Here is a 72,089-nt window from a genome sequence, read left to right as displayed (position 1 = left end):
CAAGTGCTCTAATGCATAGCCTTAATCATGAAGGGATGAAGCATGCATAGGGGGGAGATGACCCCAAACATAAATGGGACCTTAACAAAACTTGAAGAGGATCTCAAAATAAGAACTTTTTCAGTTTATAGAAAATCTCGAAAATGCCCACAAGTAAGGCTAAAATAGGATGCAAAAATAGCCCTAAAAGAGAGATAGAGGATAAGGGGAAGTAAATAACCTCAAACAGCAAAGTGCCCTTAAACAAAGTTGAAGAGGGGATCAAAATAAGACACTTTACAGTTTGGGTCGAAGCCCAGAAATGCTTGCAAATAAGGCTAACCAATCATGCAAAAAAATGTGAATTTAGGGGAAATAGGCACTTACCCTTGAAGAGCCGACCTCCAGCAGCTTTTGGACCAAGTTGGTGAACTTTCAACCTCTGCAAATGACTTCTAAGGTGCTGGAATGGATGATGGAGGTGTTAGCCTTAGAGGTGTAGTGTAAATGGCCAAGAAAATTAGGGTTTGGAGCTTTGGAGAAGAAGGCTATGGAGGGTGGAGTGCATGTGCCTTGGCCAAATTTTTCTAACCCTTGCAAAATAAGGTGGGGGGTTGGTTATATAGAGGAAGAGAAGTAAGGCTTCTTGGAGAAGCCAAGAGAGGGGGTCAAAGCTTCTCAAAGAAGCTTTAACCAAAAAGGTCCAGCTTCTTGAGGAAGCTAGACCAAAATAGTCAAGCTTCCTCAAGAAGCTTGACAAAAGAGTCAAGCTTCTCCAAGAAGTTAAGCAAGGGGGGCAAAACCAATTAAAAATGATCAAAAAGAGGCTCAAAATCTCGGACAGTGGGTCAAGTGCTTCACAGCTAGCACAGTTGTGTTACACTTGAGAAGAGCAAAAAGCATAAAGCTGGCCGACCAGCTAAGGTGGCCGGCCGGCCACTCCCTATGGTCGGCCGACCAGGGGTCAAAAGGGTCAAGAAAAATTGCTGGTCGGCCTACCCAGAAAGGTGGCCTCCCAGATGAGTAGAACATAGTGGTGGTATGAAAAGCTAGAAAATGTCGCTCCAAAGTGAGAAAAACCAGCTTTCTGTCAGAAAAACCGACTTTTGGAGAGAGAAAATGAGGAAACTGGCTTTCTAGGGGAAGAGGTGGCCGGCCACCATCCTACCACCTCCCTAACAGTGAAAATAGGGTCCCTACCAAAAACGGACCAAAATGGATGTAAAACGAAGGTTCGGGGGCTAAAACGCGCGGTTCGGGGCCCCGTAAACAGGCTGTTGGGCACCGGAAGTGGCGTATGACCACGAAGGTGGTCTCCCGGGCCACAGTGTCCCTCTAAAGGGAGGAAATAAGGTGTGTGCTAAAAACCAGAGCAAACGGAGGTAGTTAAGCGGTCCCGAACCGAGGCACACGGTCGACCGCTCTGAAAACCGAAAACCGAGCTCCAAATGGGAAAAACGGCCTACAACCACGAAACATAGCCAACGGCCACTGAGAGATGGTTTACGAGACCTCTCCCTTCCTTCGGAAAGAGAAAACGGAGAAAACAAGACTCGGTTCGCAAACCGAGGCAAGGCACAAAAGAGCTCCGAAGTCTGGAGGCAAGGCTCGCAGCCGAGACTCTGAAACCTCAGAACGAGCACAACATGCAACATCACTGAGCGCTCAATTGGTGACGTCTAAGTCTTAAGGTCGGTCAATATGGGGTGTCTACAGCGAGCCAAACATGGTGACCTGAACCACAAAAGTCTAAGAGAGACATTGGCTATAAACATGTGGTACGTCCTTAATGTGAACTTAAAAGAGACTTAGGTTCACATTAGGAGACAGGAAATGAGACTATAATAAAAACATAACACTTCTAAAATTTTTGAACAAAAATTTCACAAGTTGAAGTTATTCGAGATCATTGACAAGAAGTATTAGCCGAAATAAGTCAAATTTGAGGTAAGCTTATTACACTGTACTCGAAGTATAATTGTCTGAGGTACCCTGTCTAGTTATTAGACTTGGAATGGTGGAGTCTTGCTAAAAGGTAGTTAGTACAAGTGAGGAAACAACACTTATAAAAGTTTTTGGAAAATTTTTATAAGTGATGTCTGGCCGAGTTAAATAACAAAGGTGGTTACCTAAGACAACTAGTTTTGATGTGTGAATTTATCTGAGGTATGTGGACCCGAGGTAAGGATCCAAGTTGCAAGGATTGAAAAGGATCAGAAAAATTCTGATCAGAAACAAATGATGAAAAGTTCGTCGACGACGACAGATGAAGCAGTTACAAGAGCTTAAAAACACGAAAATGGCAGTTTTTGTAGAGAGAGAAGGTCAGAGAATAGAGAGAGATTGCAATTATGAAAGTGAAAAGACAAAGAGAGAGGAAGTGAATTTTGTCAAAAACACGAAAAAGGTGGCAAAACGAAATAAGGTACCTTGGGCAACGTGCCTATCAGGCAGCGTAGGCAGAATCGACGTGACTTGATGCCATGTGCCAAGTACAAGCCAATAGCTGAGGGACACGTGGAGGAAACGGTTGAAAAGACTATGCGTGATAGCTCATGCGCAGTTAAAACTCTTGAGATTCTTGAAATAATGAGGCAATAACCTTGGCGTTAGAGGAGCGATCTCGGTTGAGATGCTTAAAGAACTTAATTCTTGGCTCCTGATCCTTGATAAAGTGGACAGCTGAGTCCTAGTTACTTGGAGCCGACGAGTCATGATCTCGGTCGAAGAGAAGAATGAATTTTTAACCAACATGTTGTTGTAGATGTCCCTGAACGTCCCGGGAGGGAAATCCCGATTTGTTCATTTGGGCTTACTACAGTTCGGACTCAAATTGTCACGGTTCTTAATCTGAACCAAAGAGTCCAAATCTGGCAAATCGTTTTGGAAAACAGATTTTTGTAAAGAAATACCAAACATGGACTGTTTTGCCCGATACAGAGTCGCCACCTAAATATTTTATTTTGGAGGGATTTAGGAAACCCTGACTTGTTTGCCTAAGGCCACGTGTCCGTCATCACCAAAGTTGCCTCGGCTCGAGAACTTGGGTACGATTGGGGAAGGTCAGCTATGAGCACCCCCTCTCGCCCGATCCGAAGATCGGCCTCTACTAACCATGATATCTTGTTTTTAAAACATTATGCGTTCTTGTTTCGGTTATTAGCCTAGATTTACTATGTGATGCGCACAGTACAACAAGTATAGACTGAGTCGCCTGAATTGGGACAAAGCATTTCATGTTTGTTTTGAAAACGGTTTGCTACTCGCAAGTAGGCTAAAATACAGGTTTTGCCACTCAAGTGGGCTTAGAAAAGATGGTTTTGCCACTGTCTAGTGGGCTTAAAACTCATAGTCAATGCATTATTCTAATTCAGATAACCCAACCTTCACCCACAGGCATTCAGGCAGATATATCACATAAGCATATAGCCTCATGGTAAGCATGCTAATATGGAAACACTCACACGCATGCAAGATGCTAAAGCATAAGAGCTTACCTAGTACTCCAAGCCAAAACAAAAACTAGTTAGTAATCAAATACATGATCCTAGTTCATGTTAAGATGGCTAATGTAACACATACAGAATGCAACTAGAATAGGCTCGGCTAATCTAAGAATTGCATGTGAAATGCGACAACTCGATACACGTATTCAAGTTGGAATGGAAATACTATGCAGTTAGTATGATGCGCCGAGCCCGGTGCGTGCAAGACTGATAAATGATGCACGCATGCATAGCATAAGGTATGCTAAATTAAACATGCCCTAAACTAACCATCGAAAGCTAGTAAATAAAAGGGAAGAAAGACGTGGGGTTAGAAGACATACACACACTCACGCACACTTAATACACAATTGCCCTCACTCGGAGGGTCCGAATAAATAATACAGATTTAACTAATTAACTAGCTGGCTAACTAATTAATTAATTACAAAACTTCTAATTAATCAACAAATTAATTACAAAAAGAAGGTGGCCGCAGCCCCGCCTCGGAATGATGGGATGATGCATGCTCGATTTGCCACGCCCAGAAACCCAGTACCATGCCACTGTTGCCTCTGTTTACACTACCTTGCTCCTCTGAAAGATATAAAAGTTTCCAGAACTGCTTTGAACTTCCTCCTGAGTGTTTTGGATTTCCACCGGCCAGAACAAAATTCCACCGGCCATGGGAATGGGATTATCGGCCAAATCTTGTGTCATCGGTTGGACAATGATGGCTGGTCGGCATAAAAAGTGGTCAACCGGCCATTTCTATCTGCAGAGCCCTGTTTTGATAGCAGCAGAGGACAGACAGTGCATGGTATGGAATTTTCAAAGCAATGTGTGCATGGCCACTCTCCCAATCATGCTATAGACTCAAGGGAGTATGGCCCTCGGTACTCGGGCCACCAATCACGTACTTCGATGCATGGTGGCCAAAGGCACCAAGTTTGCAACTCAATGTAAATGCATGCAACAAAACAAATGAGTGCTAACGCCCTATCATGTTGAGATCAAGGGGATCGGCGACCGAAGAGTGAGACGTGTTTCGTCACTTTAAGTATGAACACGCCTCATTCCTCATGCTCGGTTTGACACCCCAAACCAAGCAAAAATGCAATGCATGTGTGAGATGTGACTCAAGTATGCACATGAGGCTAAAGTACCAAAACATGCCAAATGTAATGTGACCTATAATGCAAGTATGCAATGTGCCAAACATGCGATGCAAACATGATGTGCAACTAGCTAAGCAACAATTCAAACATGCAAAGATGACATAATGCAAACATGAGACCAAAGTAATGCAACATGTCAAAACATGCAATGGTGGACTTAAACAAAAATAGGAGGCCTCAAGCATGCCCCAAAACTGTGGCCATAGATGATGCATAAGGACACAAATCATGCATGCAAGCATGCACATACCAAGGCCTATCACCTAAGCATGGAAGGGGCAACTTTCAAGGACACTTAAAGGTGATAAATATGGACATTAAACACTCATGTTAAACTCTGAAAAGCATGTGAAGGATGATGCCAAAACATGCTAGGAAATGGATGCGAGATGGAAGGCATTCAAGGCCACAAAAGAGGGCATTACTCAACACCTATCCTAAGCAAACATGGCATGGATTTTTCAAAGCAAAACAGAGTTTTATCATGCACAAATGAGCCCCAAAACCCACTAATATGGTAACCCAAAGCCTCAAACACATAGTCACGCACAATGCTTCATTTCAAGGCACAAAAGGACACCTCTTCAAGGCATGGAAGGAATGATGAATGCAAGCATACAAGCATAGATTATGGACTGAAATATGATCTCCAATGATGCCAAATCATGAGAATAAGCTAAGCTAAGCATGCTAGTGACCCACACACTCAAGGCTTACAAGCTAAAATGCAAAAAGGCTATACCAAAATGACAAACATGATCAAATCAGTACCCAACAGACCTCAAGCATGATGAAATATGACCAAAAGCTTCATGAAGTCAAGCTAGAACATACAAGCATGGAGGTCTAAATGCATGGTACCTTTCTAGGCAAAATGGAGGAATGCAAGGCAAGTACATTGTGCATGCAAGAGGCCATAAATCCGACCAAAGACAGAGATATAATATGACCATATAACACCCAAAAACCTCTGAAATGGAGCCAAAAACAACTAAGCATGCATGCTATCCTTGTGAGCCAAAAACATGAACAAATGAGACACAAAGGGAGAGGGGTGTCCCTCCCCTATGCAAGACCTCAAAATCTCTTCTTCACCACTGAAAATCCTCTGGATTTCAGTGGTGAGAAAGCCAATGCACAAAGGTATTCAAAGCTTAACAAGGAGAGCACAAAAAGGGCCAAACAAGGCCTAAGAGGGGGAGGTCGACCCCCAACACCAAAATGACCTTAATGAAATGTGTTAAACACAAAATAAAAAAACTTTTATATGTTATACACAAAGCTCAAAACAGCATGCAAAGGGGGTTAAAAGCTAGTGCAAGATTGGGGAAAATAAAGCAATAGTGTTACCCTTGAAGAACACTTCAAGAACAGCAAGTCCAGCCGCCTTCTTCTGATCAAAACCAGCTCAAAACTTCAAGAACAAACCCTCAACACCTCCAAAGTCGAAGTATGGTGTAATGCTAGGTGACTTAGTGCAAAACTAAGAACAAAACACACTTTTTGGCTCTCTAACACACACAAATGAAGAGAGAGAGAGATATATAGAGAGATAATGTGTATATATCAGATATATATGTATTAGGTCTGGTTTTTGTTGAACCCCCTCAAAGGAGAGGGAAGGTCTCCTTATATAGAACAAGATGGAGGCTTAAACTTCCAAGAGAAGATAACAAAAGGGATCAAGGCTTCTAAAAGAAGCTAAGGCAAAGGGGCCAAGGCTTCCTTAGGAAGCTGAGACAGGTGTCTAAGCTTCTTGAGGAAGCTAAAACAAAGGTCCAAGCTTCTCCAAGAAGCTAGACCAAAAGGGTACAAAGGGTGCAATTCCTCCATACACGTGTATGAAGGACAGGTCCGTGCACTCCAGCTAGCACAGCTGGCATGCACAATGCCTAAAAAAGGCAAAAAGGGGGTACCGGCCAGAAAAGGAGTCCATCGGCCAAATAAATAGTCGGCCGACCTCAGAAAGTGCCGACTGGCCGTCACCAATGGCCGGTGGCAAGAAGACACGGCCGGTGGCCTTAAGACATGGCCGGTGAGGCGTGGGGATGGCCAACAAGCCATTCGCTACCTCCCAAAGCAAAAACCAAAGAATGTTTGGTCCAACCAAGCACAAGACAACCAAGTTGAGAGATCCTGAGGCAATGCGCATAGCCGAGACCTCCGGGAACTCAAAACGAACACGAGCATGGATGATCACCGAATGTTCAAACGGTGACGTCCAAGTCTTGAGGACGGTCAAAAATAGGGTGTCTACAGTTACTCCTCTTTGACAGAACTCGAAAGTCATAACAATGACGGGAGTGAATGTCAAAGCCTAGAGACGACCCATTTTTGATAAGGCCGAAGACTTAGACAAACATGCAAGACAATAAAGATATGCGACTGAAGGTGGGGGCAAAATGCAACTGACAATGCAAGAAGCCGAACATAACTCATAATTATTCAAAGAAAACTGTAACGAAGCATAACATGCAACAGTTTTAAGCAAGAACCAAGCTACATTACAATGCAGAAAGGATGTAAGAGAATTATTCAATTCTCGATACGTCTCACACGGAGAATACAATACCTATGCGGTTCGTCTGGTTGCACCTGCTTCAAATGAACCGTACATACAATATCGTGCCTGAAAGAGAAACAAAACTTAACAGGTACGATATCGTTAACAACATGCATGACAATGCAATTGAAAGTGCATGACAACGCAAATTGAGCGAGAAGCGTAACAATGCAACTCAGGGCAAGCATAACAATGCTATGAAGGTGCAAACACATGTAAGTAAAGAACACGTGACAACGTGCACAATGAGGAAAGATGGAACTTGAACACATGTAAGTAAAGCATAACGCGACAACGCATGCAATGTGTATAAAAGAAACTTGAACACATGTAAGTAAAGCATAACGCGACAACGCATACAATGTGTATAAAAGGAACTTGAACACATGTAAGTAAAGCATAACGCGACAACGCATGCAATGTGTATAAAAGGAACTTGAACACATGTAAGTAAAGCATAACGCGACAACGCATGCAATGTGTATAAAAGGGACTAGAACACATGTAAGTAAAGCATAATGTGACAACGCATGCAAGGTGTATAAAAGGAACTTGAACACATGTAAGTAAAGCATAACGTGACAACGCATGCAATGTGTATAAAAGGAACTTGAACACATGTAAGTAAAGCATAACGCGATAACGCATGCAATGTGTATAAAAGGGACTTGAACACATGTAAGTAAAGCATAACGTGACAACGCATGCAATGTGTATAAAAGGGACTTGAACACATGTAAGTAAAGCATAACACGATAACGCATGCAATGTGCATGAAAGGACGCGTAACGTGCGCGACAATTACAGTCAGAACAAAGCAATGCAATACAACATAATTGAAGCGATTTGTGGGATTCGCAAGATAGAAAAAGGATACGAGAAGGGATGATCGTCACACGCACCGAGCATCGCTCATAGAAAACACGGCTTGAGGTCAACTCGAAGGTCTACGAATGTTCCAAAAGGTGCACTTCCTTGCACTGTCTTGAGTAATGAAGGTGCCAAACCACATAATTGACCCGAACCAGGGCGCGGGATGTGCATCGTCCGCAAAGGGAGGTTACCGGTATCAATCCCGATACTCTGCTGCCCTGCTCTCATTTTGCTTTACTTATCTTTTTACTGGTAGTTTAAGCACATTGCACCGCCTCAGACAGGCTTTTACTTTCTCAAAACTACTTTTACTTACTTTACTTTTTTTTTTTTGCAAAAGACATGATGGCAATGAAACAGCTATTTTGTCCAAAAAGGTGTTGCATTGGTACTCTCCATACATCGCATCGCCTTGCATTACATAACAATGTAAATGAGATTTGAATCTTATTTGAAAACCAAGCGTTTGCCTCGTAATAATCAGGTAGTGAACCGACTAACAACTCGATAAGCAAAACAAAGAAACTCGATAAGCTAACCAAGCGCGAGTACAACTCGATAAGCAAAACAAAAACTCGATAAGCTAACCAAGTGCGAGTACGACTCGATAAGTAAAACAAAAACTTGAAGAATGTGACATACAACTCGATAAGCAAATGGGTGTGACTCCGTAAAAATCAAACATCGGAGGGCATTGGAAGTGGTGCCAGTCCCAAATTCCCAGCATGTTCAACACACAAACAACTCAGGGAACAAGAAGAAGACCACTGGCGATAGGGGAAAACCATCGGCCTCAAGAAGTGGCCATCGGCCAACAGCTTTGACAAATCAACCAAAAATTGTGATCGGTCGGCACTACTTTTGGCCGGCCGGCCATGAATGGCAAGAACCACCAGAATGCTGACACTTGTCCTCCACTCACATCTTATCCCCTATAAAAGGCCTCAGCTTCGTAGTTTTTCTCAATCCAACACTAATTTGCTCCAAATAGGGGATTTTCTTGCCTAGAATCTCACAGCTTGGATTGTCAACTTGGACGGCTCAGAAAAGCTAAATTTCCAGGGCTTTGATATAAACGCACTATTCACTCTGAGTCGTACTCCGCTGCACTTTCCGTTTCTCCATGCCACAGCAAGGTTTTAGAATCCGGTAACACATGTCTTTAGCTTTGGCGGGCAAGAGGTGTGTCCTACCTTTGAAGATTTCCAAGCTTTGATGGAATCTAAGCGCAATGAAGAAGTCTTGCCCCAGCTTCGCTTTGGCCACGCCCATGCCTTAGAGCGAATGTGTGGGCTCACAATGCACGATGCTCGCCCCTTGATTTGTGACGGAATGCTGGATGTTCCGAGTTTCATTTGCCGGTTTTCTGATGCCGGTGACCGCTATGACCATCATTGGCAAGGCTTTCGACAACATGCCATTTGTTTGTGCATGCTATCTCATTTCTTGTTTGTCTCGGGCTCCGAAGGATCTAGTGTCCGATTGATCGAGGTTGCCCAAGGTTTGAAGGAAGGCAAGAGCTGCATTGCCATGATATTGGATGAAACATTGATGGGTTTGGACGCTTTCCATCGCCGAGAAACGACCAGATTTGCGGGGAGTCCACTACTGCTGCAGGTAATGTTTCCCACCCAATCTCATATATGTATTGCTCACATCACTCGGCCCTTAGGCTCGATTTTTCTCACAAAACCCTTTTCTCACTTTTCTCTCATCGTACATCTCTCTATTCTTTATTCTCTCATTTTTTATCTCTTCCCAGGTGTGGTTGATGGATAAGTTACAGGTCGTGGACTCTTGCCCAGCATACTCGGCTCGTGGCTATTTTTTCCGGCAACGCCTAGTCGATGCCCTTGATGAGGGATGGTGGTTCGATTGGATGTGCAGCTTGTCTGCGGACCACTTTGCTTGGCAGTGCCCTTGGCTCAACCTACCAGTAATAAGTTACAGCATGTCCCGGCAGACCGGGATTTAGTTGATTGGCTTAACTCACTGTGTGTTCTACTTCCCATTCCGGTTCCAACGCCTGTTCGGCCATGACCAGATTTGCCCGCCAGAGGGGATAGAGTACCCAGATGCATTTCCGGTCTGAGGCGCACAGCTTGCTCGATATGCCACAGCATGGGAAACTAGAGAGCTCCTGGCCCCCGCTCCCACTTTCAGTTGCACTTTGTCTGATGAGTGCATAGATTGGCTCAATGAAGAGGCACGGATTAGGCCCAGCTTGGCATCAGAGGCTTCGACCAGCTCTGGGAGGGGGCGCAGGAATACCTGACTTATCTATGCCCTGGATTTATTACTTTATTAGTACTTTCAAGTTTTCTTTATGAATGTAATAAAAAGCAACTTCAATTTGTATGCAAGAGCAGGAGAACTCTGTATTGAAATCAATAAAATTAAAGGTTGTGGGCACTGAAAATTTTTCGCTTTGGCCCAAAAATGGTCTAAGTTGTAAAAAGATTAATTTTGAACAAAGTCAACTTTTATTAAAACTTTTCAAAACTGTTTTCGGTATGGATCAGAACTGGACACGCCTGAGATCTATCACTGAAAGGCGCAACTCCGGATCCCAGCAACTGGAAAGTTGCCCCTAGTCTGAAAAGTACTGCACTGGAGATCATAACCGGACTCTTGAACGCTGACTAGACAAAGATGGCCGAGATGATCAAATGGACAAAGTTGATCGAGGAAGTGTTTATGGCTGAACTTCAGGATGAAGTTGCCTACGTATCCCAAAGATGGGAATCAAGCCTTACGTAGTTCAGGCTCAGGTTCACTCAAGTATTTTCACTCTCCTTTTGCGCTCTAACTTTTGCCAAGGCCGCCCTTTGCGGGTTTTCAACCTTGCGAGCTCAGTTTTTATGATTTCAAATTTTCTATGCTCTAACTTTTGCCTAGGTCGCCCTTTCGGGTTTTCGGCCTAGCGAGCCTCTCAAGGGTAATATTTCTTCAACTTGTCCATGTTGATCGGTTGTGAGAACTCTAGGCCATCTAGGTCCATCAGAATAACAACTTCACCCGACCAGATAGACTTGATGATGTAGGAACCAGTCCAATTGGATCTGAACTTACCCCTAGGGTCGTGGATGGGAGCTCGATTATCCTTGAGCACCAAATCTCCATCCTTCAAATTCCTGGACTTAACTTTCTTGTTGAAAGTCCTAGCAATTCTGCGCTGATAACCTTGAACATGGTACAGTGCTTTCAGTCTTCTTTCGTCAAAGAGCATAAGTTCCTCAAACCTGCTCTGCTGCCAATCTGCCTCGGCTATCTGACACTCAGCCAGCACTCTCAAAGACGGAACCTCAATTTTAATAGGTAGAACAGCCTCCATCCCATAAACCAATAAATATGGAGTCGCCCCAGTAAAAGTTCTAATTGAAGTCCGGTAGCCCCATAGAGCAAACGGCAGCTTATCTGGCCAGTCCCGGTAGGTTTCCACCATCTTCTGCAGTATGTATTTGATATTCTTGTTGGCGGCCTCAACCGCTCCATTGGTTTGCGGCCGGTATGTGGATGACTTATGAAAAGCCACGTTGTATCTTTCCAACAAGTCAATCACTTCCCTCTTGAAGTGAGAACCATTATCTGAAATTATCTCATTTGGGACTCCATAACGACAGATGATATTGTTTCTGATAAACTTTGCAACGTGCGACGCCTTCAACACCACATAAGATTGGGCCTCAACCCACTTCGTGAAATAATCTATCGCGACTAGGATGAACTCATGTCCATTCGACCCCTTCGGAGTGACAGCCCCGATCACATCGATTCCCCAAACCGAAAATGGCCATGGCGAAGTCATATTGTACAACTTCGATGGTGGAATGTTCATGCAGTTTGCATGGATCTGACATTTGTGGCATCGCCGAACAAAGGTGATACAATCCTCCTCCATGGTAAACCAGTAGTAACCCTGTCTGAGGATCTTCCGAGCCAACATCACCCCGTTCATGTGTGCACCACATTCCCCTCCATGGATGGCCTCCATCAGGTGCTTCGATTCTTTGGCTTCTATGCACAGCTTATGCATTCCCAGATGACCTCTTTTATACAGCTTACCCCCGCAGATGATGAACTGAACGGCCATTCTTTTGACTGCCCTTTTATCCTTGGCATTTGCCCCTGGTGGATACGCCTCTTTCTCCAAGAAGTTCCAAATGTCATAATACCAGGGGTTCCCGTCCTGAACCTCATCTATGGCAGCAATTGATTCGTATGCCGGCGCAAACTTCTGGTCAATGATGATCGGACGCATTCAGACTCCAAACGGGATGTCTATCATGGAAGATAGAGTTGCTAGTGAATCTGTGAACCTGTTGTTCTCTCTTAACAGATGAGCGAAATTTAGTTTCTCAAACCGAGGAATTAACAAGTCCAAGGTCTGGTGGCACATTATCATCTTTTCTTCTTTGACTTTCCAGTCTCTTTTTGCTTGAGACACAGCAAGGTTCGAGTCCCCGATGACGTCCAACCGCTTTGCCCCTACTTCCAGGGCTGCTTCTAGACCGGCAATGCATGCCTCATATTCTGCATCGTTGTTCGAGACCTTGAACCGGAGTTTGAAGGCTAGAGGGATACGGGAATTGTCGGGTGCTATCAGCAACACTCCGGTCCCATATCCATATTGGTTTGACATTCCGTCAAAGTACATCGTCCAAGTTTCATCATCGATATGCAAAATGGCCTCATCTGGGAATAAGTACTCAATTGCTTCACCCCCTTCCACTGGATGATCGGTTAAGAATTCTGCTACTGCTCTTCCCTTGATTGACTTGCGCGTCACATATTTCAGATCGAATTCGAAAAGCAAAAGCAACCAACGAGCTAGCCTACCCGTAAGTGCCGATTTCTCGAAACGATATTTGATGGGATCAAGTCGTGAAACCAACATTACAGAGTGAGCTAACAGGTAATGCCGCAACTTCTTGGTAGCCCATACCAAGGCTAAGCAAGCCTTTTCCAACGGTGTGTAGCGAGTCTCATATTCTAGCATCTTCTTGCTCAGATAGTAAACAGCCTTCTCCACCTTGTCCTCTGATTCTTGCACGAGCATACAGCCCATTGTAGTCTCAGTTACTGAAAAGTACAATATCAATGGCTTCCCCGGTTCAGGCGGTGACAACACGAGTGGGATCTGTAAGTATTCCTTGATCTGTTCAAAAGTAGCTTGGCATCGGCCGTCCCATTGAAACTTCGTTCCTTTCTTCAGGAGACCAAAAAGTGGTTCACAAGTCAAGGTTAATTTTGAGATAAATCGTCTTATGAATTGCACTTTACCCAGAAAGCCTCGCACCTCCTTTTCAGTCCTTGGTGGTGGCATTTCTAAGATGGCCTTGATTTTGGAAGGGTCGACTTCGATACCTCTCTGTGTAATCAGAAACCCCAGCATTTTCCCCGCTGTAACACCAAACGTACACTTTTGAGGATTCAGCCGCAACCGAAATTCTCAGATCCTTTGGAAGAACTTTTGCAAGGCGGTGTAGTGGCCTTCTCTTTCTTTGGACTTGACAATCATGTTATCCACGTACACCTCAACCTCTTTGTGGATCATGTCATGTAATATTATGGTCGCGGCCTGTTGATATGTAGCTCCAGCATTCTTTAACCCAAACGGCATCACTCTGTAGGCAGTAAGTCCCCTACGGGGTGGTGAAAGCAGTCTTCTCCTGGTCTTCTGGTGCCATCACTATCTGATTGTATCCTGAGAAGCCATCCATGAACGAAAGCAAAGCATGCCCCGTTGTGAAGTCTACTAACTCATCGATATACGGCAAGGGGAAATCGTCCTTCGGACTGGCTCTGTTAAAGTCCTTGAAATCCACGCATACCCTGATCTTACCATCCTTCTTCGGCACCGAAACGATGTTGGCCAACCAAGTCGGGTATTCAGATACCAGCAGGAACCCTGCGTCAATTTGCTTGGTAACCTCTTCCTTAATCTTGAGGGCCCAGTCCGGGTGGATCCTTATGAGTTTTTGCTTGATGGGTCGGGTCTCGGGGTCAAGAGGGATCCGGTGCTGTACAATCTCAGGATCGATTCCAGGCATGTCTTCGTAGGACCACGCGAAAACATCTTTGAAATCTTTTAATAAAGCAACTAAGCGCTCGCGTTCCTCCGAAGACAACGTGGACCCGATCTAGACCAGCCGCGGGTCCTTCTCAGTACCAATATTCACAGTAGTGATTTCATCCATTAAGGGTTTAACAAATCTCTCCTGCTCTTGCTCAATTAAGCGTTGCAAAATCGGAAGAATTTCTTCCTCGTCGTTTTCATCAAAGTTTTGAAAGTTTGAGTTAATGCAATAAATCAAGGGCACAGAAAAGTACTCAGAAATCACAGCCACATCATTCTCATCAAGCACATCCAAATCGTCCGATTCTTCGGTTACAACAGACTCAAAAGATAAAGAAAAAGACGACTTGGACAGGACTGTGGCATCCGGGTTGTCATCCCCAGGAATATCGAACTCAGACTCAGTCGAGCTGGAACCTGATTCTGACTCACAAGACTCGGTGGAATCAGATTCCGGCTCACTACCTGACCCGGTGCTGCTTGACAAAAATCCCTCTTCATACTGCCAAATGAGAGAGGGTGCGATAGATGCATCCAAAATGTTTGCTAGTAGGCCCGCAGCCATTTCATTCCCGATCATGGACACCAAGAAGTTATCCCCCAAGCACTTCTGTTTGATCAGAGGATCTGAAAGTAGACAAGCCAGCGCTACCCCCATTTCAATTTCAGCGTCCTCAGACTCCACTTTCTTACTCTGCTCAACCTCAGCCAATGGGTCTGTCTGCTCTTCGGCACCATCATCCCCGGATAGTTGCAGGTCGAAGAAGATCTCAAATCCCGGCACGCGCTTCCTCTCCATGTTCAACCATGGCTCTGGAAAGCCATAAAATGGAAAGTCCTCCCCCTCCCGGACGAAGCGTCCGTTTAGGATACCCTGGATGGGTTGGTGCATTAACTCAAAAGGCTTCCCTGCCCTCTTTGCGTTGGCTTTCCCAGCCATCTCCTTACCCTTCCTTATCCAATCCTCTTTGGTGGACAGATAACCCAAACCAAAGGTATGTGGGTTGTGTGGCACTTCGGCCAATGCTACAACGCCCTTCCGGCCACTCTTTCCCAATCCCATCCCAGGGATGTGTTGATACTTGTTCATGAGGTATACTGATTGAGCACTGACATACACCCCCTCATTAACAGCCAAAATGGTTTGCACGACCCGGGCCTCAGCCAGAGTGAAACTGGATAAGAACACATCCTTCATACCGTGCTCAATTTCTTGGACTGGTATAGGCACCTCTGGCGGTGGATGGATCGATGAATTCCCAAAAACAATGGCTACTCCCTTCCCATGGGGGTATTTCACCATCTGATGCAAAGTGGACAAAACTGCCTTTACTTGGTGCAACCACGGCCGCCCTAAAAGTAGATTGAAGGTCGCAGGAACTTCTAAGACGTGAAAGTCTGCCTCATGCTGTCCCGACCCAACCTTGGTCTGAATTTGCACGGTCCCCTTCACCTCTCTACTTGTATTATCATACGCCCTTATCACCTGGGTGGTTGGCGCAAAGTCTGCGGGTTTCAACCCGATTGCATAGGCTGTCCTTGCCGGGCACACATTGATGGCGGATCCGGTATCAACAAGAACCACCGGTATCCATTTGTTCTTACACTCCACAGAGATGTAGAGTGGCTTGTTGTGATTCGCACCTTCAGATGGCAATTCTTTGTCAGAGAAGGTCAGCATTGGGAAAGCTCCTCCCAGAAAGACCAGTCCCACCAATTGTTCCGACGTGGTTTCTATTGAGAGCTTGGCCTTATCCATTGCCGATAGGACAGCCTGTCGATGAACATGTGATGCCATAAGCAGTCCCTAGATGGAGATGTCTGCCTGTATCTTTTTTAACTGCTTCAGTACAGCCTCTTCTTCGAGTTGTTTCTCTTTCTATTTCTCCGTCTCCTTATCTTGCCCAGATGCCTCTGGCTGATCTAGATGTGGGGGCTTAAAATACGGTCCACTTCTAGTCATATGATCGACTTCGCCGATGTACCAGGTATCGTCTGGTTGATTGCTCCCCCAATCCTCATCCGTGTGGACAAGACATAAATCATCGTCCTCCCACCACATTTCGTCAGCAGCCGACAGACACCTGTCCGGCTCCGGTATGACTGTTCTCGTACTCGTAGTACCTCCTGTCCATATGCTTGCAGCACTCCCTATTCTCGTGTATACAGCACTTTCATACCCCTCATGGGCTTTAGCTTTCCGGATTCTCTCAAACTCTTCACTTCTTTCCTGTTCTAGCTGCGTCAATGTAGTCTGCTGTACAAAATTCCCTGTATCCAAAATGCCCAGATCCTGAGCAAAATCCTTGACACTAGCGCTCTCCGACAACATACTCTGATCTTCGGCCCTTCCAGCCACAACTGATATCCTTGCCCCTGCCGGGCCCTGTTCCAACTGAGATTCTTCAACAACTTCTGGTAGGTCATCAAGTCACCCGATGACCTCTGTTGACTCTTCAAAGTCAGACCAGTTGACCGCCACGCCCTCTAGGTCTTGTTTATTAAAAACTGGAGGTCGGCAAAGTCCCTTTCCACAGCCGCTAAGTCCTCTGATCTTTGATCAAATCTATCCCCCTGTATCACACAAAGCTCTGCCTCTGCCGGCAATTCCACATTTGGTCCAACCTGGCCTACTGACAGAATGTAATCGCTCGGAATGTATACCTTCTCAGCAAAATCCCCAGATTCCTCAGATTCTGACTCAGCAATACCATTCTCCACTGAAGTCTCCCCTGTTCTGTCTTCGACAGTCACCACCGTTGGCTCGGGTTGGGTTCTGGAGATGTCCAACATGTACAAATCAGTGCAGTTGGGAAGGAGCACCTCCGGCTTAGGTGGGCAGGACGGGGTGATATAGATGCTGGGGTCGTACGACGTGACCTCGGTTTGGATAAAGTTGATTCGTTTGGGAGGTGGAGCTTGGTTGTGTCGTGGGAGAAGGTTGGTTGTGTCGTTGGGCTTTTCTGGAGGCACAATCACCCCATTATCAATGAGATCTTGAATCTCATGACGTAATCGAAAGCATTGGTCAATGTCATGACCGTGTTGTTGGTGAAATGCGCAATACTTGGCTGGGTTATGGGTAGGGGAAAGTTTTTCCGGTAATGGCCGCGGCTCTAGGGGCTTCAAGTGCCCTTTTTTGATTAAAACCCCCAGAGCTTTGGACAAGGGCATATATAGTGGGGCGAAGGTTCTTTGGTTTTTGGGTTGGTATTTGGCTATTTGTGTATTGCTTCCGGACGCACCGAAGAATGGCGTAGCTGCCATGGTTCTTGGAGGGGTGTTGGTGGTGACCATGCTCACTTCTGAGGCTCTTGTGGTCGCAGCGCCACTCGGGCCTGCATTGGTATTACAGTTGAAAGTTCTCCTGGGTTGCTCTCTATCATTGTCAGTCAAGCCATGCTTCAAGGCATCCTCAATCTGTACTCCCATCTCATACAGATCCGAAAAGGTAAGGAAGGGGAGCACGATCATTTTCTGTATCAACTTAGGCTGGAGATTGCGTACAATCATCCGAATTTGATCTTTATCGGTGGGCCTTAGGGTCATCATTGAGGCCTTGGCCCTCCATCTGGTTACGAACTCCGAAAAGCTCTCCTTAGGCTCCTGCCTTGTCATCTCGAGATCACGGGCCGTAATCTCGATTTGCGTGTTATAAGATTACTGCGCAATGAATGTCTCGGCCATCTCATCCCAGTTTCTCTTAACATCATCTTCTAATTTGGCGTACTAGATGGCCGCCACACCCGACAGGGTCTGGCCGAACAAAGATAGCTTCTGTAGTTTGGTGAGGCCCATTGGCCTTAAGATATCTGAAAACAATCGTAGATGTACCATGGGATCCCCGGATCCATCAAAACGGTCAATGTGTGACATCTTGAATCAATCTGGCAACGTCACAGCCGCGTCGGTATATTCGTCCTCGATATCTGGGATAGACTTTACCCCTTGGGACTTCTTGAACAACTTCTCAAGCTTGCTCAACTTCAATGCTGTAGGGTCTACCTCGAACTCGAAGGGGGAGTCCGGTTGATTGATAGGTGTGGGTGCCTTGGATAGTTACGGTAAAATCGGAGGCGGAGCCGGCCCCATTGGGATGTCCGTATCTTCTTGGGCATTCTGGACGTTTGCCGTCTCCTCAGGTATCGGGACTCTTGTTGGGGGAGGAACCTGGTGTGAAGTGGAGCTCCGGTTTGCTACTGTAGCCGGGTAATTAGCTCTGCCTGTTGGGCCATAACAACGGCTTGCTGTTTGGTGAATTCTTCTTGACGAACAGCGTCCTCTTGCATGGCTTTCATGCTTTCCTGGAGCTGACACACCATGTCTTCCATCCCTGACATACTACCCTAATTTATCTGAACTGCCGGTGTATCAGTTACTGTAGTAGGTTCGGAAATCTCAACCCGACTGTTTAAAGACCACTGATCTGGCAGTCTCGGTAATGATACACTGCGTCTTCTCGACCTCCGTTTGATAACCGGGGGTAAGAAATAAAACACTGGTTGTCCGTCGACCAGATCCTCAGATCGATCGAGTTGGCGACCTCTAATCCAGAGTGCTTGGAGAATATCTGCTGGGTCGGAAGCAATCGTGCTAAACTACCTAATAAGAAGATAAATAAAGCAATAATAAATAACCAGACAAACGGACAGCATAGCAGCGTAAAATAAACACACAACACACAGTTGGGCATCATAACACACGGTTGATAAGTTAAATACACTGTTCCTCAATACTGATTATTGTCCCCGAATCACTGTTCCCAAAAACCGAATCTGATACCTGCAGATAACTGACTCCAAAAATACTGAGCTGGTGCCAGCAGGCCTAATACCCAAACTTGTGAGCTGATACATGCATTCTTGTAGAGGCCAACTCTAAAGCACATAACAGATAAGTGAGAGCCAAAACACCCCTATGTTGGGGTAGGGTTTCCCTGTCCTATTTTGCCAGGAGCTAGGGTTTCACTACGCACGCAGCGGTTTCAAACAACCTAACATCGGGTAAACAACCTGTCCTAGTTTGGAATGGTCACTACGGATTCCGAATATGCACTAGGTCAAATGGTCAAAAGGGTGCCCCGGTAAAACCGGAGTTTGTGTTCCCATACTAGCAGAGCCCCTAACCGGTCAACCTTATGGCACGCAGCCTCAGGCTAACTGCTCAGGAATAGCAGACGGCAAACATGGTATCCTAGGCGCACCAATGCACATGCAATGTAAAGAAACACATAAGTGAAATCAAAACAAGATATCACAAGTTCGAGTCAAGCTCTCTCACATCCCCAGCAGAGTCGCCAAAAACTGTAGACGTTCCCAAACGTCCCGGGAGAGAAATCCCGATTTGTTCATTTGGGCTTACTACAGTTCGGACTCAAATTGTCACGGTTCTTAATCTGAACCAAAGAGTCCAAATCTGGCAAATCGTTTTGAAAAATATATTTTTGTAAAGAAGTGTCAAACATGGACTGCTTTGCCAGATACAGAGTCGCCACCTAAATATTTTATTTTGGGGGGATTTAGGAAACCCTGACTTGTTTGCCTAAGGCCACGTGTCCGTCATCACCAAAGTTGCCTCGGCTCGGGAACTTGGGTACGGTTGGGGAAGGTCAGCTATGAGCACCCCCTCTCGCCCGATCCGAAGATCGGCCTCTACTAACCATGGTATCTTGTTTTGAAAACATTATGCGTTCTTATTTCGGTTATTAGCCTAGATTTACTATGTGATGCGCACAGCACAACAAGTATAGACTGAGTTGCCTGAATTGGGACAAAACATTTCATATTTGTTTTGAAAACGGTTTGCTACTCGCAAGTAGGCTAAAATACAGGTTTTGCCACCCTCAAGTGGGCTTAGAAAATATGGTTTTGCCACTGTCTAGTGGGTTTAAAACACATAGTCAATGCATTATTCTAATTCAGATAACCTAACCTTCACCCACAGGGATTCAGGCAGATATATCACATAAGCATATAGCCTCATGGTAAGCATGCTACTATGGCAACACTCACACGCATGTAAGATGCTAAAGCATAAGAGCTTACTTAGTACTCCAAGCCAAAACAGAAACTAGTTAGTAATCAAATGCATGATCCTAGTTCATGTTAAGATGGCTAATGCAACACATACAGAATGCAACTAGAATAGGCTCGGCTAATCTAAGAATTGCATGTGAAATGCGACAACTCGATACACGTATTCAAGTTAGAATGGAAATACTATGCAGTTAGTATGATGCGCCGAGCCCGGTGCGTGCAAGACTGATGAATAATGCACGCATGCATAGCATAAGGTATGCTAAATTACACATGTCTTAAACTAACCATCGAAAGCTAGTAAATAAAAGGGACGAAAGACGTGGGGTTAGAAGAGATACACACACTCACGCACACTTAATACACAATTGCCCTCACTCGGAGGGTCCGAATAAATAATACAGATTTAACTAATTAACTAGCTGACTAACTAATTAATTAATTACAAAACTTCTAATTAATCAACAAATTAATTACAAAAAGAAGGTGGCCGCAGCCCCGCCTCAGAATGATGGGATGATGCATGCTCGATTTGCCGCGCCCGGAAACCCGCTACCATGCCACTGTTGCCTCTGTTTACACTACCTTGCTCCTCTGAAAGATATGAAAGTTTCCAGAACTGCTTTGAACTTCCTCCTGAGTGTTTTGGATTTCCACCGGCCAGAACAAAATTCCACCGGCCATGGGAATGGGATTATCGGCCAAATCTTGTGTCATCGGCTGGACAATGATGGCCGTTCGGCACAAAAAGTGGTCGACCGGCCATTTCTATCTGCAGAGCCCTGTTTTGACAGCAGCAGAGGACAGACAGTGCATGGTATGGAATTTTCAAAGCAATGTGTGCATGGCCACTCTCCCAATCATGCTATAGACTCAAGGGAGTATGGCCCTCGGTACTCGGGCCACCAATCACGTACTTCGGTGCATGGTGGCCAAAGGCACCAAGTTTGCAACTCAATATAAATGCATGCAACAAAATAAATGAGTGCTAACGCCCTATCATGTTGAGATCAAGGGGATCGGTGACCGAAGAGTAAGACGTGTTTCGTCACTTTAAGTACGAACACGCCTCATTCCTCATGCTCGGTTTGACACCCCAAACCAAGCAAAAATGCAATGCATGTGTGAGATGTGACTCAAGTATGCACATGAGGCTAAAGTACCAAAACATGTCAAATGTAATGTGACCTATAATGCAAGTATGCAATGTGCCAAACATGCGATGCAAACATGATGTGCAACTAGCTAAGCAACAATGCAAACATGCAAAGATGACATAATGCAAACATGAGACCAAAGTAATGCAACATGTCAAAACATGCAATGGTGGACTTAAACAAAAATGGGAGGCCTCAGGCATGTCCCAAAACAGTGGCCATAGATGATGCATAAGGACACAAATCATGCATGCAAGCATGTACATACCAAGGCCTATCACCTAAGAATGGAAGGGGCAACTTTCAAGGACCCTTAAAGGTGATAAATATAGACATTAAACACTCATGTTAAACACTGAAAAGCATGCGAAGGATGATGCCAAAACATGCTAGGAAATGGATGCGAGATGGAAAGCATTCAAGGCCACAAAAGAGGGCATTACTCAACACCTACCCTAAGCAAACATGGCATGGATTTTTCAAGGCAAAACAAAGTTTTATCATACACAAATGAACCCCAAAACCCACTGATATGGTAACCCAAAGCCTCAAACACATAGGCATGCACAATGCTTCATTTCAAGGCACAAAAGGACACCTCTTCAAGGCATGGAAGGAATGATGAATGCAAGCATACAAGCATAGATTATGGACTGAAATATAATCTCCAATGATGCCAAATCATGAGAATAAGCTAAGCTAAGCATGCTAGTGACCCACACACTCAAGGCTTACAAGCCAAAATGCAAAGAGGCTATACCAAACATGGCAAACATGATCAAATCAGTACCCAACAGACCTCAAGCATGATGAAATATGACCAAAAGCTTCATGAAGTCAAGCTAGAACATACAAGCACGGAGGCCTAAATGCATGGTACCCTTCTAGGAAAAATGGAGGAATGCAAGGCAAATACATTGTACATGCAAGGGGCCATAAATCCGACCAAAGACAGAGATATAATATGACCATATAACACCCAAAAACCTCTGAAATGGAGCCAAAAACAACTAAGCATGCATGCTATCCTTGTGAGCCAAAAGCATGAACAAATGAGACACAAAGGGAGAGGGGTGGCCCTCCCCTATGCAAGACCTCAAAACCTCTTCTTCACCATTGAAAATCCTTTGGATTTCAGTGGTGAGAAGGCCAATATACAAAGGTATTCAAAGCTTAACAAGAAGAGCACAAAAAGGGCCAAACAAGGCCTAAGAGGGGGAGGTCGACCCCCAACACCAAAATGACCTTAATGAAATGTGTTAAACACAAAATAAAAAAACTTTTATATGTTATATACAAAGCTCAAAACAGCATGCAAAGGGGGTTAAAAGCTAGTGCAAGATTGGGGAAATTAAAGCAATAGTTTTACCCTTGAAGAACACTTCAAGAACAGCAAGTCTAGCCGCCTTCTTCTGATCAAAACCAGCTCAAAACTTCAAGAACAAATCTTCAACACCTCCAAAGTTTAAGTATGGTGTAATGCTAGGTGACTTAGTGCAAAACTAAGAACAAAACACACTTTTTGGCTCTCTAACACACACAAATGAAAAGAGAGAGGGAGATATAGAGAGAGAATGTGTATATATCAGATATATATGTATTAGGTCTGGTTTTTGTTGAACCCCCTCAAAGGAGAGGGAAGGTCTCCTTATATAGAGCAAGATGGAGGCTTAAGCTTCCAAGAGAAGCTAACAAAAGGGGTCAAGGCTTCTAAAAGAAACTAAGGCAAAGGGGCCAAGGCTTCCTTAGGAAGCTGAGACAGGTGTCTAAGCTTCTTGAGGAAGCTAAGATAAAGGTCTAAGCTTTCCCAAGAAGCTTGACCAAAAGGGTGCAAAGGGTGCAATTCCTCCATACACGTGTATAGAGGACAGGTCCGTGCACTCCAGCTAGCACAGCTGGCATGCACAATGCTTGAAAAAGGCAAAAAGGGGATACCGGCCAGAAAAGGAGTCCATCGGCCAAATAAATAGTCGACCGACCTCACAAAGTGCCGACCGGCCATCACCAATGGCCGGTGGCAAGAAGACACGGCCGGTGGCCTCAAGACATGGCCGGTGAGGTGTGGGGATGGCCAACAAGCCATTCTCTACCTCCCAAAGCAACAACCAACAAGTGTTTGGTCCAACCAAGCACAAGACAACCGAGTTGAGAGATCCTGAGGCAAGGCGCGTAGCCGAGACCTCTGGGAACTCAAAACGAACACGAACATGGATGATCACCGAGTGTTCAAACGGTGACGTCCAAGTCTTGTGAACGGTCAAAAATGGGGTGTCTACAGTAGTGTGGACAAACGATGTAGGTTCCATCACCTCAAGTTGCCGAGGTAATAGAATCTAGGGAGCAATTGTGGGGAAGTATTTTGTGAATGACAGCACATGGCTAAGGTGACACTGAAGTGTCAGCTGAGGTGCCACGTGGCTTGATCACGTTGTCGACATAATCTCGGCTAGGCCGAGATTATTTGAGGAGATGCTGAAATTTGAGATAAGCAGATAAGGGACCAAAGTCCTAGAATAAGGGAGGATCTCAATCTGGATAAAGATAAGGCTCAAGGAGAGTTTATCTCTATCTAGTTGAGTGTTCAGGATGAGCATTGAGCCTGAGTTTATTGAAGTGAGGCTTCTAAAGGGATCAGGTCACTGCTAGTTATAAAAGTAAGGCACTCTCATGGGTCACAAGTAAGTTCTTTCTGGTGAGTTTAAGCACTATTTGTTATCTGTGAGAGATATTGTTTACTGACTTGATCGTCGAAGTGTCCCCAAGTAGACGAACCATCGCGGAATTCTCATCTTCTTATTACAGGTTGTTGGACTTAATCTATTATACCGGTGTTCTCCAGCTAAGTTTCCCTTTTGGTTGTGTGGTCAAAAATCAATACCCAGAGTCACTCATATTATAACAACATGAAATAAATAAATAAGAATCATAAATATTTCATGGATCTTGAATTTGTGGAAAAGAATTACCAAGGGAAAAGTAACAGAATAATTAGTCTTTATTTCATTGAAAAAAATTATTAAAATTGATAATCAATCAGATAATTAATCAAATTGGATCATATCATATCCTTATTTATCTGATTTACTTAGTGATGTGATTAGACGGATTCAAATAATTGAGTTATTAGATTCGATTTCTTCTTAACAGGTTCGGATTTTTCAACTTGGATTGAGATAAAATATGATCAATTGATAAGCCTACTTCAAACTAATACATCTTTGTTCATGAACTACCTATTTTAATAATTAACACCTTAGTAAATCAATAATACACATCCAACTATAGTATTGCTATCTTGGATTTAGTTTCTATCAAGTTGTTATCTTAACTTGATAGAGCGTTTGGGTTTGATGCATTTTGAAATTGATTTTGGTGATCCGAATCGTTTACTTTTTTAGATTCATTGAGTAGAATATTGATTAAAAAAAGGGTAAATTACATTGACACCCCCTAAGGTTTATATTTATTACAGTTTCCTCCCCCCACTTTTTGAAAATTACATCCCCCTCTCTAAGGTTTAAAATTTCATTACAGATTGTCCCATGAGGTTTAAAGTTTCATAACAGTTCTCCCCTTCCTGTAATGATCATCATACATAAAATTAAATTAACAAGGGGTTCAATGTAATTTTCTAAATGTGAGGGGGCTGTAATAAACATAAACTTCAGGGGATGTCGATGTAATTTACGCTTAAAAAAAAGATTCGTTAAGTAGAATATTGATTAAAAAAAATCAAAATAATTGGATATCAATAGTTATATATTTGAACCATATTTGTTTTTAAAAAAGTCAACGACAAATATAATTTCAAGAATAACTATCTATTTTTTGTAATGTAAATTTGATTCAAACATATAACTATCGATATCTGACAATTCTTGATTTTTTACATCAATATTCTATTCAATAAGTTTAAAATACGAAAATTTTAAATTATTAAAATAAAATTAAATTTATATAAATTCTACTGACGACTCAAATTTTGTCATGTTAAGATTTAAATATAAAAGAAGCTTAATCCTTCTATTTTTCCTGGCAGCCAATATGGATTTGACTAGAGACTGCGTTCTTTTCTACCCAACACCCCCTGTGCCATCACTTGTGATCTATTCTTCCAACGAGTTGACACAAATTAAATCAATTTTAATAGTTCAAGGTTTAAAATAATAAAATTCATAGCTCATTAAATAAAATAATATAAGTATAATAATTTAAGGGGTAAAATGACAATAAATAAAAATGTTAAAGGAATTAACAGTTTAGATTGACGTGAGCTAATATAATAAATAGATATATAAATTTCTTAAATTTGTCTAACCAATGACTATTGATAAAATCGAGTGAACAAAAAAAATTCATGCAGCCAACTAGTGGCGGAGCCACGTAAGGACTCGAGGGTCACGTGCCTCCCTAGATTTTGTATTTTTTTTTTATAAATATAAAGAAAATATTTTAAATAAAAAAAATTACAAAAATATTATTAAAGTGAAATGTCAATGACATTTTAAAAATTATGAAAATAATAATGGTTGTTATGATTGAAAATGAAGAGACTACTACAAACCATATTATCTATGAAAATTTTAAATGTAATGGTGATGTCATTATTATTGACATACAAGTATAAGTAATCTCACTATAAAGATATGAAATTTATTGGAGTTGCTAGTTACATTTGACATGTGAAGTTCACTCTCTATGTATTTATTTACTATTAGTTTGTGATATCGCATACTAATGATGACGTGATATTACCATTATATTAAATTTTTAATCAAATTTTGTATAAAAAAATAATTTATCATTATATAATTTATTTTAAGACTTATATCTATAAATTTTTATATTGTCCATGATACACTAATTATAAATAACATTATTTTTTTGATATTTCTCAAAATCAATTGCAAAAACTTGCATGAAATATTTTTATAAAAATTTTCGATATTGTAATTAGTAAGTGCCCCCTTAATTTAACTTTCTGACTCCGCCACTGCAACCAACCTATTTGCTAGAACTTAAAACTTAATTTGATTTAATTTGCAGGATGAAGTAAATTCTCATCAAAAAATTTTAACACCCTTCACAATTTAGAACATAGTGAGAAATTTTTTTTATTAATTTAAGATACTAACCGCTGAAATTTATTAATCACGATACAAAATGGCACAAATGTAATAATTGGAGAACAAGTGTAACACTTGGAGAAAGCAAAGTGAAATTTTCCACACCTTTTTATACTCCACCACTGGAAACAAAAAAACAAAAAAGAAAGGCCATAGTCACTTAAGCTCATATCATTGTTCACGGCAAACAGAGCAGTATTATGAAAGGAAGCAAATATATGATCACTGCAACAAGTAACACTCACTCAAAACCAGCCAAACGTGTATATAATGTTACAAAGTTGATTAAAACAAAAAACAAAAGCAAACAAAATACAACTAGCTCTTCATCCAAACATATTTCCTATAAATATGTTGTCAACATTGTGAACTCACTCATACAACAACAGTGGAATTTAATATATGCTCTCTGATAGACTAATATTCCAATGCACATTTTTTTGGGTTTCTTTAAGCTATCAAATGATTTAAATCCCCCACTCAAAGCCCCTATCCCCCTATGCAAATGCAGATTCCAGGCTTACTAGAACAAGAACACCAAGAGAAGCTTGTGGGCCATTAGAGACAAACTGAACTTCACAAAAAACATTGCACTATGGCCCGCAAATTTCAGGGTGTTCTGAAATTTTCTCATAGAAGAGCACACTGGCTTCTGCAGCAAGAACATCTCTCTCTGATACACTGTACACTTCTGAATCAGATATACAAAACCAATGAACGTCACCTCCTCCATCGTTTTTGGCTCTCACTCTTCTGTAAACAGTGTAATGCCCACCTGCAGCTCTTCCAAAGTGCTGGACAACAGAAACTAAACAGTATATATAATGTCGTGAAGGTGCCAAATGGCAATTCCCATCCACCTGCACCAAGACAGAAAGGCAAAAACAAAAATTATGAGTAGCAAAATACATGAAACAGCTCACCAGTTTGCTGTTTTAATGCAATAACAGGTTCTTAATTTACCAATAAAGAGACAAGGTTGAAAAGTTAGTACTTCAAAATATAATACGAATTTGAGGGGAGAAACTATTTAAATGAAAATCCCCCATTATTAGTTGAAGGCATGCGGGCGACTCGAGAAAATAACCAAGAGGTCCAACACCAAAATGTCATTTTGTTTCCATCAAAATAGTTTGACTCCTAGTGGATTGCAAAGGAGCATGAATGGAAAACCCAAATTCACAATTTCCATCAAGACAATGTTATTCAAATTAGAACACAATAAGAATGTCTGAATATACTTCAAGATTACAATTGTAACAGCCTAACTTGCTTATGTATTCTCCTATTTAATTTGTAACTTGTGTATGTAGTTCATCTATTATTTTGAGGTGAATTATATTCTATTATTGTAGTTCAAAACTAAAAGAGAAACAACTTTGGAATCTTTTATACTTTTTTTTTAACAAGTAAAGAACTAATTGATATATTTGGATTATTGACTTTATATTTTCTTTTACTACTCAATTCCATTCTAGTTTCCAATATCTTTATGGTTGTATAGTCCTGACATGTTCAAATAGTAACATTCAGCTTATATTTGTCCAGTAATAGATTAGGTTTGAATTTCCATGTGTTTCCACCATATTCTTTTGCCATTTCCACTTCCTACTGGACTGAAATGACATACCAAAACAAAATTTTGATTCTTGAATATAAAAAATAAATAAATAAATAAAAAATACTGCAAATTCAAGTACCCAGATTTAATTTTGACATACAATGCAGACAAGTTTTCATCCCACAATAATGACAAAGTAAATAGGTGGTTTCACATCTACTTTCAGATACATATTTGAGCAGTTCTCATTCCAAAAGATTTTGGAGATGAAAAATTTGAACACTAACAGCTGAAGAGTCACTCCAGATAGATTTTCTCAAAGATATATATATAATAAAATAAACCCGAATTTAAATTTCAATGTTGAGATCAAGCCCCTCATTTCTAGTACAAGTCCAAAGTAAACATATGAAACACTACACAGGCCTTATGGCATGAATCACATGGCCCAAGGGTAGCCAATAGTTGTTAGTTGTAAGAGAGAAGAAAAACAAATTCAAGTTTCTGTAGCTGCTTGATTTTTTTTTTTTTTTTTTTTGGGGGGGGGGCATATTTCTCATTAATGCCTCAACTAATTCCGCATTGTACATATCTTACTTTATTTAACACTAGAAATAAGTTACGACATTTATATTTAATCTATATTCAAACCAACCAAGCTTTCTATATAAGCAAGTAGGCAACTAACCTTGTTATCAGATTGCATTGTTATATCACCAACCATGATGTCTGAGCAACCTCCACTTTGGGGAACATTTGATTCTCCTTGAAAAGCTTGCCCATGGGTGTTAACAGAAATTTCAAATGCAGATTGTCCCAATTTCTCTGGAATCGCTGCTTTTGAATAAATGTTCTTCCCCATTTGCCCATAAATGCCATTTATCATGCTTGTATCAAGTTGCAGACGGAAGTGATTGTGGTAGGGCTGATGTTGCAGACTCTGCAAATTTTCTTCCCAGTTCTTTGTTCCCACACCACTCTTCATGAAGGGGTATATGCTCAAAATCAACGGAAATGATACATGGCCCTAGTATTACCAACAAAGCAATTACCAATGAAAATAATCAAAACCATCCTAGAGAATATTTCAGAAACAAACTAAAGTCCATCTAGAATACAAAACCTTGCCAGAAGAAGTACTGATCTAAAGATGGGAAATGGATGAATGTAGGCAAAATATTGATATATGAAAATAGGAGAGGTACGAGGCAATTAGAGTAACAAGAAAGAACTGTAGGAGATCAAAGATAATAATTTCTTTCACCCAAAATATAGTTTAAGACGTTGATAAATTAAATAGGGTAAATTACACTAACACTCCCCAGTTTATCAGAATTATAAGCACAAGCACACCCCATCAGGTTTCTTATACAAGTAACAGCCGTTACTTGACAAAATACAGCAACACCCCCTCCGTTAACTGTCCCTTAAAATACTAGATGGAAAATGCTAAAAAATTGTAACATGACTAATTTGCCCTTAGCCACCAAAATTTAATTATAATCATTTTGGGTAAATTACAATGATCTCTGCGGAGGTTTCTTCAACTGACAAACAAAGAAAACAAAACACAACCATGAGCCCTAAAAGTTCCAAATTGTTCTTGAATAGAGCTTTTCTAAAATAGACATTAGAACTTTTTTTTCAGACTTCCTTTCCTATATAGAGAATGTAAAAAATGATTCTTGCCAATGGCCTTGTGGCCTAGTGGCATGGGTGCAGCACTTGGGTGCTTGCAAGGGTGAGGTTAGGGGATCAACTCCCCCAGGTGCTAATCTAACAACTAATAACCAATTTTTGCCGATCCAAAAAAACAATTTTGATTCTTGCTATTTTGATATAATAAAATAAAAATGTATTTACAACTTAAAAAACAAAGAAATTGTTCTTTATATTTATCTATTGTCATGTGGCTCATGTCCCTATAGTATCATATCTTTATTTTTTTTAAAATTACCAAGTCGGCGTATCTATATCATGTCGTATTTGTGCTTCTTAGTATGACAGTCGTGGAGCAGCACTCATGGTCTTTGTTGGTGGAATCAGATGGGCATGAAGAATAGAGAAGGATCAAGCAACAATATAATTTGAAAGAAGAGATGCATTGATGGTTGTGGGCCTTGTGGAAAAAGCGGTAGTTGTCATGCTGATGGGACCATCATGAACAGGGGCACTGGGTTTTAGTTGAAGGGGTGGGCAGGGGGGCAAAGAGAAAGATAGAGTTGTTTCATGTAATTAGTTGACTTTTAATCAAAAAATTATTATTTTTAAATATGTTTTAAAGGTATTACATATCCTCCATTGTCCAACAAACTCTGACAATAGAGGTTGGATTGATTTCCATAAGGTTAGAGGCGTCTATCATTTGCGCAAATCTCAGGGAATGTTAATGCATTTTACCCATTCATTTTCTTAAACATTAAGTTAAATATAATAAATAAGAAACAGAAGAATGTAAAAATACGTACTTCATTAAACACCGTTAGCTCAGAACTTTAACAAGGGGTTCAGTATAAAATAAGCAAAACCCGAGAGGGTGTCCCTGTATTTATAAGAAACCTACGCGGGTATTTTTGCAGTTTACCCACTTAAATCCAAACAATACATGGATACAGTACCTGAAGTTTAACCATCTCTCCAAATTCATTCACTGAAACACGTTGCAGATGTATGCATAGAATCTGCAAATATATGATCACAGTTAGACTGATAGGCATGCATCGAAATAAAAAATATTGCCAGATGTAATAAGAAAGTGACACTATGCCAACACTCTCTTGATAAGAACTGATAGCAAAGTGCCCAATACTAGACAAGAAAATGAAGATACCACTTGCGAGGTTTTGCTAATTAGAACCTCTTCTCGGTGTTCACTTCCAGGGTTATACTACCCAGTATCAGTGAATGGGGTTCAATGAGGGTCATGAAAATTATACTTGTTCCCAGCGGTTTTTAATCAGTTAATTGAAAGAATTTAATCCATTGCCCAAGATAGTCGAGCTATGAAAAGCCCATAAACTACGAGAAAAAGGATCCGCATTAGCCTGTTTTCCTAAATCCTCCCTGCCTCTTGAGTGAATGTCCAAATCTATTTAATGACTGAACAGATCACCTTACAGCTATGAAGTACGGGTGTCAGGTGAAGGTATGTATCTAGAGGTCGGACTCATCAAACCGTAAATTTAAGGGTATGCGGACTCGGGAAAAAAATGTCATATTTTTATATTTTTAATCAAGTATGTGAGACAAAATAGTACTATATTATAACAATTATACAATAATATGTACATATAATAATAGTGTTATGCACAATTATATAAGAAGTGTCCATTGAAAAGTATCCGACACATATCTCATACCCTTGTCCGAGTGTCAGGTGTCCGACATGGATATTTGAATTATTTTGAAGAGTCTATGTAACATAGACCATCACTTCAAAATAGGTATTGTAGACGTATCAGACACATGAGGATATGGACACGTTGGGGACACAATTGAACATTAACCATTCGAATTATTTAATTAATTCGAATAGAATAAACTATTAATCATTTTTTTCGAATTTGTTGTCACCTGTACATGAATCATGGGGTGTAGTGTGTTTGGATAAGAGTGGATTTGATTATTTCTGATTGAACTTTAGAGGATAGGAGTCTTGGATTTGTGATTTGTTGGGGCACAAAACCTGGAACTCAGATTTTGGCCAGAGAGGTCAACCGGCTGAACGACCAGTCTATTGTCCACAGTTGATCCCCTCTGGGATCTCAATTTCATTATCAGAGCGGTCAACCGCTCTACACATGCCAGTTGACTGGTTAGTTCTGTCTGCATGTTGCGACATTGTTTTTAGGCAGAAACCTATGGGGGCCACCCCTACATTCCTTTTTGTTCGACGTAAACATCAAAACTGGTTCATTTTCTTCTTTCTCCTTTTCTCTCTCACACCCAAAACCCTACCCTAAACTTCTCTCTAGATTTTGAACATCAAAGACGTGGAGTTGATCTCTAGAGCAGGAAGAGGAGTTGTAGAGCTTCTCGAGAGCTTTGATTCTACCCGAATGGATTTTCGTCTTAGTATCATTTCAAGCCTTGAGGCAGGGGGTTTCTACCACTCACATGTATATCTATGGTTCTTTGTGTTATTTTCTTGGAATGAATACTAAAAACACCACTCACATGTATATCTATGGTTCTTTGTGTTATTTTCTTGGAATGAATACTAAAACATGAATTGTTCTCCTATTCTAGTTCTTTTATAGTAGAAATTAGAGATGAGCATGGTTGTGTATTTTGATTTCTCCCTACAAGGAGTCTCTTTGTAGTAGAAATTTCATGAACTATATATCTGAGAGTCTCAATTTGCTTAATTGCTCCATCAATCAGAAAATTTGTTTTGGTAAGAACATGGTTGTTCAAGATGAACTTGAAAGTAGAAATTATGAGAGGAAGTTTAACAACTATAAAGAATACGTTTTGTACCTTCGGACTACGTGCAATACTTAGTTGCTTGAAAGTATGTGAAAAACTGTTTGACCATGGCAGTGCTTCAAGAAGCGGAAGATTTTTGCAGTCACAAGAACCTTCTAGCTCACAACACCGCCTAAGTTTTCCAATATCTGTCTGACAAGAAAGGCACCAAAACCACATAAGACAACCTCAGAAAGCCATTATAATTTAGAAAAAGCTCAAGATGAAATATCAAGAAAATTAGGAACTCAATAAAAGGACCAGACTTAACTTAGTTATACAAAAGAATGGGATAATAAGAAGTAAAGACCCTTCAATTGAAACCATATCATGCAAGTGCCATAAGGTGGTTTTGGCAAGTGAGCTAGTAATGAACTGAGGACTGAGTAGTAAAAAAATGATAGCATTTGTAACAGAAGATTACCTCATTTTCAGCCATTGAAGATAAGTACTTCATTGCAGCAACATGCCAACAGTGGCTGCAGCAGTAATTCTCAAGTCGTTCTGCCACAAAGAATTGCTTCAAGCAATCCTCCAAGGAACATCTTGGCATCTAGGATTACATGCAAAAACAGAAGAAAGGTAATGTATTTATTATTGAAAAACATCACCACAAAGATGGAAACAAGTAAGGTTTAAACACATAACAAGAATCTCACATAAACATACAATGTTACCACCGTTACTAAGCATGGGCGAAAGATGCAAGCTATGAAAAAATTGAAAATCCAGAGAGATCTGCAAAATGAACAAAGTAATATATATTTTAATTATTACTCAATTTACAAAGTTACTGAGCATGAAATAAAAAAACAAAGAGTGCCATGTGAATGTGATGTAAAATAAAGAGATCTTCCATAAGAAAAATCAATACAGATGGCATAGTTGTAGTTCATAGGTCACAGCATCCAAAGAGCAAATATAGATCCAGTTAATTAAATGGTAGGATTTCATAATCAGTTCTTTCTAAGCAAATTGATCCAATTGCTAACATTCCATGCATACATTAGCCACCAATAACCTACTTGACTTTCAGGCCTTCACATGCAATAGAGATTTGTTCATATATGCTATAATAAAAGCAAGACCAATCAGAAGCAACTCAGTTCAGAAACATTCTTATGAGTACCATTCAACCTGAAACGAACAGCTTTCACAAGTTAAATTGCTGCCAAGAATTCCATCAAAAGGCCCTAAGAAACTTCGTTGCCATCTTTCCTGCTCACTTTGATCCACCCCCCTCTCTGGATGAAGAATCCTACAGTTACGAATGGCAGACACGTCTGCCAGAGAGCTACAAATTGGAACATAACAATTTGAAACTTCTTCTCTTAAAGAAGACAAAATATGAAAGAATGCTTCTTCAGCATCCTACACACAAACAACAACACATTAGGCAGCAGGTCATATAATTACTCCAAATCGTTCAAAATATAGATCACGAAAAAAATTCACCTGCTGGCTTGCTAGATTGAAGTTAGAAATGTAATGATTCATCACAAGCATTAATTTCCATGGACTCAATACCATTCTTCCATGTCGGACATTACATAATTCTGCAGAAATATAATGCTTATTACAAATTCACATTGAAAAAGACATTCTGTTTTTAACTGGCAAAAGGCTGAACCAGAATCAACATGTTACAAGCATAACAATACCAAACACTATAACCTGACTGACGCCGGACAACCAAAAGGAGAAGAATAGAGAGAGTTAAGAAGGAGAATCAAGAAGAAGATTAAAGAAGAATAAGAAATGAAACCTAGGAATCACCACCTAGGTTGTTTAAAGTCTACACAAAAACAAAACAAAAAAAGTCAACGGAGAAATTTAATTTTCATTCATCAAAAGCATCCCAACTCAGTACAATAGAAGCTATTTATAGGCAACTCCAAAACCCTAATGTTATGTTTGGTTGGGGGATTTGATGAGAGATTTGAAAAGGGAAAGGGAAAAAAGTGTGTGAAACTAGGCGAAATATATGTATGTTTTATTCACATTTTACATACCTTTTCCATTTCCCTTTCCAAATCCCTCCTCAAATCCCCCAACCAAACACAGCATAAAAAAAAACTAACCAAAAATAAAAATGACTAAGTAAACAATAAAACTCCAACAAATCAATAAATAAACAATACTAATATAAATCCATGAGCTTTACTTCTCCAACACCTTCACGATCCCCATCAACTGTCCCCAGCTGGAAAAAATTCTCCTCTGGAGAGTGGGAATGGTAATTTGCTCCCACAGATGTATCTCAAGTTGGCAAAGCACTTCAAAAGTCCAAATATGCTACAACAGGGGGGATGCAATGTCAGCGAAGTAATCTACGAAATTAGCAAGATGCAAGGAGACTCAGCGATATGCGTAACCAATGTAGGGTGTTGCAATGGGCTTTCAATACAGAAACAGCAGCAAGAGGTTGATTGTTGATGGAAAAGACAAACAACAGCAATGGCTTGTGACGAACTGACTAAACAACGTCAGAATCCGGTGAAGGCATGATGAGAATCCAACAAATGACAGACAGCTTTCAATAACAGTAAGGCAGTGTGACTGTAGAGAGGACAACAAAAAGCAACAAAGGTACACTGATGGTGCGGCGATGGTGCAATGGTAGTGATAGATCAAACTAGATCATATGAGGATGCAACTTTGGCTCATGATTGGAAGCAAAGATGACAGTCAACAAAAAAAATTATATTTTCTTTTTGTTTAGTTTTTATTTATCAAATGGTCAAAGCCATATGAAGATACTGAAGCTTGGGTAACCAGCTTAAGGAATGATAGAATATCACCCCCTATTTATAAATGAAGATTTAGGGTTTACAAGAAATGCAATTACAAGATGATCCCTGAGTGCTATCCCTGAGTGCATAAAATGATTACAGGCAGACCCTAGTGAACCTTTCGGCTAATATAATATGCTAACACTTAATATAATATGCTAACACTCCCCCTCAAGCTGGTGCGAAGATATCTCTCATGCCCAGCTTGCCTAATATGTCATGAAATGGTTTATTCCCAATCCCCTTGGTGAGAATGTCAGCAAGTTGTTCACCAGACTGGACAAAGGGAGTACAAATGATACCACTAGTGAGTTTCTCCTTAATGAAGTGGCGATCAATCTCAACATGTTTTGTCCTGTCATGTTGAACTAGATTGTGAGCGATGTTGATGGCGGCCTTATTATCACAGTATAACCGCATGGAGTCCGTCTGATCAATACCTAGATCACGCAACAATAATTTGATCCATAAAAGTTCACACACACCTTGTGCCATAGCTCTAAACTCAGCTTCTGCGCTTGACCTGGCAACCACATTCTGTTTCTTACTCCTCCAAGTAACTAGGTTGCCCCCAACAAATGTGCAATACCCTGAAGTTGATCTCCTATCAGTTACTGACCCAGCCCAGTCAGCATCTGTATAGGCTTCTACACGAAGATGATCATACTTTGAAAAATACAGACCCTTACCAGGAGCAGACTTCCAATACCTCAAGATTCTCATGACAGCCTCAAGGTGAATCTGATGAGGAGCATGCATAAACTGACTAACTATACTGACAGCAACAGCAATATCAGGACGGGAGTGAGATAGGTAAATGAGCTTACCCACTAATCGTTGATAGCTCCCCCTATCCACAACTTCTCCTCCTTCATCATCTCCTAATTTCTGATTGGGTTCCAGGGGGGTGGCACATGCCTTGCAGCCAAGCATCCCAGTTTCCTTCAACAGGTCAAGCGCATATTTTCTCTGTGAGATAAATATCCCATCTTTAGAGCGAGCAACTTCAATTCCCAGAAAATACTTCAAGCTGCCCAAGTCTTTGATTTCAAACTCTTTAGCTAAATATTTCTTCAACAGAGGTATTTCCCCACTATCATTGCCTGTAAGAACTATGTCATCTACATAAACAATAAGTGCTGTAGTCTTACCGTGTGAGGAATGTTTCACAAACAATGTGTGATCTGCCTGACTTTGTTTGAATCCATATTTAAACATAGCCTGAGTGAATCTCTCAAACCAAGCCCTTGGAGACTGTTTGAGACCATATAATGACTTCTGAAGTTTGCATACTTTGCCTTCTGTTTGATGATCCTCAAAACCCGAAGGAATGTCCATATATACTTCTTCTTCGAGGTCACCATGGAGAAAAGCATTCTTGACATCAAACTGATAAAGCGGCCAATCTAGATTAGCTGCTAGAGAGAGAAGTATTCTGACTGAATTCATTTTAGCCACGGGTGCGAAGGTCTCCTGATAATCAATGCCATATGTCTGAGTAAACCCTTTTGCCACAAGTCTTGCCTTGTAACGCTCAATAGACCCATCTGCTTTGTGTTTCACAGTATATACCCATTTACATCCCACAGGTCATTTGTCCGGAGGTAACTCAGTCAATTCCCAAGTGTCATTCTTCCTAAGTGCTTTCATTTCCTCAATCATGGCTAGTTTCCATTCAGAGGTAGCAAGAGCATCCTGAAAATGGTTAGGAATGCTAACAGAGGAAATATTGGACACAAACGCTCTATATGAGGATGACAAATGAGAGTATGATACAAACTGTGAGATAGGATGTTGAGTACAAGATCTCACACCCTTCCTCTTGGCAATAGGAACATCAAGATCAATGGACTCGAGAGATTCAAAGTTACCTCGACTCTCATCAGAAGCAGGAGATGGCAGTGGGGTAGCAGAAACGGTCCCGTGTATCCAGTTAACTTGTTTTCTGTCTATGTCTCGGACATAAACATGCCCGTCCGTATTCTTGGTGACAGTGGGTTCTATAGTCCCAGTAGAAGAGAGGGGTTCAAGAACAACTGGTTCCACCATAGGAAGCACAGTAGTAGAGGGTGGTGCAAGAACAACTGGTTCCACCATAGGAGGCACAGGACTCACTTCACACCAAGGCTCCCCCGGAAATGAGGACGGTGACACCGGAGAGGACAAGAAATAGGACTGGGATTCAAAGAAAGTGACATCCATGAACACAAACCACTTACGAGAAGAAGGGTGGTAACATTTATACCCCTTTTGAGTAGGAGAGTAACCAAGGAAAACACACTTGAGGGAGCGAGGGTCCAACTTACCACGAGAGGGAGAGTGATTATGGACAAAACAGACACAACCAAATATTTTGGGAGGAATAGAAAACAAGGACGGAGAACCGAGGAGGACGTGAAGCGGAGCCTGTTTGTCCAAGACCTGGGTAGGGAGACGATCAATAAGATGGGCAGCGGTGAGAATAGCGTCGCCCCAATAGGGCCGAGGTACATTCATAAAAAAACACATGCACCGAGCCATGTCAAGAAGGTGCCGATTCTTGCGTTCGGCCACCCCATTTTGTTGAGGGGTATTGGTGCAAGAGGTCTGATGGATAATGCCATGAGTAGAGAAATATTGTCCTAACCCAGAATCTATGTATTCCCCACCATTATCAGAACGAAATATTTTGATAGTGGCCCCAAACTGAGTACAAATCATCTTATGAAAAGTGCGAAACACAGAGAAAACCTCACTCTTATCTTTCATGAGATACACCCAAGTAGCACGAGAAAAATCATCAATAAAGGTAACAAACCAGCGATGACCTCTCACAGACAGAACACGAGAGGGACCCCAAACATCAGAATGTATTAATGAAAAAGGAACGAAGCTTTTATTCAAACTGGGAGCAAAAGAAGCTCTATGTTGTTTTCCAAGTTGACAAGACTCACAAAGAAAGTCAGACACATGATGATTTGCGAAACTAGAAGGAAATAAATGCTTAAGTAAATGAAATGAGGGATGCCCAAGACGCCGACGCCACAGCCATAAATCAGCGGGGGTAGTAGAAGACGTGGTGGAAGAATAAGCAAGTTTGTCCGGTTGATCTAGGAAGTAGAGACCATTTTCTGCACTACCACTGCCAATCGTCCTCCCCGTGACAAGGTCCTGAAAAAGACAATGATCAGGAAAAAACGTCACACTACAATTCAAATCTTGGGTAAGACGACTTAAGGATAACAGATTAACAGAAAACCTGGGAACATGGAGAACAGAAGATAGATGTATGGTAGGAGTGACTTGGACTAAACCTTTTCCAGAAATGGAAGAAACGGTACTATCGGCAATCCTAACTTTGTCCTGACCTGAAGAGGGCTTATAGACAGAGAAAAGATCAGAAGAGTCAGACATATGATCTGAGGCACCAGAATCAATAATCCAAGGCAAGGATGTATGACACAGGAAAGCACAAGGAGAAGATGCTAAGTTACCTGAGCGGGCAAAGGACGAGGAAGCGGTACTGAGAGCAGTAGAAGATCGGCGGTCCAACAATTGGCGCAAAGCATCCTCCAGCTCAGTATCAGAAGTTTGGGTAACAGAAGTAGAATTAGAATCAAGGGTATCAACGGCACTAGACTGATGAGCCCGGGAATAGGAACCACGTCCTCTAGATTGGCCTGACCGACCTTCCTCGAGAACCAGACCGATCACCTCAACCCCCGGATGGAGTCCCATGAAGCTTCCAACACGTCTCACGAGTATGCCGCGGCTTCTTGCAATAATCACAGAATACAGACTCCTTATTAGCAGACGGAGGAGGCAGGCTGAGGCCATCTCGAGGAGTAGACAGTAATGCAGAACAGTCAGTAGAGACAGGGGACATCATGGCAGACCGGCGACTCTCCTCATTTTGTACATAGGCAAATGCCTCCTGAAGTGAAGGAAGAGTATCCATACTCAGAACTCGACCCCTAACTGGATCATACTCCACATTTAGGCCGGCCAAAAATTTAAAGACCCGTTCCCGTGCGATGAACTTTTTGTACCCGATAGAATCAATAGGGCAAACGGGCTTATAGTCTTCCAGGTGGTCAAGGCGTTTCCAGCCGTTGGTGAGGAAAGTGAAGTACTAAAGAACAGTTTGCTCCCCCTGAAGTGAGCTCTCAATAGAGCGGCGCAACTCAAATGCCTGTGAAAAATTTCCTTTGCAGGAATAGGTAACAGCCACAGCCTCCCAAACGTCCTGGGCGGTCTCCATAGACAAGTAGCCCTCACCAAGTTCTGGAACCATCGAATGGATAAGCCAACTCATAATCAAAGAGTTGGTAATCTCCCATTGGTCATAACCTGAGTCAGTGGTACTAGGTGCCTGTATCCTGCCATCAACATACCCCATCTTCCCTCTGCTTTTCAAAAACAAAGTCAAACTTTGAGACCATGCTAGGTAGTTTTGACCATTAAATAGAGAGGTGGTGATTTTCATACTAGGGTTGGGGTTCTCAGTCATGGTAGTAGGTAGAATGGGACTCTTATTCTTTGGTGTTTGAGAAGAAGGGACACACTAGTGGAATCTGTCATGGATACAACACTACCGAACCCGCAACAAAACTAGTGACAATCACAAACCCGGAAGGTGGTAGTGAGATAACAGGCACAATGACTACTATAATGACATAACAAAAAATTAAGAAATCATTTTTTATATATATATATATATTGATTTATTTATATATACATGTATTTATATATATATATTTATATATATATCAGCATATATATATATTTATATATATCAGGTTATATAGATACCAGAGTGACGAAGACGAGGGAGATGAGGACGGCGAGGGCGATGACGGCTGGAGGAGATCGACGGGCTGAGGCGAAGCAGACGAGCCGACGAAGCAGACGAGCAGACAAGCTGAGGGACGAAGACGAAGCAGACGAAGACGATACAGACGAAGACGAAGACGACAGAGGACGGCTGGAGGAGATCAACCCAGCAGATGATCCAATTAGGTACGTTTTGAACCCTAACCCTAGAGGTGTAGCTCTGATACCATGAAGCTTGGGTAACCAGCTTAAGGAATGATAGAATATCACCCCCTATTTATAAATGAAGATTTAGGGTTTACAAGAAATGCAATTACAAGATGATCCCTGAGTGCTATCCCTGAGTGCATAAAATGATTACAGACAGACCCTAGTGAACCTTTCGGCTAATATAATATGCTAACACTTAATATAATATGCTAACAGATACAACCACTTTGATTTGATTCATACGATAGTGATGATGGTTAAAAACAAGAAGGCCGTATCAAGAAGGCAACCACGATCAAATAGAAATGGTAGATCTATTTTAGCTCTGATACCAAAATCGATGCCAGACAATCAAGAAGAGAAGAACAACGCATGCGCGTGAGAGAGAGAGAGAGAGAGAGAGAAAAGACCGAAGAAGATTAGAGAAGAAATAAAACCCAGAAATCACCACCCAGGTTGTTAGGAGTTAAAAACAAGAAGGCCGTATCAAGCAGGCAACCACGATCAAATAGAAATGGTAGATCTATTTTAGCCCTGATACCAAAATCGATGCCAGACAATCAAGAAGAGAAGAACAACGCATGCGCGTGAGAGAGAGAGAGAGAGAGAAGACTGAAGAAGATTAGAGAAGAAGAAATAAAACCCAGAAATCACCACCCAGGTTGTTAGGAGTTAGACCTCCTCCCCCCCCCCCCCCCACAAACAAACAAAAAAAAAAAATCTCAACAAATAAATTTCATTTTCATTCATCAAAAGCATCCCAAATCATTACATTAGAAGCCTATTTATAGGCAACTCCAAAACCCTGAAGGAAACTAACTCAAAAAAATGACAATAAATAAATAATAAAACCCAACAAATTCAAAAATAAACATACTGATACAATAAATTCCAGAGTCTTATTCATCCTACACCTTCACAATCCCCATCAGTGACACTTTCTAGTCACGTCAGGCTAGCTCCTATTTCACAGACCAGTTTGCAAACCAAGTTAACAAGATCATATCGAACAATTTTTGCCAAGCATAAGCAACACCAAAACATATTATGATGACTGATTAATTGATACATAGCCAACTATACAATTCAAATAACATACTAAATTATTGCTATTTAATCAAAAGAAATAAATATAATGTTACAATTCTAAGTAAGCACTACAAAAATATACTTTTGTTTTGTATTATTATTTCTTCCATTTTGATACGTTATGTGAGCTAACTGAATAAGTTAATAGTTGAAGTAGTAAACAAATAGTCATTGTTTAGTATCATTATGAAATCTATGACCACATACAGGGGTGGAGCCAGAATTCCTCCAGTGGGGAGGCCAAGAAGCCAGAAGGACGACATGGGCAGATCCCAGCGAAAGTCAGTCACATGGATCGGGTTTTATTTGATTAAATAATTATTAACTATTACTTAATATAGGCCAATTGGCTCAAAATTACAAGATATTAGTCTTAATTTAAACATTATTTGTATGGTTTTTATAGTTGAATAGGTCAAAATGTATGAATTCACAGATACAAATGTAAGGTGATATTCGGTAATAGTTGATGAAATTTTAATGTAATTAACATATTTTCCATTCAACTTGTTAAAATAATTTTTATATAACTTCAGTTTAAATATTACACAATATTTTTAGGTTCATAAAGCTTCACAAGTGGTCCAATTATAAAGTAAAGGAAATCATGTAAGAAACTAATTTATTTTCTCTAGCACATTTTAATTGCTTTTAATAAAACTCTTTTGTTTAATATAATTTCACACCAATCAAGTAGACCATATTATTCGTTTATTGTAAGGGTTTTGATTATGAATGACTTGTCAGCAAGGGCCAAATTAAATTTTTCAATGATGTTAGGTGACCATCTTTTCTTATCAATGCAGTGTTGATACATAAAATAATAAATAAAGCATGGTTGAAAATGTGGTCATCATAGTATCATTGTAAATGTTTATGGTATATTACATGTGTGATTAAATTTTGGAAGACAACTCTCACATAGAGTGGAGAATTTTTGGGAGTACCAGATTAAATTTTTTTTTTTTTTTTTGGGGGGGGGGGGTGGGGCATTACATAAGGTACAAAAAGAAAATTAAAAATAACACATACAAATGGGATTTTACAAAACATTGGAAGGGCCAGGACCCCCCTCCCTCTGACCAAATATATGATAATGTTGAATTTGTATCACGCAGCAATCCACGCAATGAAATGTTGGACCATGTTATTATTGAAACAACTTCATATCTTATTCATTTAGTCATTTCACATTTTTATTGTGCGGTGGAAGTTTGGAACTTCACATAATCATGTTGGTTTCAAATAAGGGTTTTAATACACAACATTCTAGGTCCTTGGGATGCACAATAGGTTATGTTACATGGAATCTTCTATTTCTCCCAAAGTACTTGTGTCCGCCAGATATGACAACGATATGGGTTTGATGTATGTGTCCAACACTTGTACCAAAAAAGACAAAGGTAAGTGACCAAATCTTGTACTCACATTTGCTAGTAAATAAACATTTTTGGCCTCTCACATGGATAAGATATAGAAATTCTATATTTTTCCTAAATGCTATTTCAAGCATATTTCTACATAATTTACAAGATTTTATCTAAGAATATCATACAATATGTAATGTTTGTATGTCCATGGCTTATCCCCTTACCCATATCCAGCTTTTGGATACATACTATGAAGCACAGACACTTCAACACAAGTGTCATATCCTTGTCAGACACACGAACATTTCGGCAACACACAAACACAGCGAGGACACATATGGGACACACCACATGGCGTGTCTCCTTATTTAATTAATTTATTTTTAGGAAACACACCGGGGACACACTAAAAACATGCCAAGTTGTCTTTTATCTCATTTTATTTAGTGATTTTGATGAATGTTAAATATTTATTATTTTTTTTTCTTAGATTTAAATACTTAATAGATCATCCATAAAATAAAAATAAAAAAAAGATATAAGTGTTAATATAAAAGTGTTTTTTTTTTAATAAAAAAAATATAGAAATAGAGTTAAATTTTGTTAATATTGATTGTTTGTGGATGTAATATTAATCTAGATATAACAAATAAAAATACATGAAAACATATTTTATTATTGTGTCCCCGCCATGTCAGTGTCTCCATTTTTTTGAAATTGCCATGTCCCGTATCCGCATATGTGTCTATGTCCGCATCCATATCCATATCTGTATCCGCATCCATACCCGTATCTATATCCGTATCCATAATTCTTAGAATACATATCTCAATATTCTAAGATTTAGGTTGATGAAGATCTAACGTTTGAATACTCACCTGCACCCAATAGTCGTACCCAATTCCATGTAACATAAGCAATAAGTATTTCTACATGCTATCTACTTGAGACTTTCTCCTATCGCCAACTAGTCTTTCTGAGTTTGGCCTCAATATATAAAGGTTTGACATTAAGCTGAGATACAATTGTACAATGATGACATACTTCAAACCCAAGGTTAACCTCATATAAAAGTGATATGCATCGTTGATTCAAGTTCACATCCAAGTTTTTCTTATTGTCATAGTTTCGTGAATTTACAAAACATTTTCAAAGTTTCACAAATAAAAATAAGCTTATTGTCGGTACTAAGTCGTGTCATGATAGGGAACTTGCCATGCCTCTAACAAAACCAATTTATTAATCCAAAGTTGGTGAAAAGGGTCAAGCACATATTGAATGGAATTAAAAATCGTAGTAGAGAGCCCAATCCAGCCCAATGGTAAGTAAGCAAATTTATTATGAAGAAAGTGAGTCCAGTTATCTTGATTTCTCTAGGTAAGAATTTCACTAATTGAACATGAAAATGGAATCTTGCCTCTTCTTCACCCAAAGAGTTACAAGAAGAACAAATTTATGGAATGAATTTTTTTGCTAAGTAAACGGAATGGGTGTCTAATGGCAATTTCATCAATAAGAAGCTATCCTACACACTTCACACAATTTGTGACAAAATACTTTTTGGGTAAAGTTAGCCACAATAATATTCTTACCACAAAAAATGGTATCACTTAGTTTAATCTTATTCCACCAAGGGGAAAGAAGCAATTCTTGAAGGTGCTACTTGACATTCAGCTGGAAAGTTACTTCTGTTATTGTCATAAGCTTAACAGCAAGGAGCTGACCTTTTCCAATGGAAAATAAGCTTAGATTGATGAAGGATAATTACATAACATTCTAATTGGGTTAAGCTCTTTAATGCGCTTTTCGAAGACTAATTTCAATGGAAACATTCTAACAAGTACTAGAACCCACATGGATAGTTCCAAGCTTTATATCTTTATCTCTCTATGTTAGAAGTTCCCCATTGGATACTTTATGTTGGTCATGCATATAATTTAAATAGTTTAGATATGCTCAAGATAATGTTAGGATGCATAACCAACATTTTATTTCATCAAGGGATTTACTACCAGGTCATGTTGGAAAGGGTACTAGAAATGTCGTCAAAATGTTTGAGAAATGTTGTCAAAGTATGTGAAATTATGAAATTGTAACTTTAAAAAATATTCAAGAAGTATCAAAAGACATTTGTAGGAGTATCCCAGTAAGTGTCAATATCTGAAACGTGTCCGTGTCCGTGTTGGATACGGCTCCACCCTAGAAGTGTCTATGTTGCTTAGTCGGGAAACAATTATTTCACCCAGGTAGATAAAAAAAAATTGCAATTTTTGCAAGGTATTATGTCCATGAGACCAGCGCTTGGAGGAAGAAAGTGTGCAAGAAAGTGTAGGGATTGAAAATCTAATGAAAGCTCCAAAGAAAATCTGATAAGGATGGGCAGAACTCAAAAAGGAAAAGCAAAAAAAAAAAAAATGTGTGCAAGAAAGGGTAAGGGTTGAAAATCTAATGAAAGTTCCAAAGAAATTCTGATGAGGGTGGGTAGAACTCAAAAGAAAGGGGGGGGGGGGGGGGAAATGTATGCAAGAAAGGGTGGTAGGGGTTGAAAATCTAATGAAAGTTCCAAAGAAAATCTGATGAGTATGGGCAGAAGTCAAAAGAAAAAAGAAGAAAATAAACAAAATTTTCTTGAGTGTCCATTTTAGTACAGCTCTGAAGAGTCATAATATATTAAAAATTCTAGACTTGTGGGTTCAAAAGAAAATGGATATCTACCAAGAGCACTTCTTCTCTACTGCACAGTTTTTCAGTCTTGAACAGCTCTGCAAGGCCCCTTATGGTTCTACTTGTCATTATGTGGCTCCAAGTACGAGGTTCTTTTCTTATTCATGTTGTATTTTATTTTTTTTATTTTTTTATTTTTTGATAAACAAATATTGTGACGTTTGTTGCCCTCACAAGCTTCACATTTTTGTTGCCTATCCTCTAAATATGGAGAGGTGTGTTTCTTGGTTTACATTTCAACCTGTTAGAAATTTAAACTTAACCCCCCAAAAAACAAAAATTAACAAAAATAAGTAAATAAAATTGAAATAGCTCCCTTCTACAATTAAAAATTCAATGCACCTTAGCATTCAATGAGTGTTCCTAAATAATCTCACTTATCATTTATTCAACTATTTCATTTTACCAAGTTCAATGTTAGCCAGATTAGTCAAAATTTATAGATTTCGATGAAGCATGACATTATTTGTAACAAGTAGTTTTGTTGGTGGGTGAATTAGATACAATTTATTCATGATATGGGTTGTATTGTTGTTAATCTGAATTCAGCAAATCAATCTATTAATCCCCAAAACCTGTCCCAGTTTTGTAACAAACAATATATTTTGAGTCAAACTTTAACACTCACACAAAGCCATCACCCAGCACTATCCATCAACATGGTTGCTCAAAGGTGTGCATTGGGCAAAGATGCATACTGAATATCAACATTGTCAACACAAAGACAGATGTCACAATAATAGCAAGCATATTCCAAAATTCAGTAACTAAGACCTAAATTCAATTCAAAAAAATAAAATAAAATAAAATAAAAATAAAAATAATTTTACACTACCTTCCATCAAAGAAGCCAAGGCAACTGTAAGTGGCAAGCTTTCAACCCATTCTTCACCCAACAAAGATTCAAATTCCTCCTCAGTCTTTCGAAGAAAACTTTGAAAGCAAGAACAGCTAGCCAGAGCCTGTAAGAAAATCCACAATAATCAAAAGTTGAAACAACATATAACTCATTGAAACTACCACATATGAGAGAAATAACAGAAACCCAGTTGATTAAAATTTGTTATACCTGTAAAATCACATTTAGGAAGCAATTGTTGCCAAGATTTTGCAATCCTGGTACCATCCACTTGTTCTCCAAAGAAGTATCTCTATCAGAGGACCAGGGTAAGCAATTAAAATTCCTAATTTTACCATCTCTCACAGCCAAGACCAAACCAGCAACACCCAATAAACTAGCCACTGATATGTGAAACCCAGAAGCTGAAACCCACTTCACATTGGACAAAGTTCTAAACCCATATTTGAATTTGTGAATTAATGCGATAATATCCAAGTTGCCTTCAATTTTCATTGTGATTGGGATCAAAGTGAAGTGATGCTCTTCAACCACCAAAGGACTGAAATATAAGACCTAATATATACCCAAAAAAAGATACATATGAGCACATGACAACGTAGAGATTATATGATCGTATGCGTGTAATAATAAGACTGGGTTCTAACAGTGTTGAAGGGCAAAAAGAGCTGCAAAACTTACGGGAGAAAGGTCAGGGTTCCTCAACAACAACAACAACAACAAAAGCGAATAATGGGTTTAACTTAGGCGAAAAGCGGTGGAGTTGAGTTGTGTTGTGTTGTGTTGTGTTCTGCTCAATTGAACAGAAGGCGCGCTTGGAATCTGGTTCCCGCAAACCCCATATGGCGATGTGTTAGGGATCTTCAACTTCAGTCAAAATCAAACTCGAACTCAAACTCAAACTAGACCATCTCCAACCCATCAAATTGAAATTTGGAAAAAAATTGGTGAACATGGTATTTCAGCCTCTCATCAAACTGGTATCAACTGAAAAGGGTTTTTTTTGTTATTATTATTAATTAAGGAAGGTTTTACGGTGTTTTAGAAAGATAGATAACAATTAATTTTTTTTCACTTTTGATTTTTTTTTTTTTTTTTTTTTTATTGTGAGACGTGATACGACTCAAAATAAATTAAAAATTGATCTTTGACTTTTTATTCATGTTCCCAAATAGCCCCTAAATCTTACAAATAATTATTAATGAATGATCAGATTGATGACCAGTCAATCAATTGAGTGAATGATCGGATTGGGAAAAATTTGAATAAAATTTATACTAGGCCTAACAACCAACCGGTCATCCTCTCTATGGACCAATTGTTTGATGAAAATTGAAAATTTAACATTAAAACGCTTGCCAGTGGATGAAGTTTTTAACTCAATTTTTTACTAAAATTTAATTATAAAAAATTTAAAAAAATAAGAAAAGTAAGCATTAGATATGCTCTAAGGTAATTTCCCAACAAGTTAAATAACCTACTTATTGGTTTATTGTCTTATTTTTCTTATATGTTCCACAACGAACGGGATTTTTCCAGCTTCATTCCAACAATCCAAACCATTTACTTTTTAAAACAAATCGAGTAAAATATATTTACAAAAACTTAAGTTAATTAGATATCGATATCTGTTCATCAAGACGTATTGGTATCTAAAAAATTACTTGCAAAAATTTAAGTCAATCGAATATCAGTATCCATTTCATCAAGTCATGTTTGTATTCAAATTTATATTTAAAATTAAATTTACTATTTAATTTTTGAGATACAAATATGTCTTGATGAAAGGGATACTGAGATCTGATTAATTTGAATTTTTACAGGTATATTCTACTCGATATTTTTTAAAAAGTGAAATGTTCAGATCGCTGAATCAAACCCGAAAAAGGCTCCATTAGTTGCGCAATAGTGGCTACTGCGCAACAGCCTCCCCATCCCTTCTTCATAGTAAGTATAAAAAAATAAAATGGGTTAATTCGTGAAAAGTCCAATTTAAAGAGGGTGTCAGACATTAGGTCCGCTAAGGTTTTTTTTTTTTTTTCTTTTTTTTGTGAGAATTATACACTTATGTGAAAATATTGTGGTGAGAAGTATGTTTTGTTATTTTATAGGATATTTTGTTTCTAATTTTGCCCTTTTCATTTTTATTAACACCTATCTATTTTAAATTTCTATCTGTTTGAAATTCCATTTGTGAGAAATTTCTTTTATGTTCAAATTTTATTTTTCCCATTTTTTTCTATTTGTTCGAAACTAAGTCCTTCAACATCACAAATTCTCAAAAATCATAATCAAAGAAATTTTGGCCAAACATCACTTTCTCTCTCTTGTTCTTTCTTTCGTTTCCTACATTTTCTTATCAACCAAACAATACCTGATGTACAAAGAAAAATTACGAGAGAGAGAGAGAGAAATAGACAAATCTACGAATAGAAGAAGTCTTAAAAATAGGGGAAGACGTGGTGGTATAGCGTTTTTGAGGTTATCTTTCTTTGTGGCCCGGTGGAGCTCCATCACTGGTGAAGGCGAGTACCAAACAAGCTCATTGTCTTATTCTATTTTGCTATTACCAATCGAATTGGTCAATCTGTTCAGATCTCTCTTTAAATCTCTCTAAAGTAGAGTTGTTGGCGGTGGTGGAGATATGGGTTTCAACGAAGCTAGTGACCTTGGTAACGAAGACGATGAGAAGGAGTCGAGACGACAGTGATAGAACCACGGGAAGCCATGCTAACGACAAGGAGCAATAGCGATCACCGTCGTGTTGCAGAGGTTGTTGGCGACGACGAACTCAAATTCATGGTAAGGGATTATGTAACAAATAATTTAAGTAAAATGTTGCATCATATATTGCCTTATATGTGTTTATATTTGTTTAACATAGAAAGATTTGTTCATGTTTCCGTTTCGATTTGCGAATTGAAGGCCTTATCAACATCCGATTCTGAAATTAACTTGATTTATGTGTTATTTGGAATTTTTAGAATTTTTTGGTAGGTTTAATTGAAATTCGATTCGGAACGATTAAATTAGATTAATTTAATACCCATTTGATTAGCTTTAATGAACAACCATTAGGTAAGCCTATATAAGGCCACCCCCATCATCTTTTTTATACTTTACACTCTCATTCACTCATATCTTTGAACTCAAACGTATAGGAGAGAGAGAGAGGGAGAGAGAGAGAGAGAGAGAAAGAGAGAAAGAGGGAGAAGAAATTGAGATTAAGAGCTTAAAAAGAAAGATTTGCTAGGAATTGTTGAAGAATACGAGTGAATTTGGAGATTGAAGCTTTTACACTTATGAATCTAACACTGTAAGTAAGAATTCTAGTCTTTGGCCTTGTAAAGTAATTGATTAATGCATGGAAACAAGTGATTTAGGTGAATTCATATGGGAATTGAGCTAGAATTGAAGAATGTTAAATCATTCTATACATGCATGCATATATCATAATATCTTGAGTTTGAAATCAAAGAATTACCACATGCATGTGTCTGTCTTGACTTGGTGTTGAAAATTCATTACATTTCTTACTATTTGACTTTAATTAATCATGTTTTGAAAAGCCTTAGTTCAAGAAATTTACATGCATGTCATATCTATATTATGTTTTCATAATGAAAGTTTGAGTTTGCTCAATTGTCAAGCTTAAGGGCCTTGATTTCATGAAATGATCCTTAATTCTTAATATTTTTCAATTTTAGACATGTTTTCTTGAGTTTTGGCCCAAAAGAATAAGATTTGTGGTTTTGAAGTTGAGTTTTGAGCTTGGGAGCGAATCTGGAAGTTCTAGAATTCTGCTCTTATGCTCGAGCGACCGCTCTGCGTGTGTGCACTTCTGCTCGAGCGTAAAATGCATGCTCCCAAAAGTTCTTATGTTTTGTAGGCCGCTCGAGCGACAAAAGTTGTGCTCGAGTGAGGGCATGTCTCTCACGCTCGAGCGAGCGTCGAGCAAGCATCAAGCGAAAAAATCAAGCAACCAGTACTTTTGCAAAAATTTACAGACCGCTCGAGCGATAGATCTTGCGCTCGAGCGACCACTCACATTTTGCATGTCCGCTTGAGCGTAAGAAGTTACGCTCGAGCGAGGATCCTGTTTTCAGCAAGTTTTGTTAAGTATTTTCAAGTGCATTTTTTCATCCTTATTCCATCCTAGGCATACCTAGGCCAAGTTTAAGACACCATAATGAGGATAGAGGAGTAGGAGCACACCAAGACAAGAAAGAACTAAGTTAATGATTTCGGGTGTGTAATTTAGTACGTATTCATTCTGTATCTATATAGGTCACGCGCCATAAGATATCTGAATTGCCTATTCTATTCATTTACTTGGAGCCATCTGTTATCTGTGAGTAATAACTTTTTCTTTCTTTTTTTTTTGATAAATAACCAAATTTTATTAAAATAACATCAACAAGATGCAAAGAATACAAAGACGGCCTCAAGAGCCAAACGAAACTAACAAATCAAATTCTCCACAAAATCTGTAAATAAAAGCCAACACATCTGGATCTACTAATCCTGTCACTTAACTATACAAAACAGTAAGAAGGCGCCTCTCTAACCAAGTGATGGAATGAGCCACCCCATGAAACACCCGCCTATTACGCTCTAGCCAAATCAGCCATAGTAAACAGTGCAAGGCAAGAATCCAAGCCTTTCGATGCCTCTTCCCCATCCTCCCTCCGACCCAACTCTGTAAAACTGCAAATAAATAACCCGGTTGAACCCAAACCATCCCAAAAATTGCCACCACAACCATCCAAAGACGAAAAGAGACCGAACAATGAATAAGCAAATGATCAACCGATTCTGCTGCTTGACTGCACAAGTAGCACCAATTCACCAAAATATACCCACGACGAATCAAATTATCAAGGGTCAAGATACAACCCAAACTCGCCGTCCATACAAAGAAGGCAACCTGGGATGGCGTACCCGGCACCCAAACACTCTTCCACGGATAAACCAAGGTGCCATTAACAACACACTTATCCTCAACAAGTGCCCATAGAACGAGAACACCATGAAAATACCTTTGGCCCTAGGACAATCCCAAACCAATGCATCATTATCTGTCTATCCAAGATGTAAACCATATAAAAAACCAAGGAGGTCCACTAATTGATCTAGCTCCCAATCTTGGACATCACGACATAACTACACGTTCGATACCCTCAACTGCCCGTCCCCAACCCTCACAGCATTCACCAACACCTCAGAATTCGCAGCAATAGCAAAAGTCAAAGGAAAACAAAACTCTAAAGACAAGTCTCCACACCACCTATCCCGCCAAAATCGAACTCTATCCCCCACACCAATTTTTAACCTCACTCGCTGCCAAAACGCCTCCCTACCCAGCCAAATCCCTTTCCATAACCCATAACCATAAGAATGACCCACCCGCCCTGAGCACCACACCCCCTATCCACACCAAACTTAGCAACCACCACCTGCCTCCAAAGCCGCTCCCTCTGCTCCACAAAACGCCACAGCCACTTCGCTAACAAGGCCAAATTAAACAAGACCAACCTCCGAACCCCCAATCCCCCTTGCTCCTTAGACATACAAATCCGATCCCAAGACACCAAATGATAATGACCACCCTCACCCCCATCACCCCACAAAAAGTCCCTCTGCAATTGCTCAATCCGCCTTGCTACAGAGACCGGAATCACATGAACAGACATAAAATAGGTCGGGATACTCGACAGAACACTTTTGATCAATGTAAGTCGCCCTCCCTTCGACAAATACTATCGTTGCCACCCTGTCAACCGACGACGCACCTGATCCACCACCCCTTCCCAAATCCCTGTCGCTTTAAAGGATGCCCCCAAAGGCAAACCCAAATATGTGACAGGTAACGAGACCACTTTGCACCCCAAAATGGCTGCCAGAATCGAAGACCTCGCCATCTGCCCCACTGGAATCAATTCTGATTTTGCTAAATTTACCTGAAGCCTAGACACTGCCTCAAAACACAACACACATCTCAAATGGCCAATTTGGGCCTCCTCCGCATCACATAAGCGCATCATCTGCATAAAACAAATAAGACACTATCATATTTCCGGAGCCACTCCTACCTCAAATCCATTTAACAAACCTGTTTGCACTGCCCTAGCCAACAAACGCCCCAAAGCCTCCATAACCAGAATAAATAGTAGAGGAGATAGAGGAACACCCTGCCGCAGCCCGCAATGAGTCAAGAAAAATCCTGCCGGGGAACCATTAACCAAACCGACATTCGCACAGTAGAAATGCCAAACAGAATCCAACGCCACCACTTCTCCCCAAATCGCATCCTCTCCAACAAATACATCAGAAATTCCCGATTCACATTATCGTAGGCCTTCTCAATATCTAATTTACAAATAACCCCCTCATTTCCTTGACGCAACCGCGAATCCACACATTCATTCGCCACAAGTATCGCATCTAAGATTTGCCTACCCCCCAAAAGAGGATTATGGGATTCCGATACCACTCCTACCAACACACAGCGCAAACGATTCGCCAAAACTTTAGCCAACACCTTACACACACTCCCCAGAAAACTAATAGGCCGGAAATCTCTAATATCCTCCGCCTCCCCCTTCTTGGAAATCAAGGCAATAAATGTAGCATTAAGGCTTTTCTCAAATTAGCCTAACTGATGAAACTGCTCAAACATAGCCAACATCTCCAACTTCACCACCCCCCAACACTGTTGAACAAATGAAATAGTAAACCCATCCGGACCAAGCGTCTTATCCCCAGGCATACTTTACAAAGCCTTAAACACTTCATCTTCTGTAAATGGACTTTCTAGTGAAGTACAATCTTCCTTTGAAATAACGTCAAAACTTACCCCATCCAAACCCGGACGTCACTCCTCCCCTATGAACCGAAACAAATGCTTATAAAAACCCACAATACTTGCCTTGACCTTTTCCGAGGACGAAAACTCCACCCTATTTACTCGAATCCGACCAATATGATTAACCCACCGGTGAGTATTCGCCATACGATGGAAAAACTTAGTGTTACGATCACCATCCTTCAACCATAGATATCTAGACTTCTGGCAAAAACTAATCTCCTCCATGTGAGCAATGTGACCAAATTCCTGTCAAATTTCCTCCCAGCGAACCACATCAGCCTCAAACAACATCTTACCACCTTGTTTCTCCTCCAACACCTATAAAGCTTCTAAGACTTTAGCCTTCTGCCCCATCAATTGCCTAAAAACGTCCATATTCCATCTCTTCAAGTCTAACTTAAGGAGCTTCAATTTCTTCGCTAACCGTGAACTAGGCAATCCTACCACATTGTAAGTCACCCACCAGCCTTTAACCATCTCCACAAAGCCCTCAGATTGTAACCACATGTTCTCAAACCAAAAAGATGTTGGACCACTATTGATACCCCCTCTGTGAGTAATAACTTAGTAAAGCTATGTTCAAGTTAAATTATTTTTTGGATATGAAATAAGATCTGTCTAATGAAATGTTATGTTCTATACTATGAATGATTGTCCAATTTTTGATAAGTATTTGTGACATAAGTATGCTATCTATTCCCGGTCCAGAGGTTCCTTAAAGAACTGACAAGTTATCTGTACCAAGCTAGAGGTTCCTTTATGGAACTGACAAGTTATCCGTTCCCAGTCTGAAGGTTTCTTTATGGAACTGGCAAGCTATCCGTACCCAGCCGGAGGTTCCTCCACGGAACTGACAAGTATGATCTATGATGCTCTGTAAATGATCTGTTAGCGCTAATAGATGAACTATGTATGATCAAGCATGAATTCTGATTTCTGTTAATGACTCAAACAAGAATACGAATATGAGTGTATTCTATATACAAACTTAGTCATGGGACATCATTCAGTTAACCCTTTACTCTGTTATTTTTCATTGGGCTCCCGTTTATTATTTATATTATATATGTAAGTAATCAGGCACGTGACCAGGCTCAGAGTTGAGGACTTGGCATCTCTGTTCTTGTCAGCCAACCTTTGTGCCTCCCAATGTGGTTCCAAATTAAGTCAAGTCTAGTGGTTGTGTTATTATGAATGTATAAGACTTTGTTTCTTTTGCTCTACGAACAAGTTTTTTTGTTTATATGTACACGAAGTGACGTATGAATACTGTATCTTTTCACGTCACTCGTATGTTTATAAAAATTTAAGATTATCTATCCTCATGTATGTCTTCATAACTCAATGGACCATGTATATTATATGCATTTGCTTCTGCAGCCCCTAATTATACATTATTATGTTAAGAGGCCTTTGGTAATCCAAGGATTACTGGCCGGTTACGACGCTAAACCTATAAGGCGGGTTCGGGTCATGACATATTGAGACTTCAAAGATTTCCATTTGGGTGATCGGTGAAAGAAACAATGAGGGAGAGAGAGAGAGAGAGAGAGAGAGAGAGAGAGAGAGAGAAAGTAGAGGCAATATAGAGGTGGGGGCTGAGATTCTTTGGTTGCATTAGGGTTTGATGAAATCAAATTGCGATAGATAGAGAGTGGTGTATATTATAGGTATATATATATATATATGTTTAGTTTGGTCATTTCGCAGAAGCATGTTCATATGAACTTAATAGTTTAGCGTGTGAACTTTTGGGCAAAAGAAATTTAATTTTGGGCTTATGGGTTGAGCGCCCAAAAATAATCAATACCCAAACTCCCCTAAATTTTATAAAAAATAGAATTTTTAATTTTATTCATTTAAATTTTAATATTTTGTTTTTTTAAAAATTTAAATTATTTATATATTTTTGTTAAAATTGATCAAAAAATAATATAGATGTCTTGAGTTTCAGACTTGACTTGAGCGTGCCTTTCAGGACATACCGTTTCTCTTTTTTCGCAACTTGGAGTATTTGGGGTACGTCGGTGTTTGAGAAATGAATGTAGTTTGACCTTCTAGATGTTTGTGCGATTGAAAATTTTTGAGTTTCGGGGCATAAGGATAAAAAATGAAGACTTCGAATCACCTTAAGGAGGATTGGGTTGAATCAGGCAATGGCGCATGTGCGGATTGGGGGTTGTACGTGTGTAGAGGAGGTTGGATGAGAGTTGGCTTCTACTTGAAACCACATGTGCGGTGGAGATTTCTACACGTACGAAATGGGGTTTCGCACGTGCAGCCAGACTTATTTTCTACCTTGAAATTTGAGCATTTAGCCCAATTCTTGACCTTTTCTCCTCTTTCCTCTCATTTTCTCTCATTTTCTCTCTTATCTCTCTCTACTTTGCTCCTCATTCTCTCTAAAACTAAACCCACCTTGCACAAATCTGTCCATCTTTCAAGATCAACAAAGATTTTGATATTAGTTCCTTACACCAAAACGACAAGCATTCCAAGTTATATTTTGACCGGTACAGATCAATTTTCGGTGAAATTGGTTTTTGGACTTTTTCTCCTCTTTTTTCTTGTTTTGTTTCTTGAAACATTTTGGTTAATGATTTGGCATCTAGTCTCTTGATTGATTTGCATCTTTTTTTGTAAAATTCAAGCTTGAAATCCTTTGGCCTTGGATAGCATTTGGTGTTGATGCTGTCTTCTCAACAGTCGATGCAAAATATGAGCTTCACATCACTATTTCTAATTTTCATTTACTTTTTTCCAAATATAAATGTTTTTTTCTTTTTGTTGTAGAGTATTGTCATTTTTGCCATAACTGAATTATAACATCTACACCAAAAGGCCTTCGATTTTTTTTGTTGATGAAAGAACATTTAAGATGGCCCAAAAAGGGGTTTTTTTTTGTACCGTGGGTTTTTGTGCTTTTATGAATTTGACCCCTTTGAACAATTTAATTATCGTTCCGATGTTGGAATGGTAATTAAACGGTTGCACTCTCTTTGTAGACACGTTTGTTTCTTTTCTTTGGCTGCTTTTGTTCGTTGTACTTATGAATTCTTTTCTTTGGTTGCCTTTGTTCGGGGAGTGCTTCTTTTTTTCGTTTGGCTACCTTGGTTTGTGTTTTGGGGACTTGATGTGCTTTCTTGGAGCTTTTTTCTTTTTGTTGGAGGAGCTTTTTGTTTTTCTGTTAGCTTTTTTTCTTTCTTTCTTTTGTTTTTTGTTTTTTTTTTTTAGGTGAAAGAGTGCTTGGTGTTTGTGATGTCCCAGGTGTTGGACTTGACTAGTATTCAGTAGTAAGTTTGTGTGCATTACTTTCGGCGTTTTGTTTATCGTAATGTGTCATTGAGATTTCTTTTATACTCTTACTTAACCTCTCTTAACTTTTTCAGGTTTAAAATTTTGGACTTGGGGCTTCGGTACTAGTTTCAGAGTGTAAAAATCAATTTTTGATTTTATGGGCAAAACCGCTCGTGCAGAATTAGCAATCGCTTAAGCAGATCAACACAAGGATTTTCTGGGTTTTTTGGGTAAAAAAACTGCTTTTATGGATTCCGTATTCTGCTTGAGCGGATTTTGTGAAATTTTTTGGGTTCCTCTTTGGAGCAAATCGGTCATGGGGGCATTAGAATCCGCTCGTGCGTATTGGAATTCTGTTGGTACGAAATTCAAATTGCTCGTGCGGATTTTGGCACATCTGTCTCAAATTTTGTGCTTTTTTCCTCAAAACTGGTGCCAAAAACATGTTTTGCACTTTTTCACTTCTCTCTCTCTCTCAAAACTCATCTTTTCTCTCTCTTCTCTCTACAAACACACCCAAATCCAAACTTGTCTCTAAGATTTAGCTCAAATCTTCAAGAGTTTGAGAGGGCTTTTTACACCAAATCGAAGAGGGTGACGAGGGCTACGTTTACACCAGTTGAATCGAGTTTTCATCGATGTTGAACTTTAGGGTTTTCGTCTCCTTCCTCTTCCAAACTTGAGGTAGGGACAATCTTAGAGTTATATATATATGTTTTTGCAAGATTATGCTTGTTTGAAATATTTCTTACATGTTAGAGCCATGATTTTGGGTTGATGAACCCTAGATGATATGAAAAGTGGATTTTCTCTATTTTTCCCAAAGTTTTTGAGAATATGAGCTATGTTCTAAAGTGTGGGTGTTGTTTTGGAAAAATCTTTTAAAAAATGAAACAAAAACCTAGTTTTGGTAGAAACCTTAGAATTTGGGGATTTTGGGAAAATGTTGAGATATTATAAAATTTATGCTTGATGAATTGTTATGTGAAAAAATGATGGAGAACTTTCTATAGTTGTGTTAAATGAGTAATTTCATGGAGGAAATGAGAATTGTTGACTTTGAAGCTTATTGTTGATTTGTCTTGGAAAACCAAGTTTAGAAAATGATGTTTAACATATGGAGAATACATGTATATTGATGTTGTTATATTATCTCTTAGAAATATATTATGATGTTATATTAATAAGAGATGTGAAAATTTGATCACAATGGCGGATTGTGTGGTAGAATTGAAAATAAAACTTATAAATGTATTGTTTCATTTTTGCATTGTCATTTCCATTTAATCATTTTTGCAATTGATTTTTGAATCTTGCATTGGAAAGTTATTGCTTGAGAAAGGAATTGTTTTGTGAAACAAGATCATTTGGATTTGTTTTGGGGTAAATATGTTTGTAAGTCCAGATAAGGGGTGTAGTTGGTATTGATTAAGTTGACCTGAGTGTCCATTGTGAAAGACCGAAACACAGGCGTGGAGGAGGTACTATGTGTCTTTCGATTCTGGTAAAGTGGGGATTGGTATGCCTACTTGCAGATACAAACCTAAAAATTACCCGAGTCGTATTTACCATCCCTTGAACTGCATTAAACTTATTGAATTGTTGTATTTTCAAATTACACTGAGCACAAGATTTTCAAAAGAAAGCAATATATGTTTTGAGTATGGCATGGCATATGCATTCATCTTAGAAGATTGTTTAAAATGCATATACTTTGTTAAGATTTTCCTATTAGGCTTCGTGCTCACTATGGGATTTTGTGCAGAGAAAGATGTGGTGATCCTCACCAAGTTAAAGGCGTGGAATGTATTTTTTAGAGCACCAGACTCTTTTCTTTTGTTGTAATTATTTTGACAAGCCAAGGGCTTTATATGTATGGTTTTGAAAACCATCACTTTGTGTAACCAGGCATAAGTCTTGGAAATTTTAGCCCTTGAGGGCATTGAATTATACTTGATATATTGTGCCACATGCGATAGATTCATATTCTATAAATGTTGAATGTGTAATCGCATGTGGAATATTTTTTTGTAAATCTCTGGAGTTTAATGAATATACATGTTAGAGATTTATAATGATGTCTTTGTTGAGGCTTTATATTCCTTATATATAATAAGTATTGAATGGGTTGATTTGGAAATAAGATAATAGAATTGGAAGTTGGTGAGTCCTTGTTGCATTAATTATTTCGAGGCGTTACAGTGTTTGTTGTATGGGTGTAGTCTGTGGTCTAGTTCTAGAGCTTTTTCTTGTAGGTGGTGTAGTTGTTTTGTGGGTTTTTTGAGAGATTGTTATTTTTGGGATTGGTTGTTGGGTTGTTTGTGGAGAATGAGATGTTGGTGATGTGACGCCCCAAAATTTAAGGACATCATAATAAGATTTAAAATCAATATTGCCACCAATATTACTAACATCCATTAATTAACAACCCAGAAATTTAAAGTTCTTACATTATAACTTAGTCCTAGTACATAAAAATAACACAAATATAAAAGAAAAGAAAGCTAAAGGAAAACTAGAAAATTTAGAAAATAGTTCATGAAATTTGGGCACTCTTCAAGCTAACCCAGGCTGAATGTTGCCTTGCAAGGCCTCGGTGTTCCCTTCGGTTTCTTCGGTACCTGGCATAAAACGCTAGGGCAATGAGAATGCCAATGAGCGACGAGCTCAATAAGATACTACAACCCGAAAGTACCCACCAATATAATAATACTCACAATTAATGAATAATGTGCATAACAGAATAACAAGTAGCATTTAATAAGCATAACAGGAATGCTATAAGTTGAAATAATAACAATAGATAAAATAAAAATAAAAATAAAAACAATGGCAAACGGAAGCATTATTTGATCATTAGGAAAAATGCCCATTTTTCTTTTTAAATTCTCATAGATTTAATTTATCAGATAAGTTTAAGTAACTCCTCGCGGAGCACTATTTCCACTCAACCGCTAAGCAATGGCCACGGGCAATTCTGACTCCCCCTTGGTCAATTATTCAAATGTTACTTGCTGTAACTACCAATGATGCCCACGCACCAGGGTTACGTACCCGAGTCGTGACATCACGGTCTGCCCCAAGAGAACGGTCTATATTGTGACACCTGCACCACCAACCTTATATCGCCTACACCGATAAGAGCCGAAATACCTTTCCATGCCATGTTAGGGTTCGCAAGTCACTTGTGCAAGATTCTAAACCGGGCTCACCCCATCACTTTTAAATTTTAATGTATCAATTCAATTTCGTTTTTCTTTACTTCGTCTAATTCACATTTTCATGCATGTACGAGTTTTAGTTTGAAAACCACAGTGTCATAATGTTTATATAGCACAACACAATCATGTATGGCAACCAAAATAGATATGACAGAATGTCATAGGACCCATCACAAAGTTTCTTAGGAATTCACACACTTCTTCTTTCAGCACTGTATGGTCTGATGAAAAAAATATGAAACCCAAACCAAACGAAGTTCAACCATTACAATATTTAACTGATGCTAGTTCATCGAGTTAAGAAAATATTTTGAAAAGAATACCAAGGCTAAAAACGATTTTAAAATGGAGAAATAAATTTTGGAAGAAAACTGGTTTTTCTGGGATGGTGAATTATATTAACTTCCAGCACAAGTGATCTGTGTTTGAAAAATAAAAAGGGGCCTCAAACGGTGTCAAAAACAGGTATGGTTAGAACGATTTGCTAGATATTTGAGTTTAGAACATATTTCCAGAGAAGTTTGAAGACTGAAACCCAATGGAAGATGGTCAAATAATTTTTCTAAGAAAACTGGACAGATTTTGTCACATTTTGGAAAAATTGACGTTTCTCTCTTAATGCTTAATAAAAAATTATGAAACCAATAGAATTTGAAAGGTCACTTAAAAATCTAACTTTTTCAATTTGAATCACTTGAAAATTCATTCTGTAAAATAAACGGTGACCTGGTAAAGTCAGCATTGCCACTGCCTCCAAACAGCAATGAAGTTAAAAATATGTTTTGGCCACGAAACGTTGTCAAATAATTTTTTTGATATTCTAGCCCCATGAAAACATGTTAAACTAACTCCAGTAGTTTCAGATTTTATGAAAGTGTTTTCATGAATTTGTTTGGGTTTATTCAAAACGGATTAAAAATCTGTTTTTGTTGGAAATTCATTATTGTGTGAAAAATACGCTTTGTATTCACCATAAATCATACGTAAGACCATAAAAATTATTCCTTGCTACTATTCCCATGTGAAACTCTAATCCTTCATATTTACTTTCATTAGTGGTGATAGGGAATAGATGAAAATAATATTTATGAAGAGTAAACACAAATTCATAAGCATGCAAGATTAATTCAAATAATAGAGAATATTTGAGCACGTAAGAAGAAAAATCAGTAAGTAGGCCCTCTAACATATACTTGTAAGAAGGATAGAAATCATATAATCATAAGATCATTATTCTATCAACATGCATTAAGTTATTTTGTATTAACAATGCATACTCTTGCATATTTTTTATATATAGATTTAGTAAAAAAATATATATATCTAAGGACGGATAGAGGTTGAGTATTCCTACCTCAATAATTTTTACAAACAATTCTCAAAACTTGTTTTGAATTGGTAACTACCAAGAACCCTCTCTTCTTCCTCTCTTTTTCTTTTCTTTTCTACTTTTCCTCTCTTTTTCTTTCCTCAATCGTGGAGATGAAAAAGGGGTGAATACTGCACTATATATAGAAGCTTAAAGGCCATCTTTATTTTTTATTTAATTTAATTTAATTAATTAATTTTTTTTTTTCTCTTGGCTTGGGAACTATCATCTACAAGAATAGGCTTGGAAGCTTAGAGTATGCTTGCATGCCATGGCATGCCTTGACAGAGGCTTGGAATTGCCATCTATGTGTGTAAGCTTTGGAGTGTGGCAGTAAGCGTGCTTTAGCATGCATTGGCATGCTCGCTCAGCAAGGCCGAATTCCTCTAGCTAAAAATAAATTCTGATTTCATTTTTTTTTGTACAAAAATAAAAATCAATGAATATATATATAACCTAGTCACTAGATATTTTGCTCCCTACTATTTTCTTACTAACTTAGTTATTATTTGTTTAACTCATTTAGTTTCCACAACTGTATTTAGATACAAAATTTTAATCACATAAATAAATTTATTTAAAGGAGTTTAATATTGATATTAATCATGATGTTATTATCATTATAATTTGATAGTTTAATAATCACTATTAATTGACTTAATATTGTTATTAACAAACTAATTAGTTGTTCAAAAATTCAGGTTCTTACAAGTGATTTTTCCATGGATATAGGTGAAGGAGTCTCAACAAGGGAGATACTTAAATCCCTTATTGGATTTTGGGCCATAGGGGTTTGTTGGTTCTTCTTCCAATATCTTTCGGTAGCTATTTTTGCAAAAAGGAAAGCAAAAGCAAGATTTAAGTGATCTAGTTACAAAACTGTATAATTTTGTTGTTTCGTATTAAGCTTACCTATTTGTTGTTAATAGTATCAAAACTGTATAATTCAACAGTTTCATTTGCACTTGCATAATAAGTTTACCTATTTGATGTTAATAGTGATGTAATTGTATAATTTTGCAGTTTGATAATAAGTTTATGAGAGGGTAATTTAATTGGGCCGAGCTGGGTAATGGGCTGTTGTGGGCCACAGTAAAAAAGGCTTGGAGATAGCCCGATCCAGAGAGAGCTTCGGAGTTAAGCTCGGTCCATAAGAGCTTTACAGGTAGCTCGGTCACCACATGCAGAAATAGCTCAGTCGTGGCATATAGTAGTTAGCTCGGTCATACTATGTTGGGCCGAGGTATGTTGAGCTTTCCTCAGAACCTTGCTACTGGTTAGCTCGGTCCAAGCTCATGGTGGATAGCACGGTTTCGAACAACCTAGTTGGAGTGTCAGCCGAGGTACACGTGCAGTGAAAGGAAGAACCGAGCTAGCTGGAGCTCAGTCTAGTCTGCGGCTTTAGCCTGGCCATGTTATCTCGGTCGTATGGACATCCAACCGTGGTAGAACCATCTCACTTGGTTTAAGCAGTGAGGGGGGTGTTGAAGGATAAGCATTATCTTTCAAGAATGTGATTCCTAGGAGGACTCTGCATGGAGGAGTAAGAGTCCTACTAAGACTGTGCCACGCGGAACCTATAAAAGCTCATAACATCACCTATGGAGAGGTAACACAACTTTGATTCCCAAACACACAGAGCTTTTTGTCTATTTGTCTATTTTGCTGACTTAGGCATCGGAGAGGTATCCGACACATACCCGCCGGCTAGCTCACATTTGTGTTTTCAGGGAGTAAAGCGACGACGTTTGGAGGAGCGCGGACTTGATCAACAGGATTATACGAGAAGGTTTATTTCTTTCCCGTACAATTGGCGCCGTCTGTGGGAATATCAGACAAAGAACAAAACCTCTTGATCAAGTTTCTCTCGCTAGTTGAATGGCACACAACGAAGATTTGCCGCAGTCCGCCATCGACGGACAAACCCTAGAGGGGGTGGGAAGCGTGAAGGATTGCCCTCTATCCCTCTCATGGCGGACTTAGAGCTCCAGCGACAGAATCCCCAAAGGGATGCAAGGGGGAGGCGGAACAACAGCCCCCGTCGCTCTCGCTCACAAAGTTCTGAAAGGCAAAGGCGAAGAATCGACCCTCAAGCTCTGGAGGATCACGTAAAAGAGCAAGATGAACTAATAAGGAAGATGGCAGCGGACATGGAGGCCATGAAGCGCCAGATCAAGGGAAAATGGGAGGCGACAGGAGAGGGGCGCAAAGGCAATAGGCCTCCTCGCCACTCAGAAGATCGTGGTAGACATACCACACCATCGCAAACAGAGAGTAGAAGCCTCAGGACAAGCGACACTCAATCAAGGACTTCTAGAACTCGTTACTCCAGGTCTAAGAGAACGAAGTCATTAAGATCTTACACTGAGGGAAGTACTTATCTGCCCTCACATACGCACAAGACATCATCCAGGCAAACGGAGTTGCCTAGATCGTCCGACTTACAGACAGTGCTTGAAGAAAGGGCGTGACAGAAGGAGGATGCCAGGGCTCGCGACCCACACAGAGTTTCAACCCTTCAGCGGTTGGCTCCTCAAACGCATGGAAGCGTTGAGGTTGGAATGCCAATACCGCACCTTGTCTATGAACCAATAGATAAAGCATTGGCAAGACTACCTAGCTCGCCTTTCATTCCGGCGATTGAGAACGTACTATTACCCTCAGGCTTCATCCAGCCTAAATTTACCACATACGAAGGAAAGACAGACCCTTACATGTACTTAAGCCACTTTCGCCAGGTCATGGCAGTATACCGGCGGAACGAAGCTTTGATGTGCATCCTATTCTCATCCAGCCTTGGCGACCTAGGTTTAACCTGGTTCGAAAGGCTACCAGAAGGCAGCATAGCCTCCTGGGCACAATTAGCGGAGGCGTTCGTGACAAGATTTAGAACGAACACCAAGGCAGCAGTGGAGATTGATCAGCTACTCTCCATTGACATGGGCGACAAAGAAACATTGAGATCCTACAACAGTCGCTGCTGGGAGACGTTCAACCAGATAGGGGACTGCCCCACCAATCTCGCCATCGCACAATACAAAAAAGGACTTCCAGTCGGAAACAGATTAAGGGATTCGATTACTATGACTCCACCCTTCACAATGGAAGCCTTGATGGAAAGAGTGCACCAACATATTTGGGTGGAGGAGGATGACGCCCGTGCCAAGGCAAAATCTGGTACAATAGCAACACCAGACAAGAAGACTACAGCGAAGGTCAATACGGTAGAACGTCAAAGCAAGAATGGACGAGGCAGGCGAGACAACGAAGAGGACCGAGATAAAAGATGGTTGAGAGTCCGCACTGCCATTACTACAATATTCAAGAAACCAATCTATCGGATGCTCAGTGAGATACGCGATGAACCTTTCGTCAAATGGCCAACTAAATTGGGAGAAACACAGAAGGACTATGACGAAAGATCTCGGTGCACCTTCCATAAGGAAAAAGGGCACCGCACTGAAAACTGCATGCCGTTGAGATAGCATCTGAAGAAATTAGTGGCAGCTGGTCACCTGGACCGGTACATAGAAGGAGGGACGCAGCCAGCCCCCCAAAACCACGGCCACCTAGATGGAACACCGAACGACGCCCCACCTCAAGGCGTGATAAACGTAATACATAGGGTATTCGAGCCTGAGCGAGTGTGTGAGCTCAGGGGCATGATAAAGAAGGCTGAGCACTTAAGGGAGGTATTAAGTGTGCAGCCCACCATTAAAAAGGGGAAAATAGAGGCCACAAATGTCATGTCTTTTTCAGACAAAGACTTGGCAAGGATTTATTACCCTCACAATGATGCACTGGTCGTCACTAAATTTGCCCCTAGTGTTGTGGATAGGAACTTGGTTGTCCTTCACCAATACTTTCTTCTTTTCTCCCTTCTCTCACTGATCTTCATCTTTGACTCTTCGAGCACATTTGAAATTCTTTTGCCCCTAGTTCGAGGGGTGCTCCTGATCTAGCTTCGCAAGCTTCTTGATCTGACTTTGTCGCCGCTACTTCACGGGCTGCTTTTGATCCGGCCACACAGGCTTTACATTGTAGTTGACCGTTGAACATTGTGAATCAAAGTTCTAGTTTTGAAATCAAGAGGGGTGGAGTCTCGAGGCTGAGAGCGATCCTAGGCTGCACAATCTCAAAAGAGATTCCACACAGGTCTTCGCAGGACCGCGCAAAACATTTTTTTGAAATCTTTTAAGAAAGCGACCAGTCGCTCGCGCTGAAGACAGTGTAGAACCAATCTGGATCAAGCCAGGATCCTTCCCAGTACTCACACTAACAAGCATGATTTCATTCATTAAGGGCTTAGCATGCCTCTCTTTCTCTCAATTGATCAAATTTTTGCAAAACCCAAGGAATTCCTTCCTCTTCGTTTTCACCGCAGTGTTCAAAAAAAGTTTTGAAAAACTTAGGTCAATGCAATAATTTCAAGGCATAAGAGAGCAGGTGGAATGCACTGCCGTTTCATTCAAATCCTGGCACAACTAGCACACGGCAGAAGCAAACACAAGAGTGCGAAAATCACTGCTATTTCAATCAAAATCTGTTGGCACAACTGGCTCCAAGGCAGAAATAGACTCAAAATAAAACGAAAAGACAAACACAAAACAAGCAAGTGATGTCCGAGGTAACACCCCCGAAATCACCCGACTCCAACAAAACAGGACTGACTCGATACAATAAGACAGACCCAAAACAAAAAGACTGGCTCTATACAAACAACAAGACTGACTCAATACCCAAGTTAGAAAGCACAAAAACTGGTGTTTGCATATTGCTCAGAACAGTGCGTCCTATTCCTACGTCTGGAGTTAATCGAGCGCCGCCCGCAGGTGGTTCATCCCCTGATCACATACTCACATTATCCCCTAAGTTCACCGATCCAGTGCCGATAGACTTTGTAGAGCTTGGCGGGAGGACAACCCCGTTGTCAAACAGATCCTGTACTTCGTGGCGAAGACGAAAGCAGTTGTCGGTAGTATGGCCAGTTTGCTGATGGTACGCGCAGTACTGGGTAGCATCATGTGTAGCCGGAAGAGGGTTCGGGAAAGGCCGAGGCTCAAGGGGTTTGAGATGGCCTTGTCCAACAAGGATTTGGAGAGCTTTGGACAAAGACATATAGAGGGCATGGAAGACCCTCCGACCTCAGGATTGATACTTCAAGATTTGTGGATTTTTGTTGGGCGCACCAGAAAAGAGATTGACAGGTGTTGGCCTGGCTTGCTGATCTCTTCCGAGTGGAGGATTAGAGCTAACAGGATCGTCTCTGGTATGACGGCCCGTCTCCTAGTTTTCCCTTTGATTCACACTGCCCCCAACTTGAGTGGCGAAAGTGTCATCCACAGCCTTTGCAACAACTACAATCACTTGCTGTTTGTTCAGTCCTTTGGCTTTCAAAGCCTCAACAGCCCACATGAGGTGTTCATGGGGATCAATGTCTACCCCTACCTTGTTCTTACCACTGGCCTCCACTTTATCAAAGGATCGGGTCGCTATATCCAAGCGGAGCCCAGTTGTTGTCGACACGCCAACACCCAGATCTGAGATGGCTTCAAGTTGGCCCTTTTCAGTTGCAGCTTGCTCCAAGATTAAGGAGCCTTTTGGATGAAGCTTCTAGCCTGTGATGTGGTCGATGATGGAGCCAAAATTCCAAAGGCTAAGTCTACCACAGTTCTCTGAAGATCTTCGATCATTCTCATCAACTCAGAAGTGGTGGGCTCACAGGTTTGAGATGATTGGGGTTCAGATGCACCCATCATGCATAAGTCCATGCTTTCTGGGATAAACACCTCAGGCTTTGGTAGATGGACTGGGGTGATGTATATGCTGGGGTCGTAAGGGACGGCCAGTGTATGGATTAGATTGAGGTGTGGATGAGGTACTTGGTCATTGGGGTCTAAAGGTGGAGCTATTGTCCGGTTGTCGATGAGATTTTGGACCTCGTGACAAAGGCGGTAGCAACGGTTGGTGCCATGACTACACTGCTGATGGTACACACAGTACTTGGAGGGGTTATGTCTGGCTGGGAGTGGGTCAGACAGAGGTTGAGAATCGAGGGGTTTGAGATACCCTCTTTCTATCAAGACTTTTAGTGCGCTAATCAGGCTTATATAGAGAGGGGTGAAAGTTCTGCCCTAAGCTCGGGCTGGGCCGGCGATTTGTAGGCTTGGATTGGCAAAAGGGTTGGCTGTGGCGACTGTATTGATTTCTGCGGGTTTGGGAATAGCGCTACTACCAGCATTGGCACTCCCTGAAATCACCCTCCTTGTCGCTTCACTTGCTCTGGGAATGATCCCACTGTTGAACGCATTCTCGATCTGAACCCCCAGTTCATGCAAACTTTTGAAAGTGAATAGCGGAGTGACTATCAACTTTTGCAATATATCATGCTTGAGGTTTCGCACCATCATCTGCACTTGATCCCTCTCAGAAGGGCGACGATCTATCATTTGTGCTGCCTTTGCTCTCCACCTCGCAACGAATTCCACAAAAGGCTCTGTTGGGTTCTGGCGAGTTGCTTCAAGCTCTTGGATGGTCATTTCAACTTGGATATTGTAGGAATACTGATCGACAAAGGCCTCAGCCAGTTCTTCCCAGTTTTGTTTCACTGTATCCTCCAATTTGGCATACCAAGTGGCTGCTACACCCGACAGGGTTCTTCCATACAGAGAGAGTTTCTGTGGCTTAGTCAGACCCATGGGCTTCAGGATATCCAAGAAAAGCCGGATATGTACCATAGGATCTCCAAACCCGTCGAAACGGTCAATATGTGGCATTTTGAATCTGTCTGGGAGCCGTACGGCAACCTCGGTGTACCCATCCTCAATGTCGGGAATGGAGTTAAGGCCATGTACCTTTTTGAATTACTTCTCAAGGTTTGCAATTTTCACTGCGGTCAGATCGAGCTCATTAACATCAAGGGGATAAAGCCTCTCATTCGGCTGCACCAGGGGTCTGAAAACTCGGGCTTGAGCTAACCCTTCTCGAGGATCTGGACCCTGCAAATCTTCAACTGGCGGAAGTGGGTCAAAGTTCGGTTGGGGTCTCAAAGTTGGACATGAGGCAGATGCCCCAGATGGGCGCTGCGTTTCAATACTAGTCTCGGCCTGCATGGCAGTTCCCTGATTTAACGCTGCTATCACGGCCACAAATTCTTCCGAACCCTGTGCCATCACGGTCTGCTGATGATGTGACTGGTGACTGACGGATCAGATGAACCGGTGAGCCTTGACTGGCCCTTCTTTGCCTTGCCTTAGCGAAGGAAAACACTGGCTGCTCTGAACTGAGTCTCTGACTGGACAAAGTCTATCAGCACTAGTCCAATGTACCCAGGGGATATTGGAACCTTCTGAAGCTATAATTCCAGGACTACCTAGCAAAAGAGAAAACAGGCAGCATTTCAGCCCATTTTTGCCAAAACAGATATGAGCGTAGCTAAATGACCGTGCTCTCTACCAAATTCTGCCCAAAAGTCCGCCTGTAAACTGATACCCTCAGGTAAAATTAATTCCCAGATACTGATGCCCGCAGGCCTAATACCCAGACTTGCAAACTGTTACATGCATTCCTGTAGGGTTTCCCTGTCCTATTTTGTCAGGAGCTAGGGTTTCACTACGCAAGCAGCGGTTTCAAACAACCTATGATCGGGTAAGCAACCTGTCCTAATTTGGAATGGTCACTATGGATTCCGATATGCACTAGGTCAAATGGTCAAAAAGGGTGCCCTGGTAACACCGGGGTTTGTGTTCTCGTCGTGGCAGAGCCCGCAACCGGTCAGCCTTATGGCACGCCTCGCAAAGCGAGCCTCCGGCAAACCGTTCAGGAATAGCATACGGCAAACACAATGTCCTAGGCGCACCAATGTAAATGCAATGCAAATAAACACATAAGTGTAATCAAAACAAGATATCATGAGCTCGAGTCAAGTTCTCTAAATCCCCAGTAGAGTCGCTAGAAACTGTAGACGTCCCCGAACGTCCCGGGAGGAAATCTCCCCCGTTTTGTTCATTGGGCTCACTACAGTTCAGGACTCGAAGTCACGGTCCTGTATCTAATCTCACAGAGTGCAATGCAAGACCGATGAATCATCAAAAGAGTCCAAATCCGGCAAATCATTTTTGAAAACAGATTTTTTGAAAGAAGTACCAAACATGGACTGCTTTGCCAGATACAGAGTCGCCACCTAAATATTTTATTTTGGAAAATTTAGGAAACCCTGACTCATTGCCTAAGGCCACGTGTCCGTCATCACCAAAGTTGCCTCGGCTCGGGAACTTGGGTACGATTGGGGAAGGTCACTTCGTGAGCACCCCCGCTCGCCCGATCAAAGATCGGCCTCTACTAACCATGATATCTAGTTTTGAAAACATTATGCGTTCTTATTCCGGTTATTAGCCTAGATTTACTATGTGATGCGCACAGTACACAAGTATAGACTGGATCGCCTGAATCAGAACGAAACATCTCATGTTTGTTTTTTAAAACAGTTTGCTACTCGCAAGTAGGCTAAAATGTGGATTTGCCACCCTCAGGTAGGCTTAGAAAACAAGGTGATTTGCCACTATCTAGTGGGCTTAAAACTCACAATTGATGAATTGTTCCAATCCAAATAACCCAACCTTCACCCACAGGCATTCAAACAGGTATATCATATAAGCAAATAGCCTCATGGTAAGCATGATATCATGGCAGTCACTCACACGCATGCAAGGATGCTAAAGCATAAAACTTACCGAGTACTCCAAGCCAAAACAGAAGCTATGTTAGAAATCCATGCATGATCCTAACTATACAGAAATGCCTAATGCAACACATGCAAAATGCAACTAAGGTAGGCTCGGCTATTCTAAAGATGGCATATGAAATGCTACAACTAACAAGTATTCAACTTGGAATTGAAATACAAATGCAGTTAGTATGATGCGCCGAGCCCGGTGCATGCAAGACAGATGAATGATGCAAACATGCAAGCATAAGTATGCTAATTGAAACATGCCCTAATCTAACCATCATAAGCAGGTAAATAAAAGGGAGAAAGACGTGGGGTTGGAAGACATACATCACACGCACGCACACTTATTACAATTGTGCCCTTGCTCGGAGGGTCCGAATAAATAATACAGTCCGAAATGAATAGCGAATTACAGCTAATTATTACACATCCACTAACTAACTAACAAATTAGCTAAGTAAGCTATAAACTGGCATGCAAATGGACTGCCCTGGCTCTGTTTTGGATGACAATGAATGCATGCATGCTCAATGCGCTTTGTCGATAAATTCCATCGCGATGCCTTGTCCTGCCATTATTTGCAGCTGATTTCAGAAACTTACACAAAGCTCCAAAAGGTTGAAACTCCACCTGGGGAAGGCTGCCGACCAGCTCTTGGCTTGGGAAACACCTACCGACCACCCCTCATGGTGAAAACCAAAAAAGGTGGTCGGCCTACCAAAAAACCTGGTCGGCCGACCACTTTCTGCCCCTGGACTCTGGTTTTTCTGCAACAAAGGCAAGAAAGAGAGAAAGTAATGTATTTTCAACATATGTGTGCGCGACCACTCCTCCCCGTCCTTGCATAAGCTCTAGGGAGTGTGGCCCTCGGTTCTCGAGCCACTAATCACGCATCTCGATGCATGATGGCCGAGAGACCGAATTGCACGTTTTAATATGACATGAATGCGGGTATGAACATATGAAGCCAACAATTCTATCATAGATAATCAAGAACGTCGGGGACCGGGAATCGAGGCACGTTTCGTCACTTAGAGTACGAAACGCCCCTCGCTTCCCGTGCTTGGACTAAACCCTATTCCAAGCACCATGCAACTAGAATGGCATGCACAATGCGACTAACATGTAACCTAGCATACGCAATGCTCTGTACTAAAATGACATACACAATGCGCGTGATGTAACATGGCATACACAATGCTCCAAGATGCAACCTAGCATACGCAATGCTATGGATTGAAATAGCATACACAATGCACGATGGACTTACACCAACATGAGTGGACCTCAGCCACACTCACATCTGTGGCCATTAGATGAAATGAGACAACCGAAATGCGTGCACACATGCACGCATACCGAGGACCGAACCTAAGGCATCAAATTCCACTCTACCAAAGCATGGCAAGGGATGAAAGATGGCCTATGAACATGTAATTTCCAGCACTAAAACATGATGCTAAATGGTCCCGAAACATGGAAATATGGCACTCGATGCATGGAATAAGTCCCGAAACTCAAAACTAGGCACATGTATTGAACCACAAGTATACAAAGCAAGCATTATTTGATCATGAAGTCAAAAGACAGAGCCAAGGTAGTCCCAAAACATGCACATTTCTAGTTTAGGGCATGACCAAAAGATGCTAACATGATGGACTAAAATAGCATGCAACATTGGCTAGCAAGCATGGTTTACATGGCATGTATATGAAGCAAATGAGAACTCATCAAACCAGCCAAAAATAGTGAATAAAATATGCCAAAATATGCCCAAATAATAACTGAAATGCAGCCAATGCATGCAAAACCGAGGGGCTTCTTTGGAGGGCCTTGCAAGGGGTTGTTAAGCACATACAAGATAGACACTTAGCATGGCAAAAACAACTTTGGAAATCAAATATGAAAGCCCTAAAACTCACCAAATTGGCTCTGAAATGGGTCTAGGAAACATGCAAAGAAAGGCTCCTTTGAAAGGCCTTGGATGAGATTGCTCTACACATGCATTGTAGACATAAAATATGGCCAAAGGGGCCTTTGACAGCGCCAAGGAAGACCTTAAAACTCACAGAATGAGGCCTGAAATAAGACTTCAATGCATGCAAAATAGGGTCCCTTTGGAAGGCCCAAAAGACCACCAAACAAGACAAGGAGAGAGGGGGTCACCCCCCTCTAATTTTAGCCCTCAAAAATACATCTAAGCCACTGAAAATCCACTGGATTTCAGTGGCTAAGAGGCCAAAC

At 40.4% G+C, this 72,089-nt stretch overlaps 1 protein-coding gene across 1 annotated transcript; it reads right to left on the bottom strand.

Moving 5' to 3' along the window:
• Nucleotides 1-26,694: 26,694 nt before the first annotated feature.
• On the bottom strand, nucleotides 26,695-47,376 carry UBP27 (ubiquitin-specific protease 27). Its single transcript, XM_028271549.2, has 11 exons — nucleotides 47,041-47,376; nucleotides 46,570-46,914; nucleotides 46,336-46,462; nucleotides 33,959-34,059; nucleotides 33,641-33,874; nucleotides 33,173-33,241; nucleotides 32,928-33,056; nucleotides 32,516-32,656; nucleotides 30,655-30,717; nucleotides 28,725-29,063; nucleotides 26,695-27,335 (listed from the first exon to the last, which is right to left on the bottom strand). The coding sequence occupies exons 2-11, from the start codon at nucleotides 46,852-46,854 to the stop codon at nucleotides 27,069-27,071; spliced, it is 1,755 nt and encodes a 584-aa protein (XP_028127350.1). The 5' UTR covers nucleotides 46,855-46,914; nucleotides 47,041-47,376; the 3' UTR covers nucleotides 26,695-27,068.
• Between the last annotated feature and the right edge of the window lie 24,713 nt (nucleotides 47,377-72,089).

This window comes from Camellia sinensis, chromosome 1 (assembly GCF_055761805.1).
Source record: "Camellia sinensis isolate YWXY chromosome 1, ASM5576180v1, whole genome shotgun sequence".
In the NCBI taxonomy this organism is placed as follows: Eukaryota; Viridiplantae; Streptophyta; class Magnoliopsida; order Ericales; family Theaceae; genus Camellia; species Camellia sinensis.
This window is presented reverse-complemented; position numbering and strand designations above follow the sequence as displayed.

Bases quoted from the DNA above. Each gene is read 5' to 3' on its own strand.
- UBP27 (XM_028271549.2), bottom strand. From the start codon at position 46,854: ATGAAAATTGAAGGCAACTTGGATATTATCGCATTAATTCACAAATTC. The intron at 46,463-46,569 runs GTATAACAAATT...ATTTTCTTACAG, and splicing joins TCCTAAATGTGATTTTACAG to GCTCTGGCTAGCTGTTCTTG. The intron at 33,242-33,640 runs GTTGAATGGTAC...TTCATTTTGCAG, and splicing joins GTGAAAGCTGTTCGTTTCAG to ATCTCTCTGGATTTTCAATT.